The sequence below is a fragment of the Arachis hypogaea genome, chromosome 13 (genome assembly GCF_003086295.3).
Source record: "Arachis hypogaea cultivar Tifrunner chromosome 13, arahy.Tifrunner.gnm2.J5K5, whole genome shotgun sequence".
Taxonomy (NCBI): Eukaryota; Viridiplantae; Streptophyta; class Magnoliopsida; order Fabales; family Fabaceae; genus Arachis; species Arachis hypogaea.
The window spans coordinates 58,706,026-58,778,114 of record NC_092048.1 but is presented as its reverse complement, the minus strand read 5'-3'; the positions used below and the strand labels follow the sequence as shown (position 1 = coordinate 58,778,114).

General features: G+C 38.9%; 3 non-coding genes and 1 pseudogene across 3 annotated transcripts; 3 read left to right on the top strand and 1 right to left on the bottom strand.

The window, feature by feature from the left end:
- Positions 1 to 15,322: 15,322 nt before the first annotated feature.
- Positions 15,323 to 45,074, top strand: LOC112734672 (uncharacterized; annotated as a pseudogene).
- LOC112738748 (small nucleolar RNA R71) lies at positions 24,944 to 25,051 on the top strand. The gene has a single exon (XR_003169691.1). It is a non-coding gene; the product is annotated as a small nucleolar RNA R71 (small nucleolar RNA).
- On the bottom strand, positions 32,926 to 33,033 carry LOC112738722 (small nucleolar RNA R71). Its single transcript, XR_003169665.1, has one exon. It is a non-coding gene; the product is annotated as a small nucleolar RNA R71 (small nucleolar RNA).
- An 18,089-nt stretch (positions 45,075 to 63,163) lies between the features above and the next one.
- On the top strand, positions 63,164 to 63,271 carry LOC112738448 (small nucleolar RNA R71). Its single transcript, XR_003169408.1, has one exon. It is a non-coding gene; the product is annotated as a small nucleolar RNA R71 (small nucleolar RNA).
- The last annotated feature ends 8,818 nt before the right edge of the window (positions 63,272 to 72,089 follow it).

Genomic DNA, 72,089 nt, shown 5'->3' with positions numbered 1-72,089 from the left:
CTTGCTTTAAGAACCAATGTTTTTTATTTTTCAGATTACCAATAATACTTCTCTTCATTCGTCATTCTTTCAAGAGCCAATATACTTAACTCCAATATCAAATATGTACTGTTAATTCATACATTCAGAAAGTAAATGCAAGGCCACCACATCAACACAGTTGGACTAATCTTATTATATAACTCAAAATTTATATATCTCACTATTCTTTTTCAAATAAATTTTTCTTTTAAGCATGGTGAGGGATATATAGGATATTTTATAGCTTAAGACAAAACAAGTAAAGGACAAAATGCTGAAGATAATCATGCACTAGAAATAGGGATTAGGCAATAAGATAAAATGGAAAACAGTAATTAACATAAGCAAGGTGACAATGGAACGTGACCACCTTTAGTGTCGGTGGCTACTGCTTCCTCTAGTGAATCCTGACGTGCGGAAAATTGCCGATTAAAAATTTATAAATAGAACAGCGTTGCAAGTACAGTTCTTAACCGACAAAAATTCTGCTTATCAATTTAGAAAAGATTCGTCACAAATTTAAGAACAAAATACTGGGAGTAGAATTCCCAGTTCGTCTCCCAACGAGTTGACAAAAGAGTGCTATTTTATTAGTCAGGAGTTTTTCGAGAAGTTTTGAGAGTTGGAGAACAGAAAAATAAGTAATTGTAATTTAAAGCAATGAAAATTAGCAAGAAAATTTATATAATCAAATAAAAGCCTTGATCGGGGAAAGATTAATTGGAAGTTCTATCCTTGTTGGATTTTCCCAAGTGTAATAGCAAGAGGTTATTATTTCACTTAGTTAACCCTTACTAAATAAAGGAAAGTCAGTGATTAAGCTAACTCTTATTCACTAGTCCTAATCCTCTCCTTACGGAAGAATTAGCGTTAGCAAATAGAGAATTAGCCAACAACGTCCAATTGAGATTGACAGTTGAGTATTCCAACTCAAGGGTCTCTTCTTAATCGACCCCCAAGTCAAGTTAGGAGTCTACTCCATTGACATGAATGTGACGTTCACAGGCATGTAAAGGGAATAATAAGAAGACATGAGAAATGAAACAAAATAATACCGAAAATTAATTAAAGATAAAAGTACTTCTTTGCATTATTAAATCCCAAAATCCTAACATACCTATCTGAACAGGGTTAATAGGATATCCAAAGAGTAAAGGAATAGAAAACAAACTAGAATAGCGACTTCAATGGAGGTAGTAACTCTTCTCAATATCCAAATCAAAAGCATAAACTCTAAAACTATGAATGTGAAGAAAACCTAGAGAAGTAGTAGAATTCTCTCTCTAAGATTCAAAACTAAAACTAAAATTATGCGTAATGTGAATGTGTGTCGAGTTTCTACTGTCCCCTGGCTCTAGTCTCTGTTTCTGGGCCGAAAACTGGGTCCAAACTCAGCCCAAAATCGCCCCCAGCATTTTCTGCGTTTTTTGCACGTGGCGCATGTCATCCGTACGCGTCAGTCACACGTACGCATCGATGGTCTTCTTCGCGTCGCACGCGTACGCGTCAGGTACGCGCATGCGTCGTTGTGCAATCTCGCTTATCACGCGTACGCATCAAGTATGCGCACGCGTCGCCATGGAAAGCTCCAAGTCACGCGCACGCGTGAGCCATGCGTGTGCGTCGATGCTCGCTGGTTATCTCCTTAGTTTCTTATGTTCCGTCCATTTTTGCAAGCTTCCTTTCCATCCTCTAAGCCATTCCTGCCTTATAAAGACTGGAAACAATGAACACACAGATCACGTCATCGAATGGTATAAAGGGGAACTAAAATACACAATTGAAAGGCTTAAGAAGCAAGTTTTCAACCATTGAACAAAATTAGGAAGGAATTGTAAAATCATGCAAATTGTATGAATAAGTATCCAAAGACTTGATAAAAACCACTCAATTTAGCACAAGATAAACCATAAAATAGTGGTTCATCAATTCCCCTACACTTAAACATTAGCATGTCCTCATGCTAAGCTCAAGGAGATAAAAAGAATGAATGAGGAAAAGTAAGACTCATGCAATGCAACCTATGTATATGAATGCAACTATATGCTAAGATATTTCTACCTGCTTGGTTAAAAGCAAACAAGTTCTCCAAGACAAATATAAATCAAATTCCACTAATTCAAATCATACAATAAAAGACAAGTAAACTTGTAAGAAGGTAGCTCATGAAAGCAGGGAACATAGAATCAAGCATTGAACCCTCACTGGTAGTGTATATGCACTCTAATCTCTCAAGTGTCTAGGGTTAATCACTCTACTCTTCTCTAGTTATGCTTTCTAAAACTTTGTTCTTTATCTAACCAATCAACAAAAATTTAGTGTACCAATACAAATATCATGAGGTCTTTTCAAGGTTGTAATGGGGCTAAGGTACGGTGAGAATATATGTATGGCTAAGTGAGGTAAAATGTGAATCTTTGACTAACCTAAGCTCTCACCTAACACACACACACACACTCTATGTAATTCTAAAATCATGCCTAGCTACCCAAAACTCCCACTTTTACATCACATACTCGTGTATCAAATTTTTCTTTAATTTCACCACATATATGCCTTGATCTTTTATTAAACTTAACATTGGGGTAATCTTGTCCCCAATTTATTTATTTATTTATTTATTTATTTATGTCGGGCGCCATTTTTTTTAACATAACATTTCAATGCATATGGTTCTTCGGGTTTCACATGAGTAAGCACCAAAATTCCCAATATTTAAATAAAGTAAAAACACCACACATTCCCATTAACCCAGGTTTCCCACAATTCCCCATACTTAATTGACACACAATCTCTATCTTAAGCTAACCAAAGATTCAAATGAGGTAATTAATTATTTTTCCACTTAAGACTAGTGATGTAGTAATATAAAGAACAAATGGGGATTAAAAGGCTCAAAGTGGCAAATAAAGGTAATTGAAATGGTAGGCTATTTGGGATAAGTGAGCTAATAACAAATGATGGCCTCAATCATATGCATGCATGTAAATACACTAAACAATGAACATATAGAATAGAACAAAGCAAAGATTGCAATCATAGAGAAGAAAATACACAAGAATAAAATATTATAATTAAATAATGTAACCATATAATTAAGCTCAAATCTCATAGGTTGTGTGTTCTTAGCTATGATTCATGTTCCAATTTACAATCTTCAAATAGTTTAACACAAATTTTCAATTTAAATTAGTGAAATGCTATAAAAAGGGTCTTGAAAGGAAACTAATTACTTTAACCAAGTAAAACATACATGAAAACAATTATTTTAATGCAATCTATCCTATCTTAACAAAAGAAAAAGTCAAATGTTGGTGTTAAGAGAGAGAAGTTACCTCCGGAAGTCAAGGACTGACCTATCCACACTTAAGGCTTGGCACGGTCCTCCGTGCTATCAGTAAGGAGCAAGGTAGGGCTGGAAGCATCGCCTCCGTTGTCTGGTTCGCCATGGCTCCCTGTGCTACTAGATGAAGGGGAATCCGGGGTGTCCTTCTCTTCTGGAGGTGGTTGAGTACTAGCAATGAGCTCCTTCAGATAGGTGTATCGGCGTTTGTTACGGCGGTACATTTGCTCCATCTGCTGGTCTTGCCGGTCTAACCTCTGAAGGATCTGAAAGAACATCTGAGTAGTGGATGGTGCTTGCGGTGTGGATGGTGGTGGAGTAGAAGAAGGAGGAGTATCCAAAGATGGGCCTACTGGCCGGCTTGCAGAAGGAGCTGGGGGTCTGATGTACTTCCTATTTGGGACATATTGATCGGCCCTAGGGATCATGGTCTTGGTATCCCCAACTCTATAGGAGACACCTGCTGCAGAGACTAAATCTGAAACCAATGCAGGGAAAGGCAGGTTACCCACTATCTGCACGTGTTCCATGGCTTGCCGGATGTGTCGGGGCAGGTTGAAGGATTGCTCTGTCAGTATGCACCAGAGAAGAACAGCCATGTCTGCTGTGAAGGTCGACTCATGAGTGCTCGGAAAGAGATAGTGGGACATAATCTGTGCCCACACGTGAGCCTCCACGGTAAGTGATTGGGCTGAGATGCTCTTGGATTTTGACCGGTGCTACCCATAGATCCAGGTGCTGCCAGATTGGGCTATAACTCCAAGGACACTAGCCTAGTCAAACTGATACATCTGGCGCTTAAGGGAGGCCTCTTGATAGGCCTCTAGCCTCTCTGGACTAGGTGGAAACTCTAGTACTCTCTGTATGGCACCCTCGGAGACAGGGCTTGCTTCTGACAAACATAGACAGACTGCAGAGTAGGCGAGTGGAAGTTAGCGTAGAATTCAACCACCCATGAGAGGTTAACCACTCGTGGCTGTCGTCTTAAAAATCCCCACTATCTCCTCTCGATGTGGGGCTCCACAAAATCAACAAAATGTGTTGGGACAATGAGTAGATGCTCATTGTTGTAGTTCCTCTCAGCTAGGATTGGGAACATCTGTTCGCAGTAACGGTTAGTGAACCGTGTGGAGTCCCGTGTGGGAAAGGCTTTCTCTGCTTCATCAACTTTAATGATTTTACCCACTTTGTAGGTGGCTTGACGCTGGTAGAAAGTGGCGCCTTAGCCGGTGGTCTCTTAGTTCCTCTCCTTGCCGGTGGCATTTCAGAATATTTCTCCTTTCCTTTCTTGGTACCCATGCATAAGGAAGAAAGAAAGAGGAAGAATGTGAAATATATATAATTCCAAACCAGGGGAAGAAAATTCCAAGTGATAATGAATGCCAAATAATAGATAATAGCTTACATACATGGTAGCTACAACATGTGGGTAAGACATCAATTAAGAGCAAAAAGGCAATTCATAATAATCAGATGCAAGAAGGTAAAAGCATGCAGAAACAGGCATGAGAAGCATAGCTCAAGCATCAAGTAATAAATGTGCCAAATTAAAGAGCACTTGTAATGATGACAATTGTGAATGATAATCCTAAATACATATGGATTGCAAGTGTTGTGAAAAAGAGGCATTCAAGTAATAGAGGAGAAGAAAATAGGATTCAAAATACCATAAAAGCTTTTTCACAAACACTTGGTGTGCAAGTGAAAATAGGAATGAAAATAATATAATCCAAATGTACGTGAGAGCCAAATTAATATGTCAATTGTCAATTCACTCCAGATAGTATCCACAAGCATTAGTATAATAAGGTAATACCCAAATAAAATTCCAAAACCAACATAAGAATGCATGAAAAAGAAAAGAATGAAAAGGAAACCATAAATAACTAAGCATGAAAGAGAAAAATTTTAGAAGAAAGAAAAGTAATTAAATGCAATAATTGAAAGAAGAATGAAGGAAGAAAAGAAAAGAACCTGATGTGGATGATGAAAGAGGGAAGAAGAAAGTAGTAAAAAGTAGGAAGAAATAAAGAAGAAAGAAGGGCGAAGAAAGAAGAAAGAATGATAATAAAAAGATAATTAGGATTCGGGGAAGGAAGATTTGAAGTCAGGCGGCATACTGGTTTAAGTGTGCGTCGCATGCGACGCGTACGCATACGGCACGCGTACGCGTGGGTCGCGCTAATTTCAAGTGACGCGTACACGTCTGGGATGTGTACGCGTGATGTTGGTTGTGCGAATGGCGCGAAGGCAGCCCTGCGCACGCACATCTCTCTGTTCAGCTACGCACGAGAGCCAAAACTGTATGTGACGCGTACGCATCAGGGCCGCGTACGCGTGGATGGCCATTTTAGGAAAAATGACGCGCACGCGTCAGGGACGCGTATGCGTGATAGGGCTTGTGCTCCCAGCACAGTTCCAGCCCCATACCATCATAACTTTCTGGCCAAACACCTTTTACGCCGATTTTACATGGTCACGCGTGCGTGTCAGGGATGCTTATGCGTGATGGGCTAAAAGTGCAAGCGACACGTACGCGTGAGGTACGCGTATGCGTGGTCTTGCTTGTGCGCAAGGCATGCTTCCAGCACCACTCCAGCCCATCTTTCTGTTCACTTTCTTGGTGGTGCGAAGTCACGCATGACGTGTACGTGTCAGCGACACTTGCGCGTCGCACACTTTTTTATGCAGAATGCAGAATGCAGAAATTACGAAGAGTACTGTGAAAAGCTAAATAAAATAAAACTTGGAAAGAAAAGGAACGATCATACCATGGTGGGTTGTCTCCCACCTAGCACTTTGCCTTTACGTCCTTAAGTTGGACGGTCCACAAGCTCAGTCGGCTTCTGTTGGTGGGTCCTCTAAGAGGAAGGCCTCTAGCTCCTTATTGTCCTTCATCTTCTCACCATGATACAGCTTTAAGCGATGACCATTGACCTTGATGAAATTGGAACTTGAACGATGACTTAGATGGAAGACTTCGTATGGCTCTGCCTTCTCTACTTTGTAGGGACCTTCCCATCTGGATCTCAGCTTGCCTTGCATGAGCCTCAGTCTGGAGTTGTAAAGGAGAACTAGCTCCCCAGGTCTGAACTCTCATCTATTGATATGCTTGTCATGCACAGCCTTCACCTTCTCCTTGTATAGTCTAGAGTTGTCATATGCTTCGAGTCGAAGGGTCTCCAGTTCTGCTAGTTACAGCTTTCTTTTAGTGCCAGCCTTCTCAAATCCCATGTTGCATTTCTTTACAGCCCAGAAAGCCTTGTGTTTCACCTCCACTGGGAGGTGACAAGCCTTTCCATAGACCAGGCGGAAGGGACTCATCCCGATGGGTGTCTTGTATGTTGTCCGACAAGCCCAAAGCGCATCAACAAGCCTAGTGCTCCAGTCCTTCCTATGAGGCTTGACTATCTTCTCCAGAATACGCTTTATCTCCCTATTAGACACCTCTGCCTGCCTATTGGTCTAAGGATGGTAAGCTGTTGCTACCTTGTGCACTATGCCATGTTTCTTCAGTAGACTAGTTAATCTCCTGTTACAAAAATGAGTGCCTTGATCACTCACGATTGCTCATGGTGATCCAAAGCGACAGATAATATGATTTCTAACAAAAGAGACAATAGTGTTAGCATCATCAGTATGGGCAGAAATTGCTTCCACCCATTTAGAAACATAATCTACAGCTAACAATATATATAAGAAACCACTAGAGTTTGGAAATGGACCCATGAAGTCAATGCCCCAAACATCAAAAATTTCACAGAACAGCATAAGCTGTTGGGGCATCTCATCCCTCTTGGATATATTCCCAAACCATTGGCATGAAGAGCAAGATTTATAGAAGGCAGTAGCATCCTTAAAAAGAGTGGGCCACCAGAATCCATAGTCCAAATTTTTTCTACCTGTTCTTTGAGGGCCAAAATGTCCACCACTCTCAGAGGAGTGGCAGGCCTCTAAAATGGACTGGAATTCTAATTGAGGTACACATCTTCTAATTATCTGGTCAGCACCATACCTCCATAATATGGGTAATCCCATATATAATATTTGGACTCGTTTTTCAGCTTGTCCCTCTGATACTTAGTAAAATTAGGAGGGAATGTATGACTGACTAGATAATTAGCTATAGGTGCATGCCAAGGAACTACTTCAGATATTGCGTGCAAGCTATCAAATGGAAAAGCATCATTGATAGGAGTGGAGTCACTCTTAATGTGCTCTAGGCGACTCAAGTGGTCCACCACTAAATTTTGGGTACCACTCCTATACTTAATTTCTAAATCAAATTCTTGCAGCAACAATATCCAACGTATTAGCCTTTGTTTGGACTCTTTTTTAGCTAATAAATATTTTAGAGCTGCATGGTCTGAGTACACTACCACCTTAGTACCAAGTAAATAGGCTCGAAATTTATCCAGAGCAAAAATAATAGCCAGAAGCTCTTTTTCAGTGGTAGTGTAGTTAGACTGTGCAGCGTCTAAGGTCTTAGACGCATAAGCAATTATAAAGGGATCCTTACCTTCGTGTGAGCCATGCATGCGCGTCGATGCTCGCTGGTTATCTCCTTAGTTTCTTATGTTTCGTCCATTTTTGCAAGCTTCCTTTCCATCCTCTAAGCCATTCCTGCCCTATAAAGCCTGAAAATACTGAACACACAGATCACGGCATCGAATGGTATAAAGGGGAACTAAAATACACAATTTAAAGGGTTAGGAAGTAAGTTTTCAACCATTGAACAAAATTAGGAAGGAATTGTAAAATCATGGAAATTGTATGAATAAGTGTGCAAAGACTTGATAAAAACCACTCAATTTAGTACAAGATAAACCATAAAATAGTGGTTCATCAAATCCAATGGAGCATTTGAGCTCCTCGATGTCTTGCCCTTGTCTTTGTTGCTCCTCCCTCGTGATTCTCTGATGTTCTCTTATTTCATGGAGGATGGAGGACTGCTCTTGGTGTTCCACATAGTCATAGGGAGGAAAATACATCCCTTGAGGCAGCTCAGGAATTTTTGCTGGAGGCGGCTGCACAGGCTCTTGTTGTGGTGCGTGTGCAGGCTCTCTAGTATGCTCCATCCTTCTTTTCGTGATGGGCTTGTCCTCTTCAATGGGGATATCTTCTTCTATGACAATTCCAGATGAATTGCATAGATGATAGATGAGATGTGGGAATGCTAGCCTCGCTTGGGTGGAGGGCTTTTCTGCCACCTTGTACAATTCTTGAGGTATCACCTCATGTACCTCCACTTCATTCCCAAGCATGATATAGTGAATTATTATTGCTCGGTCTATAGTAACCTCAGATCGGTTACTTGTAAGGATATAGAGCGTTGGATAAACTCCAACCACCCTCTAGCTACAGCCTTGAAGTCAAGCCTTCCTAGTTGGTAAGGCTTGCCTTGCGAATCCCTCCTCCATTGAGCTCCTTCTACAAAAATATCTGTAAGCACTTCGTCCAACCTTTGGTTGGTGTTCACCCTTTTAGTGTAAGAGTGTGGGTCTCCTAGCATTTGTGGTAGTTTGAGCTCCACTCTTACACTTTTCGGGGTGAAATCCAAAAGTCGCTCTCTCACCATGCTGCACCAGTTCTTGGGCTGTGTGTTTACACTAGTATCATACTTTTTGGTGACCCAAGCATTGGCATAAAACTCTTGCACCATTAAGATTCCAATTGCAATGATAGGATTGGTTAGAACTTCCCAATCTCTTCTCCAGATTTCTTGTTGGATCTCCAAGTACTCATCCTTTTTTTTAGACTAAAGGGGACCTTGGGGATCACCCTTTTATGCTTTACCCTATCATAGAAGTGGTCTTGATGAGCCTTGGTGAGGAATCTCTTCAATTTCCAAGGTTCAGAAGTGGAAGTGGTGGCTTTTCCTTTCCTTTTTCTAGAGGATTCTCCGAATTTGGGTGCCATAAGTGTGAATGGAAAGCAAAAAGTGAAGCTTTTTCAACACTAAACTTAAGAACTTTGCTCATCCTCGAGTAAATAATAACAAAAAGAGAAGAAGGGAGTAGAAGAAAGAAGAAATATAAAGGGAGAAGAGAGTGGAAGGAGGCTTCGGCCTTGTATGGGGAAATGGGGAAGAAAGGTGGTGTGTAGAGGGTAAAATGGGAGAGAGATGAGAGTGTATAAGAGGTGTGTGTATGAAGGGGTGTATAAGGGAGTATTTATAGTGGTGGAAAGGTTAGGGTTCGGCTATATGGGTGGGAAAATTGGGTGTTGAAGGTTTGAATTTGAAGTGGGTGGGGTTGGTGGGATTTGAATGATGGGATTTATGAAGGATTTGGGAAGAGTGTGTGTTGGGAAGAGGGAAAGGAGGGTGTGGGTTTTAGGGTTTAGAAAGGAGGAGAAAGAAGGATAGGTGGGATACCCATTGGCTGAGAGGGCTTTCAACTCGAGCTGCCTGCCCCCTTGCCTGACGTTCAATGCCAGGAATGGGCATTGAACGCCCAGATAGGGTCTTAGTTGCTCCTTCAAGGGCATTGAACGCCAGGGTACTCCCTGGCTGGCATTCAACGCCAATGCTTACCCGTTTAAGGGTGTTGAACGTCCAGCCTTGCTCCCTGGCTAGCATTCAATGCTAGGCTTATGTCCTGTAGGGCATTGAACGCCCAGCTTCCTCCTTGTCTGGCATTCAATGCTAGCAAAGAGATCTTCCCTGGGTGTTCTATTTTCATCTCTGAATGTTTCTGTTCTAGGTACTGCACATGATCACACACATTAAAAGCAAAGGAAAACAATGAAGATAAACATTAAAACTTAACTCAAACAAAAATGAACAAAAGGAAATAAAACCATAGGACTCTGCTCATGGTTAGGTTGCCTCCCAACAAGCACTTCTTTACCGTCACTAGCTTGACGGACAGCTCCTTTACGGAGGTGAATAGGGGCTTAGATTTTTGCCCCTTACAGTGAATTTTCTTCCTGTGCTCTCATGGATGAGCTCCATATGTTCTAGAGACAGGATTCTATGCACAATATATGGAATGACTAGATTTGTGGTGAAGATTACTCTCAAGCTAGGTGAGAGATCCTCAGTGGAAATCTTTTTATCCCTCCAGCCTTTAGGTACCTTCTTTTTGGTATCTCCTTCCTTAGCAGATGATGATGGCTCCCCAACACCAAACTTAGTTTTGGTGTCTGGGGGTTCTGTACAGCTCTAGACTGAAAGTGAAGGTTGGAATACTAAGTGTTGTACAATGGTACCTCCTTTAGAGGGAGACTAAGGATTGGGGATCTTGAATAGGATGCAATCCTCCCCTAGGTGCAGAACTAGTTCTCCCTTTTCCACATTTATCAAGGCACTAACAGTGGCTAGAAAAGGCCTTCCTAGGATGATGGATTCATTTCTGTCCTCCCTTATGTCTAAGATCACGAAATTTGCAGGAAGATAAAGTCTTCAACCTTTACCAGGACATCCTCCACCATACCATATGCCCTTTTCAAGGACTTGTCTGCCATCTCCAACGAGATCTTAGCAGGTTGGACCTCTAGAATTCCCAGCCTCTTCATTATAGATAGAGGCATGAGATTGATGCTGGACCCAAAGTCGCATAGTGCCTTCTCAAAGGTGATTGTCCCTATGGTACAGGGAATCAGGAAGCTTTCGGGGTCTGGTAGCTTCTGAGGCAGCTTCTTCTGAACCAAGGTGTTGATCTCCTTGGTCAGCACTAGAGGCTCATTCTCCAATGTCTCTGCATCGGAGGTACTGGCCTTCAGCTTCATGAGGATGGCCAGGAAGCGAGCAATTCACTCTTCTTTGGTCTCTTCTTCCTCATCTGAGGAGGAGTATTTTTCAGGCTCCTCTGATTCTAGAGGGGCGTGCATGAGGATATCCTCATGAGCCCTGATTTCCTTCAGTTCCTCCTTAGGAGGTTCCTCTGTGGGTTCGGCCTTGGCTTCCACAATGAGAACCTTGCACTCTTCCTTTGGATTTATCTCTGTGTTACTAGGAAGTGGGTTGGAGGGGATCTTTGGGATCCTCTTGCTCAGTTGACCAATTTGTACTTCCAAATTCCTGATGGAAGACCTAGTTTCTGTCGTGAAACTGTGAGTGGTCTTAGTGAGATTAGAGACTATGGTGGCCAAGTCAGAGAGGGTCTGCTTGGGTGTCTCCATCTGTTGTTGAGATGATTCGTATGATTTGTTATTAAACCTATTCTGGTTCATTCCATTCTGGTTGTAGTTGAAGCCTTGTTGAGGCCTCTGCTGCTTTTTCCACCCTAAGTTAGGGTGGTTCCTCCATCCCTGATTATATATATTCGAATAGGGATTATTGTTGGAGGGTCTGGATGGTTTTTCCATGTAATTCACCTCCTCCATGGTGGTCCAGGTATTGTTAGTAGCGTCCAACTGATATGCTGTCTCTGGACAGTAAGCATCTAGGCTCTGTGTCCCGCTCAAGTGCTGAGATATCATGTTGATCTGTTGAGACATGAGTTTATTCTGAGCCAAGATAGCGTCTAAGGTGTCTACCTCTAGGACGTCCTTCTTCTGAGTGGCCCCACTGTTTACAGGGTTTCCCTCAGAGGTGTACATGTATTGGTTGTTAGCAACCATGTCTATGAGCTCTTGCGCCTCTTCAGGCGTCTTCTTCCAATGGATTGATCCACTTGCAGTGTGGTCCAATGACATCTTGGACATCTCAGAGAGACCATCATAGAAGATCTCCATCATGGTCCACTCTGAGATCATGTCAGGAGACATCTCCTGATCAGTTGCTTATATCTTTTCCAAGGTTTATAGAGGGATTCACCTTCTTTTTATTTGAAGGTTTGAACTTCCACCCTAAGCTTGCTCAGCTTCTGAGGTGGAAAGAATTTGGTCAAGAATTCATTGACCACCTTCTCCCAGGTATCTAAGCTCTCCTTGGGCTGAGAATCCAGCCATAGCCTAGCTTTGTCTCTGACCGTAAAGGGAAAGAACATAAGCTTGTAAACTTCTGGATCTACTCCATTAGTTTTAACAGTGTCACATATCTGCAAGAAGTCAGATAGGAATTTGTTGGGATCTTCCTGTGGAAGTCCATGAAACTGGCAGTTTTGTTGAACTAGAGTGACCAGTTGAGCTTTTAGCTCAAAGTTATTGGCATTAATGGCAGGAATGGAGATGTTGCGCCCATAGAAGTCAGAATTGGGTATAGTGTAAGATCCAAGGACCTTTCTTGCATCTCCCCCATTATCTAGATTTGCTGCCATTGTTGTTTCTTCAGCTTCTTGCTCAAGAGCTTCTATGAGGTTACCTCTGGCTCTTTGAGCTTGCTGTAGGCGTCTCCTTAGTGTTCTTTCAGGTTCAGGGTCAAGATTAAGGAAGGGTTCATTATCCCTATTCCTACTCATAAAAGTAGAAGAAACCAACCGGAAAACAAGAAAGGAATCTTCTATGTCAGAGTATAGAGGATTCCTTGTGAGAGGGGAGAAAATAGAGGTGTCTGTTATTTGAAAGAATAATTTCAAAAATAGAGAGGGAAGGAGGGATGAAATTTTTGAAAAAGAAGAGAGATAAAGAGGTTAGGATTTTCAAAAAAAAAAAGAAGAGAAAGTAGTTAGGAGGTTTTGAAAAAGAGAAAAGAGAAAGGAAAACAAAAAGAGAATAAGATAAAACAGGTAACTAACTAACTGACAACATTTGAAAATAAAATAAAAGATTTGATTTTGAAAATTTGAAATTTAAAAAGGAAAATTCAAAAGAAGATCTTGAAGTTTAAAAAGTGGAAAGAGAAAGTCAAACAAGGAAAGATAAGATTTGAAAGATTTAAAAAGATTTTGAATTTTAAAATTTTGAAATTTGAATTTTGAAAGTTTTAAATTTTTGAAATTTGAAATTTGAATTTTAAATTTTGAATTTTAAATTTTAAAACTTTGAATTTTGAAAGTTGAATTTGAAACAAGATAAGATGACAAAATTTGAAATTCAAAGAAAAGGAAAAAGATATAATAAAGATTTGAAATTTGAATTTTAATTTTTGAATTTTGAATTTTAAAATTTTAAAATTTGAATTTAAAACAAGATGAGATAAGATTCTTTGAAATTCAAAGAAAGATAAAAAGATAAGATAAAGATTTGAAAAAGATTAATAAGATAAGCAAGATAAATTTTAAATTTTGAAAAGATAAGCAAAAAGATAACTAATTAGGACATCAAACTTAAAATTTTTGAAATCACAAGATAAGATTTTCGAAAAATTGAAAGGAAAAACACAAAAAGATACCAAACTTAAAAATTTTAAGATCAAATTAAACAATTTTAAAAAATTTGGAAGGAAGAACACAACAAGACACCAAAATTAAAAAATTTTAAATCAAACAAAGAAAAACACCAAGAACAATTCGAACAAAAGAAAGAACAATCAAGAACAAATTTTTCAAAAACTTAAGGAAAGAAAAACCAAGAAGACACCAAACTTAAAGATTGACACAAGACTCAAACAAAAGAAAAAGTTTTTGAAAAATTTTTTTGAAAAAGAAACAAGAAAGTTCGAAAATTTTAATAAGAAACCAAAACACAAGAAACACAAACAAAAAGAAAAACAGTAAAAAGTACCTGATCTAAGAAATAAGACAACCGTTAGTTTGTCAATCTCAAACAATCCCCAGCAACGGCGCCAAAAACTTGGTGCGCAAAATTTAGAACTCCACACAACTTAACCGACAAGTGCATTGGGTCATCCAAGTAATACCTCAGGTGAGTGAGGGTCGATCCCACGAGAATTTTCGGACTGAGCAAGCAGTGGTTATCCTATAGATCTTAGTTAGACGAATAGAAAGTTGATTGGTTATTGTTGAATGTGCGTAAATAAAACAAGAAAGCAATAAAGAAATAGCCAAGAAACAACAGTGAGAGGAAGATTAAGGCTTTGGAGATGCTTTATCTTTCCGGATCAACTTTTCTTACTTTCTGTTCCAACAATGGATAATTCATTCCATGGCAAGTTGTAAGTGATTGACGCCACGTCAATGGTCATTAATCTCCTCTGATCCACATCAAACACAATGTCAATGGTCATTCAATCTGAACTATAAGACCCAAAACCTTTGAAAAAAGGATATCATTAGCTAATTTCAAATTCAGTGTTTCTGTAGCTTTAATTTCAGAAATTTTTCTATTAAAGAAATTTAAAGCAAGTTTTGATTTATTGAATTTGAAATAAATTGAGATTATTATCCAATCTTATATTATTGGATTATTTTCTATATTCAAATTATAAAGTTGGTAGTTGTGAAATAATAAGGATTTCTATATGATTTGGATTAAATAATTAATATTTTAAATATTAATACTGCTATTTTGAAAAATAGAAAAATCAATATATTATTTCTAATTTTTAGATTTGGGCATTTATTAAAAATATTTTGTGAAATTGATAAGCAAATAGTATTTTCTATATATAATTAGTGTTGGATTTAATTTGGGTTTCAATTATTATATTATTCCCAATTTTATGTGAAATCACCATACGGTCCCTAACCCTAATTTTTTAAAATGAAACCCTAACCCTGAAACCCTAACCCGTGACCCAGTTACATTCTCCTCCAACCCAGCGGCAGCAACACAAATGCTCCCCCCTTTCCTCAAACCAAAACACATAGCAGCTCCAGCCTCTCTCTTCACCCTCTTCCCTGCGCATCCCACACCCATTGATAGTGGAAGGGAAACTTGGCACCGCCAAACAGAGAAGGAAGGGAGAGGGAAGAGTTGCTCACACCGTCACTTGCTGCTGCTACCTACTCCGCGTTGCCATTGTCGTCCCGTCCACAGAGCCATGAATCACGCCTTTGTCACCGAGAGGAGGAGGGAGGAGACGCGATGCTGGAGGAGCTGCCCAGTAACTGTTGCATCGTGCAGCCACTACGGCCCATGCCGCCTTCGTCGTCGCAAGGGGAATGCCAGCGCCGCCAGTGTCGCAGTCGCGTGTGGATGCATTGCCGTGCTCAGTCGCCATCTCATCCTGCCATGCCGTCACTACAGAGCCGCCGATCCACCGTCAGAGAGAGAGAGACTGACGGAAGGTTGAGGCGCATGGAGGGGGCCGAAGCCGACACTGTCACCACCGCGTGTGGAGTCGCCGTCGCCGTGCCATCGAGAAGGCTGTCCAGCCACACAGAGTAAGAGGGAGAGAAAGCACGGGAACAGAGAGAGAGGGGAGATCTGCACCCGCCACCGCCACTCTTGCCGACGCAGGTGTCGTTACTGGAGAAGGGAGCCGCCAGGGATGGTTCTGTGACTTCCGGGATCACCGCCGGAGCTCCGGGCTGAGCTTCTGCCACTTGAGACCCTGCTACCGTCGCTGGAAAAGTTTGCCGGAAAGGGTTTTAATTGAGGTTTCTGCCTTTTTGGATTTCGAGAAGGTTTTAATGCTGCGTGATTTTTATAGTTAATCCACCGGAGCTTCTAGCCGCCGCTGGAGCTGTTGCTGGGCCTGTTCGAAATCGCAGCTGCTTCGTTTCGCTAGTTCAGTAAGTATGTTTTGAAAAACCTCGCGTTAGTATTCTGTTGTGTTCGGTTAATGAATATGAGTTTTGATAACGTGGGGTCGAGTCCTGTTTATTGTATGTTGCGATTAGTGATGCTATGGTTATTGCGAACATGACTGGGAGCTAAGGTTTTGGTTGCCATCAGTTCGGGTTGAGGCGGAAAGGACTCTGTGAGACGTTTGGGTTATGGAATTGTGTTTTGAGGTAGGGGCGCTTTCCAAAAACTATATTCTATATATATTGGAATTATTACATATGGATACTGAAGTGAGAAAATGTGTATTTGGTGATTGTATCGGCCTTATGTATGGTTTGATTTGTCTTGATTGTTGTGTGGTTTTGTGAAACGAAATGCTTTTGAAGTTGATTCTTTTAAAGCTTTGAGATTGAGTTTAATCCATTGGGAATTGATTTGGGTTGAGTTGATTTTCTTGAGAATGTGAAAATAGAATACACTCTTGAATCCAGCCTGGTTTGCTTTAAATGATCTGGTTTGATAAATGACTATTGTTGAACCGTTTCTTTAAAGCTTTAGAAATGAGTTTATTCGGCTGATAACGATTTGATTTTTGAAACGGTTCCTTGAAATATGGAATTGAGATGACTGTTGGATTTGGCTTGCCTTGAACTGATTTTGGATTTTGGGCTGTTGAAAAGGATTTTGGAACGGTTTAGTTGGGACCTGAACCGGGTGGCAAAGTCCAAGTTTTAGGGGAGGTGCTGCCAAAATTTCAATAAAATCCGAGTCTTTATTGAAATGTTGTCTGGAAAATGATGAGTTAAAGACTTCTACTATATTATTTGAATTATCGAGAAAAGGATGATTCATGCTTTCGAAATGAATTAGTAAAGAGGAAATTGTGATTTAGTCTTGCTTCTTAAGAAAGGCATTGTATCTCTTTCAGGAGAAAGTTATTTAGATGAAACTTGTGTTTTAAAGCTGTTTGAATGTGAAAAGGGTTTATGCCTTTGAATTTGACTTGGGGGTTTCAATTAAAGAAGTTTCAATGACTTTGAAAGAACCTAAATGTCTATTGAGAAGTTTCATTTTGAAATGTTTTGAGAAAGGTTTTAAGTACTGTTTGAATTCTGAATTTTTGCAAGACTAAAACAATTTTGAATAGTTGAAACGCTTTAGAATTTATCATGGGGGTTAAAGCTGGTTTTGCCTAAGTAAGGGAAACAGCTTTAAAAGAAGTAAATGATTACGTGACTCGGTTTGGCTTAGATCCTATTTTGTTACTCAAATCAGGAAGCCAACGTTTTAATGATTTTAAGTGAATTTGAGGAAATGAGTTATGTTAATCTCCTCTAAAGACTTGGGACTCTGCCAAGGAACTTTTGTTATGAAATCCCATTGTTGAATGGATGATTGTGAATGTTTCAAAATAAATCTTTTACTTACCATGGTTATGGAAGTTTGGAAAGAGGATGCCGAGAGTGTCATTGTTTTCAAAGGGGAATTTACCTTTAGTAAAAGTGGTTTATGAGCCTGAGATGATTTGAGAAATGAGATCTTTAAATCCAAGGCTGAAAAGAGTTAAAACTTGATTTCAAAGTGAAATGAATTGAGAAAAATGATTTATGGCTTAAATGCCGATTTTATGAATTTAATGATTTTGAATGGTGGAAGTGCTGTTTTATTATGGGCCGGAATGGTTGTGTATGATTATGAATATTAGCTGGTTCTGAATTGAACCGTGAGCCGGATTGGTTGTGTATGATTATCAATATTTGCTGGTTCTGGATTGAACCGTGAGCCGGATGGCTGAGATGGATGTTGATCCATGGCTGAGAATGAATGCATATATGCTAAGATATTGATAATTATGATTTTGCACTTCCACTATCTGAGATATGAGTTTCCCTGGGTAGTAGCAGTGGCTAGCCACCACGTGCTCCAGGTTGAGACTTGATACTCTGCTGACCCTATGTCGTAAGGGTGGCCGGGCACTGTGAAATCCCCAGATGAGCTCGCCCCCGTGAATATTCACCAGTGAGGGTGATGGATATGGATCATGATTATGATCACGATTATATTGAGTATAACTCGAGTTGGGATGCACGACAGAGGGACAGTCCAATGGTTAGCTACCAGGACTTGTCGGGTGGGCTTTATAACCGACAGATGATATCATCAGCCACTAGGATAGGCGTGCATCATATGCATCTATGTGACATTGTTTGGGTGTGCATATTGTATTTGGTTTGCCTTTGTGACTACTTGTGATTAACTGCTTATTGTTCTACTTGCAATAACTGTTTGTTTGTGCTTGCATCTTCCTATTTGTGTTTGCTGCTGAACCTATGTTGGACTGTGGTGATTGGTTGTCGGTTGGATTTGTTTGGGCCTAGGGCCGTGGTTGAAATGAGATGAACCGATGGTTGATTTCGGTTTTGTGTTTCCGGTTTGGAATAAAATATGAAAGGCTATTTTGGTTCCGCATAGATAAACCGTTTTGAAAAGCTTTTGAGTTTTTGAGAATTGAACGGTTCTTCTTTCAGAAAAGATTTTTAGACTCTACTTTTATTGTAAACCGTTGTTTTTGAAAAGGAGACATAAGACGGTTATTAATCACTAGTACGGTTTATCTTCACGTATCCTATTACAGTAATTCCCAAAAACCCTCTACTGAGAACCCTTTCGAGGATGATGTTCTCACCCCCCTACATTTTTCCCCTTTCAGGACATGGGCGCAGAAGTCACGAGAAGTTTATTTAGTTGTTGTTGAGATGCTCTGTATTGTTTTAGTTATGGTTTATTGAACCCTTGCCATTATCTTGATATATTCTGTAAGAAGGATAGGAATTGTATTGGTTAATGCTTGTAAAGTTATTTATATATATTTATGTATATATATGGATGTACTCTTTATGAGTTGTTGTAAGTTGTATGGTATTTATGGATGTACGTTATCGAATGAAAGTATTTTTGGGAGCGGTATTATGGTTTAAAGTTTTAAACAGGCTCATATTTTAGTATTAAATAGTATAAGTGTCGTCGTAATATCTGAGCTATCAGAGTTGCGCAGCCGGAAGCGTGAGCTTTGGTAGTTAGGGTATTACATTATGGTATCAGAGTAGTCCTTCCTGTAGAGCCTGAGGAATGGACCGACTATGCTTCAGTTGCATACTCTGAGTATTTGTCATGTAATAGGTCTTGTCGAATGACGAGAATTAGAGCTTTATGCACATGACGATCTATTGATTAACACCATTAGTCTTGCATTGCATAATTCTTGGTAGTAAGTTTGGCTGGCTTAATACTAGTGAATTATGTATATGAAAGCACTGATGGGTTATCATAAATGATATACGAGTTTTGAGTAAAGCGAATCGCGGGTTTTGGTAACGTTGGAGACTATTTGTCGAGGCTATTCAGTTGTTTCTTGAATTCTGTTCGAGTCGACCTGTTCTTTCATGTCTTAATTTGAAGTTCTTGTTTGCTAATCCTTTTGAAAAGTAGTTTGATTTTTGGTGCACGAAATTGTGATCTCAGGCAACGGTGCCAAAAACTCTGTACGCACGTCTTAATAAATTGTTTTTCATTCACAACTTCGATACAACTAACCAGCAAGTGCACTGGGTCGTCCAAGTAATAAAACCTTACGTGAGTAAGGGTCGATCCCACGGAGATTGTTGGTATGAAGCAAGCTATGGTCATCTTGTAAATCTCAGTCAGGCGGATAATAATTGATTATGGAGTTTTCAAAAATAAATAATAAATAGACAGAAAATAAAAATAGAAATACTTATGTATATCATTGGTGAGAATTTCAGATAAAGGTATAGAGATGCTTTCGTCCCTCTGAACTTCTGCTTTCCTGTTGTCTTCATCCAATCAGTCCTACTCCTTTCTATGGCTGGCTTTATGTAAGGACATCACCATTGTCAATGGCTACTTTTCATCCTCTCTGTGAAAATGATCCGATGCGCTGTCACTGCATGGCTAATCATCTGGAGACATCACCGTGGTCAATGGCTGCATCCTATCCTCTTGTGAAAATAGTCCAAATGCTCTGTCACAGCACGGCTAATCATCTGAGGTTCTCGATCATACTAGAATAGGATTCACCCTCCTTTTGCGTCTGCCACTACGCCCAGCACTCGCGAGTTTGAAGTTCGTCACAGTCATTCAATCCCAGAATCCTACTCGGAATACCACAGACAAGGTTTAGACTTTCCGGATTCTCATGAATGCCGCCATCAATCTAGCTTACACCACGAAGATTCTGATTAAGAGATCCAAGAGATAATCATTCAATCTAAGGTGGAACGAAAGTGGTTGTCAGGCATGCGTTCATGGGGGAATGATGATGATTGTCACGTTCATCACATTCATATTGAAGCACGAATGAATATCTTAGAAGCGGAATAAGTTGAATTGAATAGAAAAATAGTAGTACTTTGCATTAATTCATGAAGAACAGCAGAGCTCCACACCTTAATCTATGGAGTGTAGAAACTCTACCGTTAAAAAATACATAAGTGAAAGGTTCAGGCATGGCCGAATGGCCAGCCCCCATGATCTAAGAACTAGACGTCCCAAGATGTCTAATACAATAGTAAAATGTCCTATTTATACTAAACTAGTTACTAGGGTTTACAGAATTAAGTTTAAATGCAGAAATCCACTTCCAGGGCCCACTTTGGTGTGTGCTTGGGCTGAGCTTTAGCTTTCCACGTGAAGAGGCTCCTTTTGGAGTTGAACGCCAAGTTGTAATGTGTTTTTGGCGTTCAACTCTGGTTCGTGACGTGTTTCTAGCGTTTAACTCCAGACTGCAGCATAGAACTGGCGTTCAACGCCCTTTTGCGTCATCTAAACTCGATCAAAGTATGGACTATTATATATTGCTGGAAAGCCCTGGATGTCTACTTTCCAACGCAATTGGTAGCGCACCATTTTGAGTTCTGTAGCTCCAGAAAATCCACTTTGAGTGCAGGGAGGTCAGAATCCAACAGCATCAGCAGTCCTTCTTCAATCTCTGAATCTGATTTTTGCTCAAGTCCCTCAATTTCAGCCAGAAAATACCTGAAATCACAGAAAAACACACAAACTCATAGTAAAGTCCAGAAATGTGAATTTAACATAAAAACTAATAAAAACATCCCTAAAAGTAACTAGATCCTACTAAAAACATACTAAAAACAATGCCAAAAAGCGTATAAATTATCCGCTCATCACAACACCAAACTTAAATTGTTGCTTGTCCCCAAGCAACTGAAAATCAAATAGGATAAAAAGAAGAGAATATACTATAAATTCCAAACTATCAATGAAACATAGCTCCAATCAGATGAGCGGGACTTGTAGCTTTTTGCCTCTTGAATAGTTTTGGCATCTCACTTTATCCATTGAGGTTCAGAATGATTGGAATCTATGAGAACTCAGAGTTCAGATAGTGTTATTGATTCTCCTAGTTCAGTATGTTGATTCTTGAACACAGCTACTTTATGAGTCTTGGCCGTGGCCCTAAGCACTTTGTTTTCCAGTATTACCACCGGATACATAAATGCCACAGACACATAACTGGGTGAACCTTTTCAGATTGTGACTCAGCTTTGCTAAAGTCCCCAATTAGAGGTGTCCATGGTTCCTAAGCACACTCTTCTTTTGCTTTGGACCTTGACTTTAACCGCTCAGTCTCAAGCTTTCACTTAACACCTTCACGCCACAAGCACATGGTTAGGGACAGCTTGATTTAGCCGCTTAGGCCAGGATTTTATTCCTTTAGGCCCTCCTATCCACTGATGCTCAAAGCCTTTGGATCCTTTTTATTTACCCTTGCCTTTTGGTTTTAAGGGTTATTGGCTTTTTGCTCTTGCCTCTTGGTTTTAAGAGCTTTTGGCTTTTTCTGCTTGCTTTTTCTCTCTTTTTTTTTCGCTATCTTTTTTTTTTCTAATTTTTTTTGTAAGCTTTATTCTTTGCTGCATTTTCTTGCTTCAAGAATCATTTTTATGATTTTTCAGATTATAAAATAACATGTCTCCTTGTCATCATTCTTTTAAGAGCCAACATATTTAACATTCTAAAACAACAACTTCAAAAGACATATGCACTGTTCAAGCATTCATTTAGAAAACAAAAAAGTATGTCACCACATCAATATAATTAAACTAAGTTCAAGGATAAATTCGAAACTCATGTACTTCTTGTTCTTTTGAATTAAAACATTTTTTATTTAAGAGAGGTGATGGATTCATAGGACATTCATAACTTTAAGACAAAGTTACTAACTACTAATGATCATGTAATAAGACACAAACATAGATAAGCACTTAACATAAAGAAAACGAAAAACTGAGAAAGTAAGAACAAGGAATGAGTCCACCTTAGTGATGGTGGCGTTTCCTTCTTGAGGAACCAATGATGTCCTTGATCTCTTCTATGTCTCTTCCTTTCCTTTGTGGCTTGATCCCTAGTGATTTTTGGTATTCCTATCCTCAGTTGCTTCCAATAATTATGTGGAGGGAAGTGCATCCCCTGAGGTATCTCAGGGATCTCTTGATTTGCAGCCACATGTTCTACCACTGAGCTATAGACCCTTGAGATGAATCTTTCCATCTCCCATAACTCGGAGGTGGAAGCCTTTGTCTTTCCTTCCCCTTTTCTAGAGGTTTCTCCGGTCTTAGGTGCCATCAATGGTAATGGAAAAACAAAAAGCTTATGCTTTTACCACACCAAACTTAGAATGTTGCTCACCCTCGAGCAAAAGAAGAAAGAATAGAAGAAGAAGAAGAAGAAGGTATGGAGGAGATAGAGGGATGTGTGTATGGATGTGAGTGGTGAATGGAAAATAGAAGGGATGACCATGAATGGAGAGAGAGAAGGTGAGGTGGGTTGGGATCCTGTGAGATTCACAGATCCTGAGATGATCTTGTGGTGTCCACAGATCCTGAGGTATCAAGGATTTACATCCCTGCACCCATTAGGCATGTAAAATGCCCTTGCATACAATTCTGGCGTTTAAACGCCGAATTGATGCTTGTTCTGGGCGTTCAACGCCCAGATGCAGCATATATCTGGTGTTGAACGCCAGTTCTATGCTTGTTTCTGGCGTTCAGCGCCAGCTTTCCTCACTGTGCATTTCTGGCGTCTGAACACCAGGATGCTGCTTGTTTCTGGCGTTCAACACCAAAAACATGCTCTGTTCTGGCGTTGAACGCCAGACAGATGCTTCTTACTGGCGTTTAAACGCCAGTAAGATCCTCCTCCAGGGTGTGATTTTTCTTCTGCTGTTTTTGATTCTGTTTTCAATTTTTATATTTATTTTGTGACTCCACATGATCATGAACCTAATAAAACATGAAAGAACAATAAAAATAAAATTAGATAAATAAAAATTGGGTTGCCTCCCAACAAGCGCTTCTTTAATGTCAATAGCTTGACAGTGGGCTCTCGTGGAGCCTCACAGATATTCAGAGCATTGTTGAGACTCCCCAACACCAAACTTAGAGTTTGGATATGGGAGTTCAACACCAAACTTAGAGTTTGGTTGGGGCCTCCCAACACCAAACTTAGAGTTTGACTGTGGGGGCTCTGGTTGACTCTGTTTTGAGAGAAGCTTACTGTGCCTCTTTTCCATGTTCACAGAAGGATAACCTTGAGTTTAAAACACAAGGGAGTCCTCATTCACTTGAAGGACTAGTTCACCTCTGTCAACATCAATCACAGCTCTTACTGTGGCTAGGAAGGGTCTTCCAAGGATGATGGATTCATCCTCATCCTTCCCAGTATCTAGGATTATGAAATCAGCAGGGATGTAAAGGCCTTCAACCTTTACTAACATGTCCTCTACTTGTCTATAAGCCTCTTTTCTTGAGTTATCTGCTATCTATAGTGAGATTATAGCAGCTTGTACCTCAAAGATTCCCAGCTTCTCCATTATAGAGAGTGGCATGAGGTTTATCCCTGACCCAAGGTCACATAGAGCCTTCTCAAAGGTCATGGTGCCTATGGTACAAGGTATTAGGAACTTTCCAGGATCCTGTTTCTTCTGAGGCAATCTCAGTTGATCCAATGCATTTAATTCATTGGTAAACAGGGGAGGTTCATCTCCCCAAGTCTCATTACCAAATAAATTGGCATTAAACTTCATGATTGCACTAAGGAACTTGGCAACTTGCTCTTCAGTAACATCCTCATTCTCTTCAGAAGAAGAATACTCATCAGAGCTCATGAATGGCATAAGGAGGTTCAATGGAATCTCTATGGTCTCTAGATGAGCCTCAGATTCCTTTGGTTCCTCAAAGGGAAACTCCTTATTGATCACTGGACGTCCCAGGAGGTCTTCCTCCTTGGGATTCACGTCCTCCCCTTCCTCTTTGGATTCGGCCATGATGGTTATATCAATGGCCTTGCACTCTCCTTTTGGATTTTCTTCTGTATTGCTTGGGAGAGTACTAGGGGGGTTTCAGTGATTCTTTTACTCAGTTGGCCCACTTGTGCTTCCAAATTTCTAATGGAGGACCTTGTTTCATTCATGAAACTCACAGTGGCCTTAGATAGATCAGAGACTAAATTTGCTAAATTAGAGGTATTTTGTTCAGAGTTCTCTGTCTGTTGCTGAGTGGATGATGGAAAAGGCTTGCTATTGCTAAACCTGTTTCTTCCACCATTATTAAAGCCTTGTTGAGGCTTTTGTTGATCCTTCCATGAGAGATTTGGGTGATTTCTCCATGAGGGGTTATAGGTGTTTCCATAAGGTTTACCCATATAATTTACCTCTGCTATTGCAGGGTTCTCAAGATCATAAGCTTCTTCTTCAACAGATGCCTCTTGAGTACTGTTGGATGCAGCTTGCATTCCATTCAGACTCTGAGAAATCATATTGACTTGCTGAGTCAATATTTTGTTCTGAGCCAATATGGCATTCAGAGTATCAATTTCAAGAACTCCCTTCTTCTGAGGCGTCCCATTACTCACAGGATTCCTCTCAGAAGTGTATATGAACTGGTTATTAGCAACCATGTCAATGAGTTCTTGAGCTTCTGCAGGCGTTTTCTTTAGGTGAATGGATCCACCTGCAGAAGTATCCAATGACATCTTAGCTAATTCAGACAGACCATCATAGAATATATCCAGGATGGTCCATTCTGAAAGCATGTCAGAAGGACACTTTTTGGTCAGTTGCTTGTATCTCTCCCAAGCTTCATAGAGGGATTCACCTTCTTTCTGTCTGAAGGTTTGAACATCCACTCTAAGCTTGCTCAGCTTTTGAGGAGGAAAGAACTTGGCTACGAAAGCCGTGACCAGCTTATCCCAAGAGTTCAGGCTATCTTTGGGCTGAGAGTCCAACCATATTCTAGCTCTGTCTCTTACAGTAAACAGGAAAAGCATGAGCCTGTAGACTTCAGGATCTACTCCATTAGTCTTAACAGTATCACAGATCCGCAAGAATTCAGTTAAAAACTGAAAAGGATCTTCAGATGGAAGTCCATGGAATTTACAATTCTGCTGCATCAGAGAAACTAATTGAGGTTTCAGCTCAAAATTATTTGCTCTAATGGTGGGGATGGAGATGCTTCTTCCATGTAAATTAGAATTAGGTGCAGTAAAGTCACCAGGCATCCTCCTTGCATTATTATTATTTTCGGCTGCCATCTCCTCTTCTTGTTCGAAAATTTCTGAAAGGTGCTTGCTGGATTGTTGTACTTTAGCTTCTCTTAGTTTCCTCTTCAGAGTCCTTTCAGGTTCTGGATCTGCTTCAACAAGAATATTCTTGTCCTTGCTCCTGCTCATATGAAAAAGAGAGAACAGAAAAATAATAATAATAGGGATCCTTTTTACCCAGGTATAGAGGTTCCCCTGTGTGAGTAGAAGAAGAAAAGAATGTAATGTAAAGAAGGAAAGAAAAAAAACTCGAACACAGAGAGGGAGGTAGTGTTCGAATTTTTGGATGGGAGAGAAGTGTTAGTAGATGAATAAATAAATAGAAGGAGATGAGAGAGAAAGAGGAATTTCGAAAATTATTTTTGAAAAATGGTTAGTGATTTTCGAAAATTAAAATTAAAATTAAAATTAAAATTTGAAACAATTAGTTAATTAAAAAGAATTTTTGAAAAAGAGGGAAGATATTTTCGAAAATTAGAGAGAGAGAGTTAGTTAGGTAGTTTTGAAAAAGATAAGAAACAAACAAAAAGTTAGTTAGTTAGTTGAAACAAATTTTGAAAATCAATTTTTGAAAAGATAAGAAGATAATAAGTTGGAAAAGATATTTTAAAATCAAATTTTTGAAAAAGATAAGATAAGAAGATATTTTTGAAAAGATATGATTGAAATTAGTTTTTGAAAAAGATTTGATTTTTAGAATCACAATTAATGACTTGATTTACAAGAAATCACAAGATATGATTCTAGAACTTAAAGTTTGAATCTTTCTTGGCAAGCAAGTAACAAACTTGAAATTTTTGAATCAAAACATTAATTGATGATGTTATTTTCGAAAATTAGGAGGTAAAGATAAGAAAAAGATTTTTGAAAAATATTTTAAAAATTTTCGAAAATAAATAAGAAAAGTGAAAAAGATATGATTTTTGAAAAAGATTTTGAAAAAGATAAGATTTTTAAATTGAAAATTTGATTTGACTCATAAGAAACAACTAAGTTTTAAAAAGTTTTGAAAAAGTCAACTCAAATTTTCGAAATTTATGAGTGAAAAAGGGAAAGATATTTTTTTTTGAATTTTTGAATTTTTTATGATGAGAGAGAAAAACATGAAAAATGATGCAATGCATGAAAATTTTGGATCTAAACATGTGATGCATGCAAGAACACTATGAATGTCAAGATGAATACTAAGAACACTTTGAAGATCATGATGAACATCAAGAACATATTTTTGAAAAATTTTTGATGCAAAGAAAACATGCAAGACACCAAACTTAGAAATTTTTCATGTATAGACACTATGAATGCAAGAATGCATATGAAAAACAAGAAAATATGAAGATCAAACAAGAAGATTGGCCAAGAACAACTTGAAGATCATGATGAATACTATGAATGCATGAATTTTTCGAAAATTTTATGCAAACTTTAAAACATGCAATTGACACCAAACTTAAAATTGACTCAAGACTCAAACAAGAAACACAAAATATTTTTTTTTGATTTTTATGATTTTATGATTTTTTTTCGGATTTTTCGAAAATTAATGTGAAAAAGAAAAATAAGGATTCTAAAATTTTTAATATGAATTCCAGGAATCTTGTACTCTTAGTCTAAACCTCCAATCTGAGGGTTAGGCATGGCTTAATAGCCAGCCAAGCTTTAGAATGTAACTCAGATATACTGCTCATTAATTATCAAATTAACTTGCCTCTATGCTGATGGTTGGAAGCCCCAGTCTAAATGAATTTAGACATGGCTTTACAGCCAGTCAGGCTTCAACATGCTTCATGAAACTCTAGAATTCATTCTTAAAAATTCTGAAGAACAATATATTTTTGAAAAGATTTATAATTTTTTTCGAAAATAAAGGAAAAATTTTTGAATATATTTTTTTTTTGAAAACAAAATAAGAAGAAAATTACCTAATCTGAGCAACATGATGAACCGTTAGTTGTCCAGATTCAAACAATCCCCGGCAACGGCGCCAAAAACTTGGTGCACGAAATTGTGATATCAGGAAACGGCGCCAAAACTCTGTACACACGTCTTAATAAATTGTTTTTCATTCACAACTTCGATACAACTAACCAGCAAGTGCACTGGGTCGTCCAAGTAATAAAACCTTACGTGAGTAAGGGTCGATCCCACGGAGATTGTTGGTATGAAGCAAGCTATGGTCATCTTGTAAATCTCAGTCAGGCGGATAATAATTGATTATGGAGTTTTCGAAAATAAATAATAAATAGACAGAAAATAAAAATAGAAATACTTATGTATATCATTGGTGAGAATTTCAGATAAAGGTATAGAGATGCTTTTGTCCCTCTGAACTTCTGCTTTCCTGCTGTCTTCATCCAATCGGTCTTACTCCTTTCTATGGCTGGCTTTATGTAAAGACATCACCATTGTCAATGGCTACTTTTCATCCTCTCTGTGAAAATAATCTGATGCACTGTCACTGCACTACTTTTCAACGCAATTGAAAGCGCGCCATTTTGAGTTCTGTAGCTCCAGAAAATTTACTTTGAGTGCAGGGAGGTCAGAATCCAACAGCATCAGCAGTCCTTCTTCAACTTCTGAATCTGATTTTTGCTCAAGTCCCTCAATTTCAGTCAGAAAATACCTGAAATCACAGAAAAACACACAAACTCATAGTAAAGTCCAGAAATGTGAATTTAACATAAAAACTAATAAAAACATCCCTAAAAGTAACTAGATCCTACTAAAAACATACTAAAAACAATGCCAAAAAGCGTATAAATTATCCGCTCATCAATTTTTCAACTCTATTCCTCTATTCATATGCATTCTTGTTTGATCTTAATTGTATATGCTTGTTTGGAATCCTTGTTGCGTCTATCTTCCTCTATTTGAGTTCTTCTTGATTCAGGTATTCTTTGATATAGCTTTAAACTTGTCTTAATATGCTGTGCCTTTTAACTCCGGGTTCTGAGTCCATTTTTTGAGAAATTGTTGAATCAGTTTTTCTCTTACTTGACAGTGATCATAGCCAATTTTGAGATTTTATAAATTGCTGTTGATTAGATATATACTTTTCTATATATGAAACTTTGAGATTACTTATACAGTTTAACAATTATTTCTTTCTAATACCTCGCCTGTACTTTTACTGGTTTACGGAATTGCACTTACTTTAAAAGTAAATTAACTTTCTAGTAATTTTACTATAGTTCCAATGCACATCTTCAATTGATTATGTATTTGGGGTATTTTTCAAAATTCTGGAAAGAAAGGGGATTTCTTGCTTTTATCCCGGTTGAGTTTCGTTTGATAAACTTTACTTAATTCATTTTGAATTGAGTTTGATTTAGTATACTACATGGTTTATATCATTGTTGTTCTTTTGAAAATGTTGGACTCATAACTTTTTTCTTATGAACGGACTCGCTCCTTGATACATGCTCGGAAAGACAACAGGGGCATTCTAAGACAAAAGATCAGAATGGGAATTTTACACTTTCAGAGGACCCCATCACTAGAGCACGTGCAGAGAAGCTCAAGGAGAGTTTTGGGAACCTGGCAGCACTTGTGCATATGGAGTTACATCAAGTACTAACCAAGGAAGAATGGGCAAGGCCCATTGGGCTAAGTCAGGAAAGCAAGAAGCCCAATAATGCTTTCCGAATTCAATGGGAGGCATAATTTATCTTTAAATTTCGAAATTCTAGACTTTTGTTTTAGTTTGTTATGTGGTCAAAAGTTTGTTAGAAGATTTATTTTAAATCTGCTATGCTTAGTAGTATTTTATGGATTTTAAATTTAAATCAAATATGATCTAATCTAATAAGATCAAATTTGATTTAAATTAGTTATCATATCTTTAGGATTTTAAAATTTAAATAATATCTGATCTAATCCAATAAGATTAAATCTGATTTAAATTAGTTATCTTATCTTTTAGTTAGTTGCTAGGTGCCTATTTAAACACCTTTGGTGAGACAATTTGCATAACTTTGATGAATAAATTTCAGTTGCTTTTAAGCACTTTTTATTGTGTGAGAAGTGAGGTGAGTGATTTGCTTCACTTGTTGCATGAGGAAGATTGGAGGATCCAACACTAAGGTGATATGCGTGGTGGTTTCTTTCAGTTTTTGTCCCTCTGATCTAAGTTGTCAAGGACAGGTTCTTTGAAGGTCTAGTAGGGAATTGATGAGCGGATAATTTATATGCTTTTTGGCATTGTTTTTAGTATGTTTTTAGTATATTTTAATTAGTTTTTATTATATTTTTATTAGTTTTTAAATAAAAATCACTCTTCTGAACTTTACTTTGAGTTTGTGTGTTTTTCTATGATTTCAGATATTTTCTGGCTGAAATTGAGGGACCTAAGCAAAAATCTGATTCAGAGGCTGAAAAAGGACTGCAGATGCTGTTGGATTCTGACCTCCCTGCACTCGAAGTGGATTTTCTGGAGCTACAGAAGCCCATTTGGCAGACTCTCAATTGCGTTGGAAAGTAGACATCCTGGGCTTTCCAGCAATATATAATAGTCCATACTTTGCCCAAGATTTGATGGCCCAAACAGGCATTCCAAGAGTTTTCTATAAATAGGACCTTTTGCTATTGTATTTTCATCTTTGGACGTTTAGTCCCTAGACCTTGGAGGCTGGCCATTCGGCCATGCTTACACCATTATCACTTATGTATTTTCAACGGTGGAGTTTCTACACACCATAGATTAAGGTGTGGAGCTCTGCTGTTCTTCATGAATTAATACAAAGTACTATTGTTTTTCTATTCAACTCAAGTCTATTTCTTCTCCAAGATATTCATTCACACCCAAGAACATGATGAATGTGATGATTACGTGACACTCATCACCATTCTCACCTATGAACGCGTGATTGATAACTACTTCCGTTTTACATGCAAACAAGCTTGAATGTATATCTCTTGGGTTTCTAATCTAAGATTGGAACCTTCGTGGTATAGGCTAGAATTATTGGCGGTCATTCCTGAGATCCGGAACGTCTAAACCTTGTCTGTGGTATTCTGAGTAGGATCTGGGAAGGGATGACTGTGACGAGCTTCAAACTCGCGATTGTTGGGCGTGTGACAGATGCAAAAGGATCAATGGATCCTATTCCAACATGATCGAGAACCGACAGATGATTAGCCGTGCGGTGACATCGCATTTGGAATGTTTTCACTGAGAGGACGGGAAGTAGCCATTGACAACGGTGATGCCCAACATAAAGCTTGCCATGGAAAGGAGTATGAATGATTGGAAGAAGACAATAGGAAAGCAGAGGTTCAGGAGGAACAAAGCATCTTCATACGCTTATCTGAAATTCCAACCGAAGAATTACATAAGTATCTCTATCTTTATTTTATGATTTATTTATTTTTTAATTATCAATTCTCCATCACCATCTGAATTCGCCTGACTGAGATTTACAAGGTGACCATAGCTTGCTTCAAGCCGACAGTCTCCGTGGGATCGACCCTTACTCATGTAAGGTTTATTACTTGGACGACCCAGTGCACTTGCTGGTTAGTTGTGCGGAATTGTGACAAAGTGTGATTCACGTTTAAGAGCTCCAAGTCCTTTGGCGCCATTGTTGATGATCACAATTTCGTGCACCAAGTTTTTGGTGCCGTTGCCGGGGATTGTTCGAGTTTGGACAACTGACGGTTCATCTTGTTGCTTAGATTAGGTACTTTTCAGAATTTTTAAGAATGAATTCTAGAGTTTCAAGGTGATGTTCTTATCATCACAAAAGCTGATTGATTCTCATCAATTTAGCTGCTGAATGTAATGTCCTGTTGAAGCTTGGCCAAACATGTCTAATCTTTTTAGACTGAAGCTTTAGACTAACATTGCATGATTCTTGGAATTCTTATTAAAAGTTTTGAATCTCTTTATTTTCCTTTCCATATAAGTTTCGAAAATCACAAAAAAAATTTATAAAACCATAAAAAATTAAAAATATTTTATGTTTCTTGTTTGAGTCTAGTATCAAATGTTTATGTTTGGTGTCCTGCATGCATTGTTTGATTTGAGTTTCCTAAGATTAGTTGTATTTTGATTGTTTCTCATCATTAAAAATTCAAAAATATTTTCAAAACTATGTCTTTTCAAGTCAATAATACAGAGAATTGAAGATTCAAAACATTCAGCAGAGGAATCAAACAGAAAAAGCTGGGCGTTCAAAACGCCCAGTGAAGAAGGAATGGATGCCATTCTGGGCGTTTAACGCCAGGATGACACTAGAGGGAAGATTTTGTTTTTAATTCAAATTTTTTTCAAATCTTCATAATTTTTCAAAATCAAATCTTTTTCAAATCATATCTTTTCAATCATATCTCTTCAAAATCAATTTCTTTCCATTTTTTTATTTATTACTATTTTCGAAAATCCTTGCTAAAATTAATGATTTACTTCAAAATTTTCAAGTTGTTACTTGCCTATTAAGAAATGATCAAATTTTAAATTTTAAGAATCATATCTTTTAATTTCTTGTTAGTCAAGTAATCAACTTTAATTTTAAAACTTTCTCTTTTTAATTTGATTTCCAATCATATCTTCTCAATCATATCTTTTCAATCACATCTTTTTCAAAATTAATTTTCAATCATATCTTTTTAATTTCTAATTTCAAAATCTTTTCAAAAATCACTTAATTTCTTTCCTAATCTTAATTTTCAAAAATGTCAATCAAAATTTCAAGTTTCTTTTAATTATTTCAAAATCTTTTTAATTTATTTTCGAAAATTCTTCCCCTCTTCTCACATCCTTCTATTTAAGGGACTAACACTCCTCCTCAAGGTGCAATTCAAACTCTATCCCTCTTGATAAGTTCGAATTCTCTACCTCCCCCTTCTATTCTTCTTTTCCTCTGACACCTCAAGGAATCTCTATACTGTGACATAGGATTCCCTACTTTCTTGTTCTCTTCTCTTTCATATGAGCAGGAACAAAGATAAAGGCATACTTGTTCAAGCTGATCCTGAACCTGAAAAGACCTTGAAGAGAAAGCTAAGAGAAGGTAAAGCACAATTCTCTCTAGAGGGCCTAACAGAGCTTTTCAAGGAAGAAGAAACCATGGCAGCCGAAAACAATAATGCCAACAATGCAAGGATGGTGCTTGGTGACTTTACTGCACCTACTCCCGACTTCTATGGGAGAAGCATCTCAATCCCTGCCATTGGAGCAAACAACTTTGAGCTTAAGCCTCAATTAGTTTCTCTAATGCAACAGAATTGCAAGTTTCATGGACTTCCATTGGAAGATCCTCATCAGTTCTTAGCTGAATTCTTGCAAATCTGTGACACTGTCAAGACCAATAGGGTTGACCCTGAAGTCTACAGACTTATGCTTTTTCCTTTTTACTGTAAGAGACAGAGCTAGGACATGGTTGGATTCACAACCTAAAGAAAGCCTGAACTCTTGGGAAAAGCTAGCCAATGCCTTCTTGGCAAAGTTTTTTCCACCTCAAAAATTGAGCAAGCTTAGAGTGGAAGTCCAAACCTTCAGACAGAAAGAAGGTGAATCCCTCTATGAAGCTTGGGAAAGATACAAGCAATTGATCAGAAGATGTCCTTCTGACATGCTTTCTAAATGGAGCATCATAGGTATTTTCTATGATGGTCTGTCTGAACTATCCAAGATGTCATTGGATAGCTCTGCTGGAGGATCTCTTCATCTGAAGAAGACGCCTGCAGAAGCTCAGAAACTCATTGAAATGGTTGCAAATAACCAATTCATGTACACTTCTGAAAGGAATCCTGTGCATAATGGGACAACTCAGAAGAAGGGAGTTCTTGAGATTGATACTATGAATTCCATATTGGCTCAGAATAAAATATTGACTCAACAAGTCAATATGATTTCTCAGAGTCTGTCTGAAATGCAAGCAGCAACAGGCAGTACTAAGGAAGCTTCCTCTGAAGAAAAAGCTTATGATCCTGAGAACCCAGCAATGGAAGAGGTGAATTACATGGGAGAACCCTATGAAAACACCTATAATCCTTCATGGAGAAATCATCCAAATCTCTCATGGAAGGATCAACAGAGACCTCAACAAGGTTTCAACAACAATAATGGTGGAAGAAACAGGTTTAGCAATAGCAAACCTTTTCCATCATCTTCTCAGCAACAGACAGAGAATTCTAAGCAAAACCACTCTGACTTAGCAACCATTGTCTCTGATCTAATCAAAACCACTCAAAGTTTCATGACTGAAACAAGATCCTCCATTAGAAATTTGGAGGCACAAGTGGGTCAGCTGAGTAAGAAAATTACTGAACTCCCTCCTAATACTCCCCCAAGCAATACAGAAGAGAATCCCAAGAGAGAGTGCAAGGCCATAAACACGTCTCACATGGCCAAACCTGGAGAGGAGGAAGAGGTAGTGATCTCCACTGAGGAAGACCTCAATGGACGTCCACTGACCTCCATGGAGTTCCCTAATGAGGAACCATGGGAATCTGAGGCTCAGACTGAGACCATAGAGATTCCATTAAATTTACTTTTGCCATTCATGAGCTCTGATGAGTATTCTTCCTCTGAAGAGGATGAAGATGTTACTGAAGAGCAAGTTGTTAAGTACCTTGGAGCAATCATAAAGCTAAATGCCAAGTTGTCTGGTAATGAGACTTGGGAGGATGAACCTCCATTTCTCACCAAAGAACTGGATGACTTGACTAGGCAGAAATTACCTCTGAAGAGACAAGACCCTGGAAAATTCTCAATACCTTGTACCATAGGCACCATGACCTTTGAGAAGGCTCTGTGTGACCTAGGGTCAAGCATAAACCTTATGTCTCTCTCTGTAATGGAGAAGCTAGGGATCATTGAGGTACAAGCTGCAAGAATCTCACTAGAGATGGCAGACAATTCAAAGAAACAGGCTTATGGACGTGTAGAGGATGTCTTGGTAAAGGTTGAAGACCATTACATCCCTGCTGATTTCATAATCCTAGAGACTGGGAAGTGTATGGATGAATCCATCATCCTTGGCAGACCCTTCCTAGCCACAGCAAAAGCTGTGATTGACGTTGACAGAGGAGAATTGATCATTCAAGTGAATAGAGACTCCCTTGTGTTTAAAGCTCAAGGATATCCCTCTATCACCATGCTGAGGAAGCATGAAGAGCTTCTCTCAATACAGAGTCAAACAGAGCCCCCACAGTCAAACTCTAAGTTTGGTGTTGGGAGGCCACAACCAAACTTTAAGTTTGGTGTTGAACCCCCACATTCAAACTCTAAGTTTGGTGTTGGGAGGTTCCAACATTGCTCTGAACATCTGTGAGACTCCATGAGAGCCCACTGTCAAGCTATTGACATTAAAGAAGCGCTTGTTGGGAGGCAACCCAATCTTTAATTATCTATGTTAAATTTCTATTTTCTTTTGTTATTTTATGTTTTCTATAGGTTGATGATCATGTGAAGTCACAAAAATAATTGAAAAAGAAAAAACAGAAGGAAAAATAGAATGAAAAAATAGAACACCCTGGAGGAGAAACTTACTGGCGTTTAAACGCCAGTAAGGGTAGCAGAATGGGCGTTAAACGCCCAGTCTGGCACCATTCTGGGAGTTTAACGCCAGAAATGGGCACCAGACTGGCATTTAACGCCAGGAATGGGCAAGAAGCTAGTGTTAAACGCCAGAAATGGGCAGCAGCTTGGTGTTTTACACGCCACATGGTGCAGGGATGAGAAATCCTTGACACCTCAGGATCTGTGGACCCCACAGGATCCCCACCTACCCCACCTCTCTCTCTCTTCTTCACCCATTCACCAATAACCTCAATACCTCTTCCCCAAAAACCCCTCACCTATCAAATCCGACCATTCTCTTCACTACTCACATCCATCCTTCATAAAACCCCACCTACCTCACCATTCAAATTCAAACCACTTTCCCACCCAGACCCACCCATAATGGCCGAACCATACCCCCCCCTCTCCACTCCTATATAAACTCATCTTCACTCCTTCATTTTCACCCAACCTAAACACTACCTATCCCCCTTGGCCAAAACACAAAGCCCCTCCATCTCCTTTATTTCTTCTTCTTCTACTCTCTTCTTTCTTCTTTTGCTCGAGGACGAGCAACCTTCTAAGTTTGGTGTGGTAAAAGCTAAATCTTTTTTGTAACCATTAATGGCACCAAAGGCCGAAGAAACCTCTAGAAAGAGGAAAGGGAAGGCAAAAGCTTCCACCTTCGAGTCATGGAAGATGGAGAGATTCCTCTTAAGGGTGCATCAAGACCACTTCTATGAAGTTGTGGCCAAGAAGAAAGTGATCCCCGAGGTCCCTTTTAAGCTCAAAAAGGGCGAATATCCAGAGATCCGACATGAGATCCGAATAAGTGGTTGGGAAGTTCTCACCAACCCGATTCAATAAGTCGGAATCTTAATGGTTCAAGAGTTCTATGCCAATGCATGGATCACCAAGAACCGCGATCAAAGTGTGAACCCGGACCCTAAGAATTGGCTTACAATGGTCTGAGGGAAATACTTAGACTTTAGTCAGGAAAATGTAAGGTTGGCATTCAATTTGCCTATGATGCAAGGAGATGCACACCCATACACTAGAAGGGTCAACTTTGATCAAAGGTTAGACCAAGTTCTCATGGACATCTGTGAAGAGGGCGCTCAATGGAAGAGAGATTCAAGAGGGAAGACGGTTCAACTAAGAAGGCATGACCTCAAGCCTATGGCTAGGGGATGGTTGGAGTTTATCCAACGCTCAATCATTCCTACTAGCAACCGATCTGAAGTTACTATAGATCGGGCTATCATGATTCATAGCATCATGATTAGAGAGGAAGTAGAAGTTCATGAAGTTATATCCCAAGAACTCTACATGGTGGCGGACAAGTCCTCTACTATGGCAAGGTTAGCCTTCCCTCATCTCATCTATCACCTCTGCAATTCAGCTGGAATTGACATAGAGGAAGACATCCTCATTGATGAGGACAAGCCCATCACTAAGAAAAGGATGGAGCAAGTGAGAGAACCTCACCAAGAGCATGAGGAAACTCCTCATCATGAAATCCCTGAGATGCCTCAAGGGATGCATTTTCCTCCACAAAAATATTGGGAGCAAATCAACACCTCCCTAGGAGAATTAAGTTCCAACATGGGACAACTAAGGGTGGAGCATCAAGAGCAGTCCATCCTCCTCCATGAAATTAGAGAAGACCAAAGAACCATGAGAGAGGAGCAACAAAGGCAAGGAAGAGACATTGAGGAGCTCAAGCACTCCATAATATCTTCAAGAGGAAGAACAAGCCGCCATCACTAAGGTGGATCCGTTCTTTAATTTCCTTGTTCTTTATTTTCCTATTTTTCGAATTTTTATGCTTATGTTATTTATGTTTGTATCTTTATTACATGATTATTAGTGTCTAAGTGTCTATTCCATAAAGCTATGAAAATGAATCCATCACCTTTCTTAAATGAAAAAAATGTTTTTAATTGAAAAAGAAAAAGAAGTGCATGAATTTCAAATTTTAAAACAATTTAATTATTTTGATGTGGTGGCAATACTATTGTTTTTCTGAATGAATGCTTGAACAGTGCATATTTTTCTATTTGATTGTTTATGAATGTTAAAATTGTTGGCTCTTGAAAGAATGATGGGAAAAAGAGAAATGTTATTTGATAATCTGAAAAATCATAAAATTGATTCTTGAAGCAAGAAAAAGCAGTGAAAAGCTTGTAGAAAAAAAGGATATATGCGAAAAAAAAAAGAAAAGAAAGAAAAAGAAAAGCAAGCAGAAAAAGCCAATACCCCTTTAAACCAAAAGGCAAGGGTGATAAAAAGGATCCAAGGCTTTGAGCATCAGTGGATAGGAGGGCCCACAGGAATAAAATCCTGGCCTAAGTGGCTAAACCAAGCTGTCCCTAACCATGTGCTTATGGCGTGAAGGTGTCAAGTGAAAACTTGAGACTGAGCGGTTAAAGTCGAGGTCCAAAGCAAAAAGAAGAGTGTGCTTAAGAACCCTGGACACCTCTAATTGGGGACTCTAGCAAAGCTGAGTCACAATCTGAAAAGGTTCACCCAGTTATGTGTCTGTGGCATTTATGTATCCGGTGGTAATACTGGAAAACAAAGTGCTTTGGGTCACGGCCAAGACTCATAAAGTAGCTGTGTTCAAGAATCAACATACTTAACTAGGAGAATCAATAACACTATCTGGATTCTGAGTTTCTATATATGCCAATCATTCTGAACTTCAAGGAATAAAGTGAGATGCCAAAACTGTTCAGAAGCAAAAAGCTAAAAGCCCCGCTCATCTAATTAATACTGATCTTCATAGATGTTTTTGGAATTCATTGTATATTCTCTTCTTTTTATCTAATTTGATTTTCAGTTGCTTGGGGACAAGCAACAATTTAAGTTTGGTGTTGTGATGAGCGGATAATTTATACGCTTTTTGGCATTGTTTTTAGTATGTTTTTAGTATATTTTAATTAGTTTTTATTATATTTTTATTAGTTTTTAAATAAAAATCACTCTTCTGGACTTTACTATGAGTTTGTGTGTTTTTCTATGATTTCAGGTATTTTCTGGCTGAAATTGAGGGACCTGAGCAAAAATCTGATTCAGAGGCTGAAAAAGGACTGCAGATGCTGTTGGATTCTGACCTCCCTGCACTCGAAGTGAATTTTCTGGAGCTACAAAAGCCCAATTGGCGCGCTCTCAATTGCGTTGGAAAGTAGACATCCTGGGCTTTCCAGAAATATATAATAGTTCATACTTTGCCCAATATTTGATGGCCCAAACAGGCGTTCCAAGTCAGCTCAAGAATTCTGGCGTTTAACTCCAAAACTGGCACAAAAGCTGGAGTTAAACGCCCAAACTGGCACAAAAGCTGGTGTTTAACTCCAAGAAAAGTCTCTACATATGGAAGCTTCAATGCTCAGCCCAGGCACACACCAAGTGGGCCCGGAAGAAGATTTCTGCATTAATTACCTATTTCTCTAACCCTAGGCTACTAGTTTTCTATAAATAGGACCTTTTGCTATTGTATTTTCATCTTTGGACGTTTACTCCCTAGACCTTAGAGGCTGGCCATTCGGCCATGCTTACACCATTATCACTTATGTATTTTCAACGGTGGAGTTTCTACACACCATAGATTAAGGTGTGGAGCTTTGCTGTTCTTCATGAATTAATACAAAGTACTATTGTTTTTCTATTCAACTCAAGTCTATTTCTTCTCCAAGATATTCATTCGCACCCAAGAACATGATGAATGTGATGATTATGTGACACTCATCACCATTCTCACCTATGAATGCATGATTGACAACCACTTCCGTTCTACATGCAAACAAGCTTGAATGATATCTCTTGGGTTTCTAATCTAAGATTGGAACCTTCGTGGTATAGGCTAGAATTATTGGCGGTCATTCCTAAGATCCGGAACGTCTAAATCTTGTCTGTGGTATTATGAGTAGGATCTGGGAAGGGATGACTGTGACGAGCTTCAAACTCACGATTGTTGGGCGTGTGACAGACGCAAAAGGATCAATGGATCCTATTCCAACATGATCGAGAACCGACAGATGATTAGCCGTGCGGTGACAGCACATTTAGAACATTTTCACTGAGAGGACGGAAAGTAGCCATTGACAACGGTGATGCCCAACATAAAGCTTGCCATGGAAAGGAGTATGAATGATTGGAAGAAGGCAATAGGAAAGCAGATGTTCAGGAGGAACAAAGCATCTTCATACGCTTATCTGAAATTCTAACCGAAGAATTACATAAGTATCTCTATCTTTATTTTATGATTTATTTATCTTTTAATTATCAATTCTCCATTACCATCTGAATTCGCCTGACTGAGATTTACAAGGTGACCATAGCTTGCTTCAAGCCGACAGTCTCCGTGGGATCGACCGTTACTCACGTAAGGTTTATTACTTGGACGACCCAGTGCACTTGCTGGTTAGTTGTGCGGAATTGTGACAAAGTGTGATTCACGTTTAAGAGCTCCAAGTCCTTTGGCGCCATTGTTGATGATCACAATTTCGTGCACCAGGAATCCTTTCCGGTGACCTAGGTTGCTAAGAACAGGTATCTTAGAGGTCTAGTTGGAAAACTTTATCTATCCTTTGTTTTTTCTTTATCTATCTTTTATGTTTCTGCTGTGTCTCTTTATGCCAATAAATTCCTCTTCTTGATGTCATTCTTTTCTTGTCCCATTCCATTAGGATTTTATTACTTTGAATGTATTAAACCATTAAACCCCAACTTTATTCTTTATCATCTGGTATCAATTACAGGTCGTATGTAGATTCTTATTTATCCACACGTTCCTTGGGTCTTGTTTAATCTCTTTATTTTTCTCTTCAATTTCTGCAAATTTACTTTAGATTAAAAAAAAAGAAAAAATTCCTCGTTAAATTCTATTACTGCAATTTCTGTTTATTCTAGTTAACAAAAAAAAAATGAAAAAAAAAGCATAAAAAAAACGAAAAAAAGGCAAAAAAAAAATTTAAATTTTCCCTTTGTTTTATCTTTTCAAATTTTCCTTGGGTTCCACTTAGGATTCAATTTTGCTAGTTTTTGTCATCCTAGTATCACTCCTTGATTCCTTTTTCACATACTTTAATTGTCTTCTTGTCAAGTTGAACATTTCTATCATTCAGATTATCTTAGTTTGGTGTCTCAATTCCTCATCTTCCGAAGTGCAACTTGTTAAGGCAATCCAAGAGTGGAAAAAGGCAAGAGTGGTGAGCTCATCAGAGGGTAAAAGCCACGTATTGAGTGAAACACGAGTGTCCTATTCCGAATGATACACGTGAGAAGAGTGCTGTAAGGTCTTCTTTTTTACAGGTTCATTGATGGCTAACACTGAAGGGAACCCCGATCCACAACTAACTTTTCGCCTCGACGCACTTTTCAGCATCCTTACAGGGATTCAACAACGTCTTGATGACATGGATTCTCGAATTAACTTTTTTCCCCTAGGCGAAAAGTATGGTCACGAGAATCTATTCATAATGATTCTACGGAGTCTGAGGAGGAGACTTCATCTAGATCCCGGCATCATAGACAACCGACAGATGTTGATAATAACCTTAATGCTATCAAAATGCGCATCCCAGAATTTAAAGGCAGAAGTGACCCTGAGGCGTACCTGGAATGGGAACGCAAGGTAGAGCTCTTATTTCAGTGTCATAACTACTCTGATGTAAAAATGGTAAGACTAGCGGCTGTAGAATTCTCAGATTATGCCCTTGTCTGGTGGGCCGAGCTGGACAAACAGAGGAGGTGGAATGGAAAACTACCAATTCTGTCTTGGGAGAAGATGAAGAAGGTCCTACGACAATGGTTTGTCCCTTCTTACTACTACAGGGAGCTACATCAATGGCTCCAACGGTTATACCAAGGTTCTAAGTTTGTAGATGAGTATCATAAGGAGATAGAGATGCTGCTAATCCAAGCAAACATTGAGGAGGAGTCTGAGGCTACTATGGCACGTTTCTTGAGTGGGCTAAACCAAGACATTGCAAATACTGTAGAACATCTCCCATTTGTGACTATAGAAGACTTGGTGAACCTAGCTATCAAGGTAGAAAGACAGCAAAAGGCGAAAGGGCTGCGTAATTCTACTTCAAGGTGGGATTCGAGAGGTGCTAATTTCGGGGAGAAGACTGGATCCAAACCTACCGAATTAAAGGAGAAGCCCACAGAGCAGCACAGGAAGACGCACACGCCTAATTCCACTTCTAAACCTCCTACACGGCATCGTGATATTACCTGCTTTAAGTGCCGCGGATTAGGCCATTATGCTTCCGAGTGTCCAAATAAAAGGACCATGGTAATTAAAGCAAATGATATTTTCTTAGAATCTGATAACTCAGATGGGTATGAAAACATGCCACATGCGGATGATGCTACAGATAATGAAGATATAGTTGAGTATGCTGTTAGTGGCGATACCCTTGTTACTAGGCAGATCTTAAATGTACAAGCCAAAGATGATCGTCTAGAACAGCGAGAGAACATCTTTCATACAAAAGTTTTATTGGGAGGTAAGGTTGGACTCATGATCATTGATGCTGGAAGTCATACAAACGTTGCTAGCTCTACTTTGATCACAAAATTGGGGTTGAAATGCACCAAACACCATAACCCTTACAAGCTGGAGTTGCTAAGTGATGTTGGTGAATTGAAGGTTATGAAGCAAGCCCGCATACAGTTCTCTATTGGGAGATATAGTGATGAGGTACTTTGTGACGTGGTTCCCATGCAGGCTTGTCATCTACTCCTAGGCCGTCCATGGCAGTATGATAGGAAGGTGGTCCATGATGGTTTCACAAACTGATACTCCATCACTTATCTTGGGAAGAAGATTGCCCTTGCACCTTTGACACCTAAAGAAGTATACCTGGAGCAACTGAGCATGTGCAAATCTACTAAAGAGTCTTTAGGATGTGAGAAAATTGAAAAATAAGAGGGTAAAGAGAGGGCTTTGAGAGATGAAACGTGTGAGAAAAAGATTCAGGGTCTGAGTAAAAAAGAGATTTCTAAAAGAGAAGCATCTCTGGAGAGTGAGAGTGCTCACCAAATATGTTTTTATGCAAAAGAGAGGGATCTGAAACATGCTAGTTTAGGAAAAAAAAGCATTGGTGTTAGTACGATTTAGAGAGTCTTTCCTTTCTACCATTGAAACTAACCATAACCTGCCTAGTACTTTTATTTCACTCTTGCAGGAATTTGGCGATGTATTTCCGGATGAGATGCCCTCAGGTTTACCTCCACTACGAGGCATAGAACATCAGATTGACTTTGTCCCCGGATCAAGTATTCCTAACCGGCCAGCTTACCAGACCAATCCTGAGGAGACGAAGGAACTACAACGGCAAGTCGAGGACCTTTTGGCTAAGGGTTTTGTGAGAGAAAGCATGCGTCCTTGTGCTGTTCTGGTACTATTGGTGCCCAAGAAGGCTGGCTCATGGAGGATGTGTGTTGACTGCAGAGCTGTAAATAAGATTACGGTAAAGTATCGCCATCCTATTCTTAGACTTGATGATATGCTTGATGAATTGCATGGTTCTGTTATTTTTACTAAAATAGATTTAAGGAGTGGTTATCATCAAATATGAATGAAACTTGGTGATGAATGGAAAACAGCTTTCAAAACTAAATATGGTTTGTATGAGTGGTTAGTTATGCCATTTGGTTTGACAAATGCACCTAGTACATTCATGAGACTAATGAATCATATGTTGCGAGAGTTTTTAGGTAAATCTGTGGTTGTTTATTTTGATGATATCCTTATCTACAGTAAATGTCTTGATGATCATATTTTGCATGTTCAATCTATTTTAGAGGTACTTAGAAAGGAAAAATTGTATGCTAATCTCCAAAAGTGCTCGTTTTGTCTTAGTAAAGTCGTATTCCTAGGTTTTGTGATAAGTTCTGCAGGAATTGAGGTAGATGACGAGAAGGTGAAGGCTATTAGACAATGGCCCACACCTCAGAATGTCTCTGATGTTAGAAGTTTTCATGGTCTTGCGGGTTTTTATCGGAGGTTTGTTAAAGATTTTTCTATTATTGCTGCACCTTTAACTGAAATCATCAAGAAACATGTCAACTTTAAATGGGATCAGGAACAAGAACTTACCTTTAACACCTTGAAAGAATTATTGTGTTCTGCCCCCATTCTTATTTTATCATATTTTTCTAAAACTTTTGAAATCGAATGTGATGCTTCTGGAATTGGTATAGGTGCTGTTTTGATGCAGGAAAAGCAAGCAATCGCCTATTTCAGTGAGAAGTTGAATGGGGCCCGTCTCAACTACTCCACTTATGATAAAGAGCTTTATGCCTTGGTGCAAGCTTTGGAAGTGTGGCAGCATTATTTGCTACCTAAGGAATTTGTGGTACATACTGACCATGAATCCCTCAAACACTTGAAGGGCCAAGAGAAGCTGAACAAGAGACATGCAAAATAGATAGAATTCCTTGAATCCTTTCCATATGTAATCGCCTATAAGCAAGGTAAAGAGAATGTGGTTGCTGATGCATTATCTAGAAGGTATTCCTTAATCACAACCCTTACTTCTAAACTGTTAGGTTTGAGTGTATGAAGGAATTGTATGCAACTGATTCTGCTTTTGCCTCTATCTATACTGCATGTGAACATGGTGCATATAACAAATTCTATAAGCATGATGGCTTTATTTTTTAGGGTAATAAGATTTGTGTACCTACTTATTCTATTAGGGAGTTACTTGTTCTAGAATCACATAGTGGGGGTTTGATGGGTCATTTTGGTGTGCATAAGACTTTGAATGTTTTATCTTAGCATTTTTACTGGCCCCACATGCGTAAAGATGTTGATAAATTTTGTGCCAAATGCATTGCATGTAAACAAGCTAAATCTAAGTCTTTACCACATAGTTTGTATACTCCTTTACCTGTTCCTGTGCATCCATGGGTTGATATTTCTATGGATTTTGTTCTTGGTTTGCCTAGAACTAGGAGAGGTCGAGATAGCATTTTTGTTGTGGTAGATAGATTTAGTAAAATGGCTCATTTCATTGCTTGCCATAAAACTGATGATGCCACACATATTGCTGACCTATTCTTTCGAGAAGTTGTGCGCTTACATGGTGTTCCCCAAACTATTGTTTCTGATCGTGATGTCAAATTCTTAAGTCACTTTTGGAAAGTTTTGTGGAGCAAGTTGGGAACAAAATTGTTATACTCAACTACTTGTCACCTCAAACTGATGGTCAAACTGAAGTCGTAAATAGGACATTGGGAACCTTATTGCATGCTATTGTTGGTAAGAATTTGAAAACCTGGGAAGATTGTCTACCTTTTATTGAGTTTGCTTATAACAGGACAATCCATTCTTCCACTGGTTTTTCACCCTTTGAACTTGTCTATGGTTTTAATCCTCTCACTGTCTTGGATTTAATGCCTTTACCTTTGAGTGATCTTATTAGTTTAGATGGAGCTAGCAAGGCTGAGAAAGTTAAAGCAATACATGCAAGGGCTCGTGACCTAATTGAGAGGAAGAATAAAACCACGGCTGAAAGGATTAACAAGAGTCGAAAGCATATAGTCTTCGAACCAGGAGATTGGGTTTGGGTACATTTGAGGAAAGAGAGATTTCCTACTCAGAGGAAGACTAAACTTGATGGTAGAGGGGATGGCCCATTCCAAGTGCTTGAGAAGATCAATGACAACGCCTACAAGATTGACCTACTAGGTGAGTATCATGTCTCTGCTACTTTCAATGTTACTGATCTCTCTCCTTTTGATATAGAGACAGATTCGAGGACGAATCTTTTTGAGGAAGGAGGGAATGATACATGCTCGGAAAGACATTCTAAGACAAAAGGGCAGAATGGGAATTTCACACTTCCAGAGGGCCCCATCACTAGAGCACGTGCAAAGAAGCTCAAGGAGAGTTTTGGGAACCTGGCAGTGCTTGTGCATATGAAGTTACATCAAGTTCTAACCAAGGAAGAATGGGCAAGGCCCATTGGGCTAAGTCAGGACAGCAAGAAGCCCAATAATGCTTTCCGAATTCAATGGGAGGCATAATTTATCTTTAAATTTCGAAATTCTAGACTTTTGTTTTAGTTTGTCATGTGGTCAAAAGTTTGTTAGAATACTTATTTTAAATCTGCTATGCTTAGTAGTATTTTAGGGATTTTAAATTTAAATCAAATCTGATCTAATCTAATAATATCAAATCTGATTTAAATTAGTTATCATATCTTTAGGATTTTAAAATTTAAATCAAATCTGATCTAATCCAATAAAATCAAATCTGATTTAAATTAGTTATCTTATCTTTTAGTTAGTTGCTAGGTGCCTATTTAAACACCTTTGGTGAGACAATTTACATAACTTTGATGAATAAATTTCAGTTGCTTTTAAGCACTTTTTATTGTGTGAGAAGTGAGGTGAGTGATTTGCTTCACCTGTTGCATGAGGAAGATTGGAGGATCCAACACTAAGGTTATCTGCGTGGTGGTTTCTTTCAGTTTTCGTCCCTCTGTTCTAGGTTGTCAAGGACAGGTTCTTTGAAGGTCTAGTAGGGAATCCTTTCCGGTGACCAAGTTGCTAAGAACAGGTACCTTAGAGGTCTAGTAGGAAAACTTTATCTATCCTTTGTTTTCTCTTTATCTATCTTTTATGTTTCCACTGTGTCTCTTTATGCCAATAAATTCCTCTTCTTGATGTCATTCTTTTCTTGTCCCCTTCCATTAGGATTTTATTACTTTGAATGTATTAAACCCTTAAACCCCAACTTTATTCCTTATCACTCCTTCTTAAGATTTTCACCTCTATGAATGTCATACGTGGTTTTGTTTTTAAATATACATGTACCTTTTGGGAGCACTACAATCAATCTCAACTTTCCTTCTCTGGTGAATCTCATTCTTATGAGTCAGTTTGATTCGTTTCAAAATAGTGCATCATTTATCCTCTCATTGTTTCTACCAGAGTTTTTAGTCAAAGATTTATCCTTGAGAAATTACTAATGATTGATTTGTCTTTCGAATGACTTTTGTATTCTTTTGGATCAATTGAAAGCTTGTTTGATGACTCATGCCTAGTGAATCTTGTTTGAACTACTTTGATTTAAGATCCTTTCTAGTATGGCTTGACACCTATTTAGTACATCTTAAACTTCTTGAATGTTCTTCTGAGATGGTGATTTCAATAACACTTTTGGAGTCTTGTTCTGAACTTTTTAAAGAAGTTTTGAATTCTTTTTGAAGAAATATTAAACAGAATTTATTTTCTGTTATTTGATTGAGATTGAAACCATTGTTCAATTTTGATGAAGTTAATTTAAAGTTGGCATACACTATTTTAAATGAAGTTTTGGAAAGCTTCCTTGTTTAGTGGAAATCGGTTCGTTTGTAACACACCACTTATTTCCTTTACCAAATTGTAAGCAAATTTTTACTTCGGAGTTTCTTTTCTAAAAAGACTTTAACTTCCTCTTTTGTACTTGCTATAAATGTTATACACGCTTGTTTGAATATGAAATTTTGAGAATTTTGAACAAGCATTTGATTACTTCCGAGTTTTTATAAATTGCTTTTGGTTAGGTCGTGCACCTAACTATCCTAAAATATTTGAGGAAATATTTTAGCTGTTAGCGAAACTTGTATGCATTTTGTTTTTAAAACTCTACATGATCTACTTCAACATGAAATTGTATTGAAGTAAAGCCACATTTATGCTTTTGCTACTCTCTTGAAGAATGTTTGTTGCTCAACTTTTCTTCTAGACTACAAAGTGGTTTTTTCGCAAGTTTTCGACTCTTTCATGAACAATGTATCCGAAAGTATTTGTAATCGTGCTCTTGAGTTCTGTGAGCTTTGTCTTGGGTTCGAGATATTCTTTCCTGTAAACCTCCTACTTCTTCGACTCAATTTGAATTTGTTTCGAACTAAGGCACTGGTTCTCTTCTTATTGGTCCTATTGAATTTCTTGGTTCCAAGGGTTATCTTTGAAGTTGTCAATTGATTTATTTCTAGCAAACTTCATTACTTGAGCGTCTCTGTTTATCTGGGAATTGGATACATTCTCTTAAATCTATGAGCATTATCCTTGATATTGTTTCTCCTTGCTAGAATCTTGTATCCTTCTTAGTAGACTCGAGAATTGTTTTGATATCACGTGCGACTTGTAGACGTAGTAACGCAATGCGTTAGTTCTTTAAGAGGTGACATGTGTATACAAAAGTTGAAGCGGTAGGTGTGCAACGTTATGTGTTTTGGGTGTTTCATTCCTTGCGAACGGGCTTGCAGTTGTCAGGCTTATGATCGGATATGAGGATTGTAAAGTGCTTAATGGGGTTTGAAAGTTAAAGCCTTGAGGTTGTTATGAGATTAGTGCGCAGATGTTAAGCACGTCGTTTTAACTCCATCCTATTTTATAGCCTTCGATGCCTTGCTCTTCTACCACATGTTGAACCATGTCACCTTTTTGCATTGAGCCTGTCTTGTAATGTTTGCTTTGCAACCATACTCCTACCTTTGCATCCTTATGCATATAACAATCAAAGTATTTTAAAACTGTATATATGTGTTTATATGTTGAGCTATTTTTGCTTCTTCCTGAAATGTGTTCCAGGATGAACTGTTATGAAATTTCCTTTGTTTTGTATCAATTTTTGAGGGCGAAAATTTTTATAAGGTGGGTAGAATGTAAGACCCAAAACCTTTGAAAAAGGGATATCATTAGCTAATTTCAAATTCAGTGTTTCTGTAGCTTTAATTTTAGAAATTTCTCTATTAAAGAAATTTAAAGCAAGTTTTGATTTATTGAATTTGAAATAAATTGAGATTATTATCCAATTTTATAATTATTGGATTGTTTTCTACATTCAAATTATAAAGTTGGTAGTTGTGAAATAATAAGGATTTCTATATGATTTGGATTAAATAATTAATATTTTAAATATTAAAACTGCTATTTTGAAAAATAGAGAAATTAATTATATTATTTCTAATTTTTAGATTTGGACATTTAATTAAAAATAACTTGTGAAATTGATAAGCAAATAGTATTTTCTATATATAATTAGTGTTGGATTTAATTTGGGTTTCAATTATTATATTATTCCCAATTTTATGTGAAATTACCATAAGGTCCCTAACCCTAATTTTTGAAAATGAAACCCTAACCCTGAAACTCTAACCCGTGACCCAATTACATTCTCCCCCAACCCAGCGGCAGCAACACAAATGCTCCCCCCTTTCCTCAAACCAAAACACACAGCAGCTCCAACCTCTCTCTTCACCCTCTTCCCTGCGCATCCCACACCCATTGATAGTGGAAAGGAAACTTGGCACCACCGAACAGAGAAGGAAGGGAGAGGGAAGAGTTGCTCGTGCCGTCACTTGCTGCTGCTACCTAATCCGTGTTGCCATGGTCGTCCCGTCCACGGAGCCATGAATCGCGCCTCTGTCACTGGTGCACGAAATTGTAATGTCAATGTTCACATTACTCTCTTACAACTTCGCACAACTAACCAGCAAGTGCACTGGGTCGTCTAAGTAATACCTTACGTGAGTAAGGGTCGAATCCCACGGAGATTGTTGGTTTGAAGCAAGCTATGGTTATCTTATTATTCTTAGTCAGGATGCCAACAACAGTGTTTTTCAAGTTCAATTGTAAAAAATGAGAGGGCATAAATATAAATACTTATTGTGCAATGATGGAGAATATGTTGGAGTTTTGGAGATGCTTTGTCTTCTGAAATTCTGCTTTCCTCTGTTTTCTGATTCACGCACGCAAGTCCTCCTATGGCAAGCTGTGTGTTGGTGGATCACCGTTGTCAATGGCTACCATCCATCCTTCCAGTGAAAAGGGTCCAGGTGAGCTGTCACCGCATGGCTAATCATCTGTAGGTTCTCAATCGTACCGGAATAAGATTTACTATCCTTTTGCGTCTGTCACTACGCCCAGCACTCGCGAGTTTGAAGCTCGTCACAGTCATTCAATCCCTGAATCCTACTCGGAATACCACAGACAAGGTTTAGACTTTCCGGATTCTCTTGAATGCTGCCATCAATCTAGCTTATACCACGAAGATTCTGATTAAGAGATCCAAGAGATATTCATTCATTCTACGGTGAACGGGAGTGGTTGTCAGGCACGCGTTCATGGGTGAATAATGATAATTGTCACGTTCATCACATTCATATTGAAGTGCGAATGGATATCTTAGATAGGAACACGCATGTTTGAATAGAAAACAGAAACACTTGCATTAATTCATCGAGACATAGCAGAGCTCCTCACCCCCAACAATGGAGTTTAGAAACTCATGCTATTAAAGAGTACAAAATTCAGATCTAAAAATGTCATGAGATACAAAATAAGTCTCTAAAAGTTGTTTAAATACTAAACTAGTAACCTAGGTTTACAGAAACTGAGTAAACTATGATAGATTGTGCAGAAATCCACTTCTGGGGCCCACTTGGTATGTGCTGGGGCTGAGACTAAAGCTTCTTACGTGCCTGGGCTGTATTGGGCATTCAACGCCAGGCTGTAACCTGTTTCTGGCGTTGAACTCTAACTTGTAACGTGTTTCTGGGCTGGATGCCAGACTGCAACATGGAACTGGCATTGAACGCCAGTTTACGTCATCTATCCTTGAACTGGCGTTGAACTGGCGTTGAGCCCTGGATGTTTAATTTCCAACGCAATTGGAAGCGCGTCAATTGGACTCCTGTAGCTCCAGAAATTCCATTCCGAGTGCAGAGAGGTCAGGATCCAACAGCATCAGCAGTCCTTTTTCAGCCTGAATCAGATTTTTGCTCAGCTCCCTCAATTTCAGCCAGAAAATACCTGAAATTACAAAAAAACACACAAACTCATAGTAAAGTCTAGAAATATGAATTTTGCCTAGAAACTAATGAAAATAAACTAAAAACTAACTAAAACATACTAAAAACTATATGAAATTAACCCCAAAAAGCGTATAAAGTATCCGCTCATCACAACACCAAACTTAAACTGTTGCTTGTCCTCAAGCAACTAGATAAATAAAATAGAATATAAATGAGTCAAGAAACAATAATATCTCAGAGTTTTTGAGTGAAGCTCAGATTCTAATTAAATGAGCGGGGCTAGTAGCTTTTTGCTTCCGAACAGTTTTGGCATCTCACTTTATCCATTGAAGCTCAGAATGATTGGCATCTATAGGAACTTAAAATTTAGATAGTGTTATTGATTCTCCTAGTTCAGTATGTTGATTCTTGAACACAGCTACTTTTATGAGTCTTGGTCGTGGCCCTAAGCACTTTGTTTTCCAGTATTACCACCGGATACATAAATGCCACAGACACATAATTGGGTGAACCTTTTCAGATTGTGACTCAGCTTTGCTAAAGTTCCCAATTAGAGGTGTCCAGGGTTCTTAAGCACACTCTTCTTTTTGCTTTGGACCTTGACTTTAACCGCTCAGTCTCAAGTTTTCACTTGACACCTTCACGCCACAAGCACATGGTTAGGGACAGCTTGGTTTAGCCGCTTAGACCAGGATTTGATTCCCTTAGGCCCTCCTATCCACTGATGCTCAAAGCCTTGGATCCTTTTTATTACCCTTGCCTTTTGGTTTTAAGGGTTATTGGCTTTTTCTGCTTGCTTTCTTCTCTTTTTTTTTTTTTTTTGCAAGCTTTGTATTCACTGCTTTTTCTTGCTTCAAGAATCATTTTTATGATTTTTCAGATTACCAATAACATGTCTCATGTTTATCATTCTTTCAAGAGCCAACATATTCAACATTCAAGAACATCAAATTCCAAAGACATATGCACTGTTCAAGCATTCATTCAGAAGGCAGAAAGCATTGCCACCACATGTAAACAATTAGAATTTGTTTTATTAAAAACTCGAAAATTATTGCCTCCTTGTTCTAAAGAAAATCTTCTATTTTATTCATGTTTAATGATAATAAAAAAAAATAAATTATAGCTTAATTGGGGATAAAATCAAAATATAAATACTAATTACCATTATATGACTCCTAAGGTGAAACTCAAATAATAGAAAAAAAAGTTATCACAGGGTTAAGGTTAAGATCAGAACTCAACAACCTTGAGTTTGGGAAGCGGATGCCTCTTTAGTCTGTGGGGTGCTTGGCCCTTCAAGAGATAGTTTCTGACACTTTAGTTCTCTTAATTTACGCCCTTGCACCTCTTGTTCTCTGAGCAGTTTGCAAAGCATGCTGTTTTGATTTTGCTGTTCTTCCTTCAATTGGTCCATGGTTTCTTGCGACTTAGTGACAGATGCCTCAAGATGCTCCCAGTATTCAAATTGAGGGAGTTCTGGTAGGAATTCTTGCGCCCTCCTCTTGATGGGGTCATCCTGCATTTGTTGTTTTTCCATTGTGATTTTAATGATTGGTTGCTCCACTGAGATATACTCTATTATTCCCATCTTTACTCCAGCATCTTTGCAGAGCATAGAGATTAGGCTTGGATAAGCCAACCTGGCATCCTTGGAGTTCTTGTTGGCAAGTATGTAGAATTCAGATGGGATCAGTTGATGAACTTCTACTTCTTTTCCCAACATAATGCAATGGATCATCACTGCTCTTCTAATATTGACTTCAGAACGGTTGCTGGTGGGCAATATAGAACGCCCAATGAAGTCCAGCCATCCTCTGGCGACTGGTTTGAGATCTTCTCTCTTGAGTTGATTTGGAGCACCCTTCGTGCTGGTGGTCCACCTGGCTCCAGGGATGCATATATCCTCTAGAATCTTATCCAGGCCCTTGTTTGTTCTCATCATTCTCCTATTGAAGGAGTCTGAGTTATCTTTCAGCTGAGGTAGCTTAAAGATCTTTCTGATTTTGTCAGGGTGGATGTGAACAATCTTTCCTCTGACCACAGTCCTATAGTCATAGAGGGCAGCTCCAGATATTCCCTGCCTGTCTATTTGCCACAGATTAGCGTAGAATTCTTGAACCATATTCCTTCCCACTTTCGTTTCAGGATTAGCTAGGACTTCCCAGTTCCTATTTCGAATCTGCTCTTAGATCTCCGGATATTCATCTTCTTTCAGATTGAACTTGACTTCCGGGATCACAGATCTTAGACCCATTATTTTGTAGTAATGGTCTGAATGTTCTTTGGTTAAGAACCTCCCTTGATTCCAAAGTGGTTTTGGAACACTCTCTTTCTTGCCTCTTGGAGTGGGTTGTTTTCCTTTAGGAGCCATGATCTTAGTGGGTATGGTTTAGTGATCACGGATAAACACACCAAACTTAGAGGATTGCTTGTCCTCAAGCAAAAGCAAAGAAAGGAGAGGGATAGAAGGAGAGCTAGTGTTGAATGGTGGATGAGAGGAAGGAGGCCGAATGTGTTTTTAAAAGGGAGGGGGGTGGGTTTTCGAAAATAGGGAGAAAGATAAGATAGAAGATATGATTTAAAAAGATATAAGTATGATAAGAAAAGATATAATTTAAAATTGAAAAGATATGAAAGATATTTGAAAAAGATAAATTTGGATTTTTGAAAAAGATAATATGGAGATTTGAAAAAGATATTAATTAGTTGAAAAGATTTTTGAATGAAAAGAGATAGATTTGTTTTGAAAATTTGAAAAAGAGTTGAATTGGATTGAAAAAAAAGGATTTGTGCTTATGGATTAAGATACATTTGATATATTATTTTTTTTTTAAAGTAGGGTTTTTTTTTAGAAATTAGGGATTTTAGAAATCAGGGTTTGTAACATGTTTATGCAAGAAATCATGAATTGAAACATGAAAATTAAGATTAAAATGAAAAATATGAAGAAAAAAACGAATTTACCTCCTCCCCACCATCCTGGCGTTTGAACGCCCAAACGCTGCATGTTTTGGGCGTTCAACGCCCAACTGCTGCTTCTCCTGGGTGTTCAACGCCCAGCTGTTGCTTCTTTCTGGCGTTGAACGCCAGGAACTCCTTTGTCACTAGGCATTTTTTTGAACGCCCAGGACGCTGTAAATCTGGCGTTAAATGCCCCGAAGGAGCTTCTTTCTGGCGTTTAACGCCCAGATGGCTATCCTTACTTGCGTTCAACGCCCAGTGGATTCTTCTTTTGGGCGTTGAACGCCCAAAATAGACTTTTACTGGCGTTTTCTTGCCAGTGAGCTCTTTTTCTCTGTTTTGTGTGCAGAATCCTTCTGTAACCCTGTAAACTTATACAATTGACTCTTTACCTTAGTATCAATGAACTTTATATAAACAAATAAAATCAAGAATAGGGCAAAATGCTTAGAGGAAGTGATGCCCCATGGCTGGGTTGCCTCCCAGCAAGCGCTTCTTTATTGTCTTTAGCTGGACTTTGTTGAGTTTTTAATCTAGCCTCAGCCTTGAGTACTCTTGCTCAACATTGCCTTCAAGATAGTGCTTGATTCTCTGTCCATTAACAATGAACTTCTTATCAGAATCAATATCTTGAAGCTCCACATAACCATATGGCGATACACTTGTAATCACATATGGTCCTCTCCACCGGGACTTCAGTTTCCCGGGAAATAGCCTGAGCCTAGAGTTAAACAACAGAATTTTTTGTCCTGGTTCAAAGATTCTAGATGATAGCTTTCTGTCATGCCACCTTTTTTATTTCTCTTTGTAAAGCTTGGCATTTTCAAAAGCAGTGAATCTGAATTCCTCTAGCTCATTCAGCTGGAGCAATCTTTTTTCTCCAGCTAATTTAGGATCAAAGTTTAGGAATCTGGTTGCCCAGTAGGCTTTATGTTCCAGTTCCACGGGCAGGTGGCATGCCTTACCATACACAAGTTGGTATGGAGAGGTCCCTATAGGAGTCTTGAATGCTGTTCTGTAAGCCTACAGAGTATCATCCAAGCTTCGTGCCCAATCCTTTCTATGGGTACTCACAGTCCGTTCTAGGATTCTTTTTAGTTCTCTGATAGAAACTTCAGCTTGTCCATTTGTCTGTGGATGATATGGAGTTGCCACCTTATGGCGAATCCTATACCGGACCATGGCAGAGTAAAGCTGTTTGTTACAGAAGTGAGTGCCCCCATCACTGATTAGTACCCTAGGGACACCAAATCTGCTGAATATATGTTTCTGGAGGAACTTTAGTACTGTTTTAGTATCATTGGTGGGTATGGCAATGGCCTCTACCCATTTTGATACATAGTCAACTGCCACCAGAATATAAGTGTTTGAGTATGATGGTGGGAAAGGCCCCATGAAATCAATTCCCCATACATCAAACAACTCAATCTCCAAGATTCCTTGTGGAGGCATGGCATAACCATGAGGCAAATTACCAGCTCTCTGGCAACTGTCACAGTTACGTACAAACTCTCGGGAATCTCTATAGAGTGTAGGCCAGTAGAAACCACATTGGAGGACCTTCGTGGCTGTTCACTCACCTCCAAAATGGCCTCCATATTGTGATCCATGGCAATGCCATAGGATCCTCTGCACTTCTTCTCTAGGCACACACCTACGGATTATTCCGTCTGCACATCTCTTAAAGAGATAGGGTTCATCCCACAAGTAGTACTTTGCATCAGTAATTAATTTTTCTTTTGTTGCCTGCTGTACTCCTTGGGAATGAACCTTGCAGCTTTGTAGTTTGCAATGTCTGCAAACCATGGTAATTCCTGAATGGTGAACAAATGCTCATCTCGAAAGGTTTCAGAGATCTCAATAGAGGGGGAAGATGCCTCTTCCACTGGTTCTATCCGGGATAGATGGTTAGCCGCTTGGTTTTCTGTCCCTTTTCTGTCTCTTATTTCTATATCAAACTCTTGCAGAAGTAACACCCATCTTATGAGTCTGGGTTTTGAATCCTGTTTTGTGAGTAGATATTTAAGAGCAGCATGATCTGTGTACACAATCACCTTTGATCCTACTAAGTATGATCTAAACTTGTCAATGGCATAAACCACTGCAAGAAATTCTTTTTCTGTGGTTGTGTAATTTTTCTGGGCATCATTCATAACACAGCTAGCGTAATAAATGACATGCAGAAGCTTGTCATGCCTCTGCCCCAGTACTGTACCAATGGCGTGATCACTGGCATCACACATTAATTCGAATGGCAATGTCCAGTCTGGTGCAGAGATAACTGGTGCTGTGACCAGCTTAGCTTTCAGAGTTTCAAACACCTGTAGGCATTCTGTGTCAAACACAAATGGCGTGTCAGCAGCTAGCAGGTTGCTTAGAGGTTTTGCAATTTTTGAAAAATCCTTTATAAACCTCCTATAGAATCTTGCATACCCCAGAAAGCTTCTGATTGCCTTAACATTGGCAGGTGGTGGTAATTTTTCAATTACCTCTATTTTAGCTTGATCCACCTCTATTCCCTTGTTTGAAATTTTATGCCCAAGGACAATCCCTTCAGTCACCATAAAGTGACATTTTTCCCAGTTTAAAACCAGGTTGGTCTCTTGGCATCTTTTCAAAACCAGTGTCAGGTGATCAAGACAGAAGATGAATGAGTCTCCATATACTGAGAAGTCATCCATGAAGACTTCCAGAAATTTTTCCACCATATCAGAGAAAATAGAGAGCATGCATCTCTGAAAGGTTGCAGGCGCATTACACAGCCCAAAAGGCATCCTTCTGTAAGCAAATACTCCAGATGGACATGTGAATTATGTTTTCTCTTGATCCTGGGGATCTACTGCAATTTGGTTGTAGCCTGAATAGCCATCCAAAAAGCAGTAGTAATTATGACCTGCTAGTCTTTCTAGCATCTGGTTTATGAATGGTAAAGGAAAATGATCCTTTCTGGTGGCTGTATTGAGCCTTCTGTAATCAATACACATGCGCCATCCTGTAACTGTTCTTGTAGGAACCAGTTCATTTTTTTCATTATGAATCACTATCATGCCTCCCTTTTTAGGGACAACTTGAACAGGACTCACCCAGGGGCTATCAGAAATAGGATAAATAATCCCAGCCTCCAGTAATTTAGTGACCTCTTTCTGCACCACTTCCTTCATGGCTGGATTTAGCCGCCTCTGTGGTTGAACCACTGGCTTAGCATCATCCTCCAATAGGATTTTGTGCATGCATCTAGCTGGGCTTATGCCCCTAAGGTCACTTATGGACCACCCAAGAGCTGCCTTGTGTGTCTTTAGCACTTGGATTAGTACTTCCTCTTCCTGTGGATTTAAAGCAGAGCTTATGATCACTAGAAAAGTATCACCTTCTCCCAGAAATGCATATTTCAGGGATGGTGGTAATGGTTTGAGCTCGGATTTAGGAGGTTTTTCCTCTCCCTGAGGAAATTTCAGAGGCTTTTTCAATTCCTCTGAATCCTCTAGATCAGGCGGAACATCTTTAAAGATGTCTTCCAGCTCTGATTCGAGACTCTCAGCCATGTTGATCTCCTCCACCAGAGAGTCAATAAGATCAACTTTCATGCAGTCTCTTGGTGTGTCTGGATGCTGCATGGCATTGACAGCATTCAATTTAAACTCATCCTCATTGACTCTCAGGGTGACTTCCCCCTTTTGAACATCAATGAGAGTTCGTCCAGTTGCTAGGAAAGATCTTCCTAGAATGAGAGTAGCACTCTTGTGCTCCTCTATTTCCAGCACAACAAAGTCAATGGGAAAGGCGAATGGCCCAACCCTGACAATCATGTCCTCGATCACGCCTGATGGGTATTTAATGGAGCCATCAGCAAGTTGGAGACATATCCGGGTTGGCTTAACTTCTTTAGTTAAACCAAGCGTTCTGATGGTGGATGTAGGTATTAGGTTGATGCTTGCCCCAAGATCGCATAAAGCTGTCCTGGTGCAATTTCCCTCTAATGTGCATGGTATCAGAAAGCTTCCGGGATCTTTAAGCTTTTCAGGAAAGCTTTTCAGAATGACTGCACTGCATTCTTCAGTGAGGAGAACTCTTTCAGTTTCTCTCCAATCCTTCTTATGACTCAAGATCTCTTTCATGAACTTGGTGTAAGAAGGTATTTGCTCAAGTGCTTCTGCAAACAGAATCTTTATTTCAAGAGTCATGAGATAATCTGCAAAGCGAGCAAATTGCTTATCCTGCTCCTCTTGGCAGAGTTTTTGAGGATAAGGTATCTTGGCTTTATATTCCTCAACCTTGGTTGCTGTAGGTTTATTTCCTACAGAAGTGGTTGAAGAAGCCTTTTTAGATGGGTTGTCATCAGCACTTGTGTGTGTCTGATCCCTCTCTGGCAATTGAGTGCCAGAGTTAGAAGCTGGAGTGACGTTAGACGCCAACTCCTCATCTGTTCCTGGCGTCTGAACGCCAGAACTGTGCTTCTTTTGGGCATTCAATGCCAGTTCCTTGCTTGTTTCTGGCGTTGAACGCCAGTCCTGAGCATGGTCTAGGCGTTCAGCGCCAGCCTTCTGGTGCACGAAATTGTGATCTCAGCCAACGGTGCCAGAAAATCTGTATGCACGTCTTAATAAATCGTTTTTCATTCACAACTTCGATACAACTAACCAGCAAGTGCACTGGGTCGTCCAAGTAATAAACCTTACGTGAGTAAGGGTTGGTCCCACAGAGATTGTCGGCTTGAAGCAAGCTATGGTCACCTTGTAAATCTCAGTCAGGCAGATATCAAATAGTTATGGAGGTTTCGAATACTAATAATAAATAGAAAATAAGGATAGAAATACTTATGTAATTCATTGGTTAGAATTTCAGATAAGCGTATAGAGATGCATTCGTTCCTCTGAACCTCTGCTTTCCTGCTGTCTTCATCCAATCAATCTTACTCCTTTCCATGGCTGGCTTTATGTAAGGACATCACCGTTGTCAATGGCTACTTTTTATCCTCTCTGGAAAATAGTCCGATGCACTGTCACTGCATGGCTAATCGTCTGGAGGCATCACCCTTGTCAATGGCTGCATCCCATCCTCTTGTGAAAATGGTCCAAATGCTCTGTCACAGCATGGCTAATCATCTGAGGTTCTCGATCATACTGGAATAGGAGTCACCCTCCTTTTGCGTCTGTCACTACGCCCAGCACTCGCGAGTTTGAAGTTCGTCACAGTCATTCAATCCCAGAGTCCTACTCGAAATACCACAGACAAGGTTTAGACTTTCCGAATTCTCATGAATGCCGCCATCAATCTAGCTTATACCACGAAGATTCTGATTAAGAGATCCAAGAGATACTCATTCAATCTAAAGTAGAACGGAAGTGGTTGTCAGGCACGCGTTCATAGGGAATGATGATGATTGTCACGTTCATCACATTCAGGTTGAAGTGCGAATGAATATCTTAGAAGTGGAATAAGTTGAATTGAATAGAAAAACAGTAGTACTTTGCATTAATCTTTGAGGAACAGCAGAGCTCCACACCTTAATCTATGGAGTGTAGAAACTCTACCGTTAAAAATACATAAGTGAAAGGTCCAGGCATAGCCGAATGGCCAGCCCCCAAAACGTGATCACAGGATCAAAAATACAATCCAGGATGTCAAATACAATAATAAAAAGTCCTATTTATACTAAACTAGTTACTAGGGTTTACAAAAGTAAGTAATTGATGCATAAATCCACTTCCGGGGCCCACTTGGTGTGTGCTTGGGCTGAACCTGAATGTTACACGTGTAGAGGTCAATTTTGGAGTTGAACGCCAGCTTGTAACGTATTTCTGGCGTTCAACTCTGGCTTGTGACGTGTTTCTGGCGTTTAACTCCAGACAGCAGCGTAGAACTGGCGTTCAACGCCCTTTTACATCGTCTAAAATCGGCTAAAGTATAGAGTATTATATATTGCTGGAAAGCCCTGGATGTCTACTTTCCAACGCAATTGGAAGCGCGCCATTTTGAGTTCTGTAGCTCTAGAAAATCCACTTTGAGTGCAGGGAGGTCAGAATCCAACAGCATCAGCAGTCCTTCTTCAACCTCTGAATCTGATTTTTGCTCAAGTCCCTCAATTTCAGCCAAAAAATACCTGAAATCACAGAAAAACACACAAACTCATAGTAAAGTCCAGAAATGTGAATTTAACATAAAAACTAATAAAAACATCCTTAAAAGTAACCAGATTCTACTAAAAACATACTAAAAACATGGCAAAAAGCGTATAAATTATCCGCTCATCACAACACCAAACTTAAATTGTTGCTTGTCTCCAAGCAACTGAAAATCAAATAGGATAAAAAGAAGAGAATATACTATAAATTCCAAACTATCAATGAAACATAGCTCCAATTAAATGAGCGGGACTTGTAGCTTTTTGCCTCTTGAATAGTTTTGGCATCTCACTTTATCCATTGAGGTTCAGAATGATTGGCATCTATAGGAACTCAGAGTTCAGATAGTGTTATTGATTCTCCTAGTTCAGTATGATGACTCTTGAACACAGCTATTTTATGAGTCTTGGACGTGGCCCTAAGCACTTTGTTTTCCAGTATTACCACCGGATACATAAATGCCAGAGACACATAATTAGGTGAACCTTTTCAGATTGTGACTCAGCTTTGCTAAAGTCCCTAATTAGAGGTGTCCAGCGTTCTTAAGCACACTCTTCTTTTGCTTTGGACATTGACTTTAACCGCTCAGTCTCAAGTTTTCACTTGACACCTTCACGCCACAAGCACATGGTTAGGGACAGCTTGATTTAGCCGCTTAGGCCAGGATTTTATTCCTTTAGGCCCTCCTATCCACTGATGCTCAAAGCCTTGGGATCCTTTTTATTTACCCTTGCCTTTTGGTTTTAAGGGTTATTGGCTTTTTGCTCTTGCCTCTTGGTTTTAAGAGCTTTTGGCTTTTTCTGCTTGCTTTTTCTTTTTATTATTTTTTTTTGCCTATATTTTTTTTTTCTACCAGCTTTTTTCTTTGCTGCTTTTTCTTGCTTCAAGAATCATTTTTATGATTTTTCAGATTATCAAATAACATGTCTCCTTATCATCATTCTTTCAAGAGCCAACATATTTAACATTCTTAAACAACAACTTCAAGAGCATATGCACTGTTCAAGCATTGATTCAGAAAACAAAAAGTATTGTCACCACATCAATATAATTAAACTAAGTTCAAGGATAAATTCGAAACTCATGTACTTCTTGTTCTTTTGAATTAAAACATTTTTCATTTAAGAGGGGTGATGGATTCATAGGACATTCATAACTTTAAGACAAAGTTACTAACTACTAATGATCATGTAATAAGACACAAACATAGATAAGCACTTAACATAGAGAAAACAAAAAACAGAGAATGTAAGAACAAAGAATGAGTCCACCTTAGTGATGGTGGCGTTTCCTTCTTGAGGAACCAATGATGTCCTTGAGCTCTTCTATGTCTCTTCCTTGTCTTTGTTGCTCCTCCCTCATTGCTTTTTGATCTTCTCTTATTTCATGAAGGATGATGGAGTGCTCTTGATGTTCCACCCTTAATTGTCCCATGTTGGAACTTAATTCTCCTAGGGAGGTGTTGATTTGCTCCCAATAGTTTTGTGGAGGAAAATGCATTTGAGGCATCTCCGGGATCTCATGGTGATGAGCTTGAAAGGGACCTCAGGGATCACCTTCTTCTTGACCACAACATCATAGAAGTGGTCTTGATGAGCTTTGGAGATGAATCTTTCCTTCTCCCATGACTCGGAGGTGGAAGCTTTTGTCTTCCTTTTCCCTTTTCTAGAGGATTCTCCGGTCTTGGGTGCCATCAATGGTAATGGAAAAACAAAAAGCTTATGCTTTTACCACACCAAACTTAGAATATTGCTCGCCCTCGAGCAAGAGAAGAAAGAATAGATGAAGAAGAAGAAGAAGAAAATATGGAGGAGAGGGGGGATGGGTGTATTCGGCCAAGAAGGGGAAGAGAGGGTTGTGTTGTGTGAAAATGAAGAAGAATGGAGGGCTTTATATAGGGAAGGGAGGGGGTATATGAGGTAGGTTTATGGGGAAGAGTGGATGGATGTGAGTGGTGAAGTGGTTATAGGGAAGAGAGATTGAGGTGATTGGTGAAGAGTTTTGGGGAAGAGTGTTTATGGGATTGTGTGAAAGAGGGGTGAGAAGAAGTGAGTGGAGGTAGGTGGGGATCCTGTGGGGTCCACAGATCCTGAGGTGTTCAAGGATTTACAACCTTGCACCAAATTAGGCATGCAAAATGCCGTTGCACACAACTCTGGGCGTTCAGCGCCAGATTGGTGCTTGTTCTGGGCGTTGAACGCCCATTTGTTGCCCATTTCTGGCGTTGAACGCCAGAACCATGCTTGTTCTGGGCGTTCAGCGCCAGCTCTTCTCTAGGGTGCAATTCTGGCGTTCAAACGCCCAGATGCTGCCCATTTTGGGCATTCAGCGCCAGAACCATGCTCTATTCTGGCGTTGAACGCCAGCCAGATGCTTCTTACTGGCGTTTAAACGCCAGTGAGATCCTCCTCCAGGGTGTAATTTTTCTTCTGCTGTTTTTGATTCCATTTTCAATTTTTATATTTATTTTGTGACTCCACATGATCATGAACCTAATAAAACATGAAAGAACAATAAAATTAGATAAATAAAAATTGGGTTGCCTCCTAACAAGCGCCTCTTTAATGTCAATAGCTTGACAGTGGGCTCTCATGGAGCCTCACAGATGTTCAGAGCATTGTTGAGACTTCCCAACACCAAACTTAGAGTTTGGATATGGGAGTTCAACACCAAACTTAGAGTTTGGTTGTGGCTTCCCAACACCAAACTTAGAGTTTGACTGTGGGGGCTCTGGTTGACTCTGTTTTGAGAGAAGCTTTTTATGCTTCCTCTCCATGTTTACAGAAGGATGACCTCGAGTTTTAAACACAAGGGAGTCCTCATTCAATTGAAGGACTAGTTCACCTCTATCAACATCAATCACAGCTCTTGCTGTGGCTAGGAAGGGTCTTCCAAGGATGATGGATTCATCCTCATCCTTCCCAGTATCTAGGACTATGAAATCAGCAGGGATGTAAAGGCCTCCAACCTTTACTAACATATCCTCTACTTGTCCATAAGCCTGTTTTCTTGAATTGTCTGCCATCTCTAATGAGATTTTAGTAGCTTGCACCCCAAAGATTCCCAGTTTCTCTATTACAGAGAGGGGCATGAGGTTCATCCCTGAACCAAGGTCACACAGAGCCTTTTCAAAGGTCATGGTGCCTATGGTACAAGGTATTAGGAACTTTCCTGGATCCTGTTTCTTCTGAGGCAATGTCAGTTGATCCAAATCACTTAGTTCATTGGTGAACAAGGGAGGTTCATTTTCCCAAGTCTCAATACCAAATAATTTGGCATTCAGCTTCATGATAGCACCAAGGTACTTGGTAACTTGCTCCTTAGAAACATCCTCATTCTCTTCAGAAGAGGAATACTCATCAAAGCTCATGAATGGCATAAGGAGGTTCAATGGAATCTCTATGGTCTCTAGATGAGCCTCAGATTCCTTTGGTTCTTCAGAGGGAAACTCCTTATTGATCACTGGACGTCCCAGGAGGTTTTCCTCACTGGGATTTACGTCCTCCCCTTCTTTCTTGGATTCGGCCATGATGGTTATATCAATGGCCTTGCACTCTCCTTTTGGATTTTCTTCTGTATTGCTTGGGAGAGTACTAGGAGGGATTTCAGTGATCCTTTTACTCAGCTGGCCCACTTGTGCCTCCAAATTTCTAATGGAGGACCTTGTTTCATTCATGAAACTTACAGTGGCCTTAGATAGATCAGAGACTAAGTTTGCTAAATTAGAGGTATTTTGTTCAGAGTTCTCTGTCTGTTGCTGAGTGGATGATGGAAAAGGTTTACTGTTGTTAAACCTATTTCTTCCACCATTATTAAAGCCTTGTTGAGGCTTTTGTTGATCCTTCCATGAGAGATTTGGGTGATTTCTCCATGAGGGATTATAGGTGTTTCCATATGGTTCACCCATGTAATTCACCTCTGCTATTGCAGGGTTCTCAGGATCATAAGCTTCTTCTTCAGAAGATGCCTCTTGAGTACTGTTGGATGCAGCTTGCATTCCATTCAGACTATGAGAAATCATATTGACTTGCTGAGTCAATATTTTATTCTGAGCTAATATAGCATTCAGAGTATCAATTTCAAGAACTCCCTTCTTCATAGGCGTCCCATTATTCACAGGATTCCTTTCAGAAGTGTACATGAACTGGTTATTAGCAACCATGTCAATGAGTTCTTGAGCTTCTGCAGGCGTTTTCTTTAGGTGAATGGATCCACCTGCAGAAGTATCCAATGAAATTTTAGCTAATTCAGACAGACCATCATAGAATATATCCAGGATGGTCCATTCTAAAAGCATGTCAGAAAGACACTTTTTGGTCAGTTCCTTGTATCTCTCCCAAGCTTCATAGAGGGATTCACCTTCTTTCTGTCTGAAGGTTTGAACATCCACTCTAAGCTTACTCAGCTTTTGAGGAGGAAAGAACTTGGCTAAGAAAGCCTTGACCAACTTATCCCAAGAGTTCAGGCTATCCTTAGGTTGAGAGTCCAACCATATTCTAGCTCTGTCTCTTACAGCAAAAGGGAAAAGCATGAGCCTGTAGACTTCAGGATCTACTCCATTAGTCTTAACAGTATCACAGATCTGCAAGAATTCAGTTAAGAACTGAAAAGAATCTTCAGATGGAAGTCCATAAAACTTGCAGTTTTGCTGCATCAGAGAAACTAATTGAGGTTTCAGCTCAAAATTGTTTGCTCCAATGGTAGGGATGGAGATGCTTCTTCCATGTAAATTGGAATTAGGTGCAGTAAAGTCACCAAGCATCCTCCTTGCATTATTATTATTTTCAGCTGCCATCTCCTCTTCCTGTTCAAAAGTTTCTGAAAGGTGCTTGCTGGATTGTTGTAGTTTAGCTTCTTTTAGTTTCCTCTTCATAGTCCTTTCAGGTTCTGGATCTGCTTCAACAAGAATGTTCTTGTCCTTGCTCCTGCTCATATGAAAAAGAGGGAACAGAAAAATAATAATAATAGGGATCCTTTTTACCACAGTATAGAGGTCCCTGTGTGAGTAGAAGAAAAAAAAGAATAGGAAATCTGAACTCAGAGAGAGAGGGTTCGGATTTTTGGTGAGATGAAGTGTTAGTAGATGAATAAATAAATAGAAGGAGATGAGAGAGAAGGAGGATTTTCGAAAATAATTTTTGAAAAAGAGTTAGTGATTTTCGAAAATAGTGTTTGAAAAAGGTGAGTAATTTTCGAAAATTAAGATAAAAAATTAGAATAATTAGTTAATTAAAAAGAAATTTTGAAAAAGAGGGAAGATATTTTCAAAAATTAGAGAGAGAGAGAGAGTTAGTTAGTGGTTTTGAAAAAGATAAGAAACAAACAAAAAGTTAGTTAGTTAGTTGAAACAAATTTGAAAATCAATTTTGAAAAGATAAGAAGACAAGAAGTTAGAGAAGATATTTTAAAATCAAATTTTTGAAAAAGATATGTTTTAAAAAGATGAGATAAAAAGATATTTTTTTTTTGAAAAGATATGATTGAAATTAGTTTTGAAAAGGATTTGATTTTTAAAATCACAATTAATGACTTGATTCACAAGAAATCACAAGATATGATTCTAGAACTTAAAGTTTGAATCTTTCTTAACAAGTAAGTAACAAACTTGAAATTTTTAAATCAAAACATTAATTGATGATGTTATTTTCGAAAATGATGTGATAAAGATAAGAAAAAGATTTTTGACAAATATTTTTAAAATTTTAAAAAATAAATAGGAAAAGTGAAAAAGATATGATTTTTGAAAAAGATTTTGAAAAAGATAAAATTTGAAAATTTGATTTGACTCATAGAAAACAACTAGATTTTAAAAATTTTTGAAAAAGTCAACTCAAATTTTTTAATTTTATGAGAGGAAAAAGGGAAAGATATTTTTTTTGATTTTTTGAATTTTTATGATGAGAGAGAAAAATTAAAACGTCATTTTCATGTTTTTCTCTTTTCTTTCTGGATCAAAACAAGGAATGCATGCAAGGACACTATGAATGTTAAGATGAACACCAAGAACACTTTGAAGATCATGATGAACATCAAGAACATATTTTTGAAAAATTTTTAATGCAAAGAAAACATGCAAGACACCAAACTTAGAAATCTTTCATGTTTAGGCACTATGAATGCAAAAATGCACATGAAAAACAAGAAAAGATGCAAAACAAGAAAACATCAAGATCAAACAAGAAGACTTACCAAGAACAACTTGAAGATCATGAAGAACACCATGAATGCATGAATTTTTCGAAAAATGCAAGATGAACATGCAATCGACACCAAACTTTAAATCTGACTCAAGACTCAAACAAGAAATACAAAATATTTTTTTGATTTTTATGATTTTATGATTTTTTTGTATTTTCTTTTAATTTTTTCGAAAATCATTTTGAAAAATAAGAATAAGGATTCCAAAATTTTTAATATGAATTCCAGGAATCTTATGCTCTTTAGTCTAAAGCTCCAATCAAAGGGTCAGGCATGGCTTAATAGCCAGCCAAGCTTTAGTATGTAACTCAGACATGACACGCCTGACATTCCCTATCCAAAAGAATTAAACATGGCTTTACAGCCAGCCAGGCTTCAACATGCTTCATGAAACACTAGAATTCATTCTTAAAAATTCTGAAGAAAAATATATTTTTAAAAACATTTTTATTTTAAAATTTTTTTCGAAAACAAAGGAGAAATTTTTGAAAGATTTTTTAAAAAAATTTTTGAAAATAAAACAACAAGAAAATTACCTAATCTGAGCAACAAGATGAACCGTCAATTGTCCAAACTCGAACAATCCCCGGCAACGACGCCAAAAACTTAGTGCACGAAATTGTGATCTCAGGCAACGGTGCCAAAAACTCTGTACGCACATCTTAATAAATCGTTTTTCATTCACAACTTCGATACAACTAACCAGCAAGTGCACTGGGTCGTCCAAGTAATAAACCTTACGTGAGTAAGGGTCGATCCCACGGAGATTGTCGGCTTGAAGCAAGCTATGGTCACCTTGTAAATCTCAGTCATGCGGATATCAAATAGTTATGGAGTTTTCGAATATTAATAATAAATAGAAAATAAGGATAGAAATACTTATGTAATTCATTGGTCAGAATTTCAGATAAGCGTATAGAGATGCATTCGTTCCTCTGAACCTCTGCTTTCCTGATGTCTTCATCCAATCAATCTTACTCCTTTCTATGGCTGGCTTTATGTAAGGACATCACCGTTGTCAATGGCTACTTTTTATCCTCTCTGGAAAATGGTCCGATGCGTTGTCACTGCATGGCTAATCGTCTGGAGGCATCACCCTTGTCAATGGCTGCATCCCATCCTCTTATGAAAATGGTCCAAATGCTCTGTCACAGCACAGCTAATCATCTGAGGTTCTCGATCATACTGGAATAGGATTCACCCTCCTTTGCGTCTGTCACTACGCCCAGCACTCACGAGTTTGAAGTTTGTCACAGTCATTCAATCCCAGAGTCCTACTCGGAATACCACAGACAAGGTTTAGACTTTCCGAACTCTCATGAATGCCGCCATCAATCTAGCTTATACCATGAAGATTCTGATGAAGAGATCCAAGAGATACTCATTCAATCTAAAGTAGAACGGAAGTGGTTGTCAGGCACGCGTTCATAGGGAATGATGATGATTGTCACGTTCATCACATTCAGGTTGAAGTGCGAATGAATATCTTAGAAGCGGAATAAGTTGAATTGAATAGAAAAACAGTAGTACTTTGCATTAATCTTTGAGGAACAGCAGAGCTCCACACCTTAATCTATGGAGTGTAGAAACTCTACCGTTAAAAATACGTAAGTGAAAGGTCCAGACATGGCCGAATGGCCAGCCCCCAAAACGTGATCACAGGATCAAAAATACAATCCAGGATGTCAAATACAATAATAAAAAGTCCTATTTATACTAAACTAGTTACTAGGGTTTACAGAAGTACGTAATTGATGCATAAATCCACTTCCGGGGCCCACTTGGTGTGTGCCTGGGCTGAGCTTGAATGTTACACGTGTAGAGGTCAATTTTGGAGTTGAACGCCAGTTTGTAACATATTTCTGGTGTTCAACTCTGGCTTGTGACGTGTTTCTGGCGTTTAACTCCAGACAGCAGCGTAGAACTGGCATTCAACGCCCTTTTATGACATCTAAAATCGGCCAAAGTATAGACTATTATATATTGCTGGAAAGCCCTGGATGTCTACTTTTCAACGCAATTGGAAGCGCGCCATTTTGAGTTCTGTAGTTCCAGAAAATCCACTTTGAGTGCAGGGAGGTCAGAATCCAACAGCATCAGCAGTCCTTCTTCAACCTCTGAATCTGATTTTTGCTCAAGTCCCTCAATTTCAGCCAGAAAATACCTGAAATCACAGAAAAATACACAACTCATAGTAAAGTCCAGAAATGTAAATTTAACATAAAAACTAATAAAAATATCCCTAAAAGTAACCAGATTCTACTAAAAACATACTAAAAACAGTGCCAAAAAGCATCTAAATTATCCGCTCATCACCTTCCACCCAATCTCTGGCGTTTTAATGCCAGAATTATTTTTTCCTGGGCTCTTACTGTCCTCAGATGGATTTTGGGTGGTTTGCTCATTTCTTGGCTTCCTGCTGCCTTGAGATGGGGTATTTAATGTTTTCCCACTTCTTAATTGAACTGCTTGGCATTCTTCTGTTATTTGTTTTGACAGTTGCTGTTTCGTTTGCTTCAATTGTTCTTCCATATTTATATTAGCCATCCTTGTCTCTTGTAGTCTATCTTTGAATTCGGCTAACTGCTGTGTTAGAAAGTCCAATTGCTGATTGAATTCAGTAGCTTGTTCAGCAGGACTGGGTTCAGTAGTTACTGTTTTAGCCTCTTCTTTCATGGAAGGGTCACTGCTTAGGTACAGATGCTGATTTATGGAAACTGTATCAATGAGCTCTTGAGCTTCTTCAATTGTCTTTCTCATGTGGATAGATCCACCAGCTGAGTAATCTAGAGAGATCTGAGCTCTTTCTGTAAGCCCATAATAGAAGATGTCTAACTAAACCCACTCTGAAAACATTTTAGAGGGGCATTTTCTTAGCATCTCTCTGTATCTCTCCCAGGCATCATAAAGAGATTCATTATCTCCTTGTTTAAAGCCTTGGATGTCCAGCCTTAGCTGTGTCATCCGTTTTGGAGGAAAGTATTGATTCAGGAATTTTTCTGTCAGCTGTTTCCATGTCTTTATGCTAGCCTTAGGTTGGTTATTTAACCACCTCTTAGCTTGGTCTTTTACAGCAAATGGTAATAGTAATAATCTGTAGACATCCTGATCTACTTCCTTATCATGTACTGTGTCAGCAATTTGTAAAAACTGTGCCAGAAACTCTGTAGGTTCTTCCTGTGGAAGACCGGAATACTAGCAGCTTTGCTGCACCATGATAATGAGCTGAGGATTCAACTCAAAGCTACTGACTCCAATGGAGGGTATGTAGATACTACTCCCATATGAAGCAGTAGAGGGGTTAGCATATGACCCCAGAGTCCTTCTGGACTGTTCATTTCCGCTTAGATCCATGATGGAGAAAGGGAGATGATGTAAAATAGAGAAGAAATATTTTTATTTATTTAATTATTTATTTATTTCGAAAACAAAATAAATTAAAATAAAATAAATAAAAATGGGCGAAGATTTTCGAAAAAATGAGGAGAGAGAAAGTAGTTAGGAAGTTTTGAAAAAGATATGAAATTTTTTTTTGAAAAAGGTTTTAAATTTTGAAATAAAAATCTGAATTTTAAAGGTAAATTTCGAAAATTTGCTTTAAAATAGAGAGAAAAAATATTTTTGAATTTAAAGAGGAGAGAGAAAAATAATAAGATAGCACACGATTTAAAATTTTTTAGATCTAATGCTCCTTGTTTTTGGAAATTTTGGAGGGAAAACACCAAGGAACACCAAACTTAAAAATTTTAAGATCAAGACACAAGGAAAACTTAAGAACACTTTGAAGACTCACAAGAACACAAGAACATAAAGAAAGAACACCAAACTTAAAATTTTTAGAAAACCAAAATAAGATTTTCGAAAACCAAAGAAAAATTAAGAAGAAAACACCAAACTTAAAGTTTGGGACAAGATTTAATGTAAAAATTATTTTTTTGAAAAAGAATTTTAAAAAGAAGGTACCCAATTACCAAGAACACAGACCAACACTCTAACCAATTGGGCAGTAAATGTAACACTTGTTTTGAAAAAAGTATTTTTAATAACTAAGAAAAAATATTATAATTTTTTTTTTGAAAAGAATATAAAAGACTCTGACCAAAAAGACAAAATTTTCCTAATCTAAGCAACAGGATTCACCGTCAGTTGTTCAAACTCAAACAATCCCCGACAACGGCACCAAAAACTTGGTGCACGAAATTGTAATGTCAATGTTCACATTACTCTCTTACAACTTCGCACAACTAACCAGCAAGTGCACTGGGTCGTCCAAGTAATACCTTACGTGAGTAAGGGTCGAATCCCACGGAGATTGTTGGTTTGAAGCAAGCTATGGTTATCTTATTATTCTTAGTCAGGATGCCAACAACAGTGTTTTTCAAGTTCAATTGTAAAAAATGAGAGGGCATAAATATAAATACTTATTGTGCAATGATGGAGAATATGTTGGAGTTTTGGAGATGCTTTGTCTTCTGAAATTCTGCTTTCCTCTGTTTTCTGATTCACGCACGCAAGTCCTCCTATGGTAAGCTGTGTGTTGGTGGATCACCGTTGTCAATGGCTACCATCCATCCTTCCAGTGAAAAGGGTCCAGGTGCGTTGTCACCGCACGGCTAATCATCTGCAGGTTCTCAATCGTACCGGAATAAGATTTACTATCCTTTTGCGTCTGTTACTACGCCCAGCACTCGCGAGTTTGAAGCTCGTCACAGTCATTCAATCCCTGAATCCTACTCGGAATACCACAGACAAGGTTTAGACTTTCCGGATTCTCTTGAATGCTGCCATCAATCTAGCTTATACCACGAAGATTCTGATTAAGAGATCCAAGAGATATTCATTCATTCTACGGTGAACGGGAGTGGTTGTCAGGCACGCGTTCATGGGTGAATAATGATGGTTGTCACGTTCATCACATTCATGTTGAAGTGCGAATGGATATCTTAGATAGGAACACGCATGTTTGAATAGAAAACAGAAACACTTGCATTAATTCATCGAGACACAGCAGAGCTCCTCACCCCCAACAATGGAGTTTAGAAACTCATGCTGTCAAAGAGTACAAAATTCAGATCTAAAAATGTCATGAGATACAAAATAAGTCTCTAAAAGTTGTTTAAATACAAAACTAGTAACCTAGGTTTACAGAAAATGAGTAAACTATGATAGATAGTGCAGAAATCCACTTCTGGGGCCCCCTTGGTGTGTGCTGGGGCTGAGACTAAAGCTTCTCACGTGTCTGGGCTGTTTTGGGCGTTCAACGCCAGGCTGTAACCTATTTCTGGCGTTGAACTCCAACTTGTAATGTGTTTCTGGCACTGGACGCCAGACTGCAACATGAAACTGGCGTTGAACTCCAGTTTACGTCGTCTATCTTTGAGCAAAATATGGACTATTATATATTTTTGGAAAGCCCTGGATGTCTACTTTCCAACGCAATTAGAAGCACGTCAATTGGACTCCTGTAGCTCAAGAAATTCCATTCCGAGTGCAGAGAGGTCAGGATCCAACAGCATCAGTAGTCCTTTTTCAGCCTAAATCAGAATTTTGCTCAGCTCCCTCAATTTCAGCCAGAAAATATCTGAAATTACAGAAAAATACACAAAATCATAGTAAAATCCAGAAATATGAATTTTGCCTAGAAACTAATGAAAATAAACTAAAAACTAACTAAAACATACTAAAAACTATATGAAATTAACCCCAAAAAGCGTATAAAGTATCCGCTCATCAGTCACCGAGAGGAGGAGGGAGGAGACATGATGCTGGAGGATCCGCCCAGTAACTGTTACGTCGCATAGCCACTACAGCCCATGCCGCCTTCGTTGTCGCCAGGGGAATGCCAGCACCGCCAGTGTCGCAGTTGCGTGTGGATGCACCGCCGTGCTCAGTCGCCATCGCATCCTGCCATGCCGTCACCACAGAGCCGCCGATCCGCAATTGGAGAGAGAGAGAGACTGACGGGAGGTTGAGGTGCATGGAGGGGGCCGAAGCTGACACTGTCATCGCCGCGTGTGGAGTCGCCGCCGCCGTGCAGTCGAGAAGGCTGTCCAGCCACACAGAGTAAGAGGGAGAGAAAGCACGGGAGCAGAGAGAGAGGTGAGATCTGCACCAGCCACCGCCGTTCTTGCCGACGCAGGTGTCATTGCCGGAGAAGGGAGCCGCATCTCTGTGATTCTGACCGCGGGGATGGTTCTGTGACTTCTGGGATCACCACCGGAGCTCCGGGCTGAGCCACTTGAGACCCTGCTACCGTCGCCAGAAAAGTTTGCTGGTAAGGGTTTTAATTGAGGTTTCTACCTTTTTAGATTTCGAGAAGGTTTTAATGCTGTTAGGTTTTTATAATTGATCCACCGAAGCTTCTGGCCGCCGCCGGAGCTATTGCCGGGCCTGTTCGAAATCACAACTGCTTCATTTCGCTAGTTCAGTAAGTATTTATGTTTCGGAAAACCTCGCATTAGTATTCTGTTGTGTTTGGTTAATGAATATGAGTTTTGATAACGTGGGGTCGAGTCCTGATTATTGTATGTTGTGATTAGTGTTGCTATGGTTATTGCGAACGTGACTGGGAGTTAAGGTTTTGGTTGCCGTCAGTTCGGATTAAGGTGGGAAGGACTCTGTGAGACGTTTGGGTTATGGAATTGCATTTTGAGGTAGGGGCGCTTTCCAAAACTATATTCTATATATATTGGAATTATTACATATGGATACTGATGTGAGAAAATGTGTATTTGGTGATTGTATTGGCCTTATGTATGGATTGATTTGTCTTGATTGTTGTGTGGTTTTGTGAAACGAAATGCTTTTGAAGTTGATTCTTTTAAAGCTTTGAGATCGAGTTTAATCCGTTGGGAATTGATTTGAGTTGAGTTGATTTTCTTGAGAATGTGAAAAATAGAATACACTCTTGAATCCAGCCTGGTTTGCTTTAAATGATCTGGTTTGATAAATGACTGTTGTTGAACCGTTTCTTTAAAGCTTTAGAAATGAGTTTATTCGGCTGATAACAATTTGATTTT